This window comes from Coregonus clupeaformis, chromosome 1, assembly GCF_020615455.1.
Source record: "Coregonus clupeaformis isolate EN_2021a chromosome 1, ASM2061545v1, whole genome shotgun sequence".
Lineage (NCBI taxonomy): Eukaryota > Metazoa > Chordata > Actinopteri > Salmoniformes > Salmonidae > Coregonus > Coregonus clupeaformis.
In genome coordinates, this window is record NC_059192.1 from 51,424,740 (window position 1) to 51,488,371 (window position 63,632).

The following is a 63,632-nucleotide window of genomic DNA, read 5'->3' on the forward strand; positions in this document are numbered from 1 at the left end:
CTGTTTGTTACATGCAATATTTGCTTTGCGGACTTCACCAGACAGATGTTGCTATCCGGTTTTGTGATGAAACAAACATATGTGTAGTTGAATTTATTCCGCCACTGTGTGACTGTTGTCTTTTTGTTGTCACTGCCTTATTGTATATCAGGCTGGCGTATGAATGCATGGGTTATAGAGAAAACAACGCAATTATCACAACATAGGTTGTAATATGGATTTTTTACTGGCTTGGCTTGGCTAATGATTCTGAGACACATTTGTAGAGCTTCAGAGTATTTATTTTTCGTAGAAGACTTAAGACCACTTTGTGTGGCATTGAGTGGGTTTGCATTGTCCTCTGAAGTGCATTTAATGGATTCTACTAAGTTCTCCATATCATCTACAAAAGTCTGAATAACAACAGTGGCTTTAGAATGAGCACGCTGCAGTGAGAGGAAAGCCGATGGGGACTCTATAGTATCACTCATATCTACAGTATTTGGCTAGCAACAGCACTTGACTGCTTAAAGGAATGAACAAAGCCTGAGCGTGACAAACTATCACATTTATTTCGGCGAGTTCCACTGACAGCCTTCCATGCTTCAGTCTTGAACTCTGGACTTGAAAGTATTCTAATATTTTGGCTCAACATAGAGTCATTCTTGTTGGTCTCTTCTTCTGCAGGTGAGTCTTCCAAATCCTTTGGTGATGACAAAATGCTGACTTTTTGTGCAACTTCTCCAAGCATGTCAACTGCCCCATGTCCTCTTCCCCACAATGAGTCTGCATTCTTCCATGGTGTCAACCATGGCAGTCAATAACTCATCTGTCAATGGTCCAAGGAAGGACTCAATTTCCCCATCTATTTCCGCAGAGTGATCTTGACTTTTGACACTGCCAACTTCCGCAGCGTGCGAGTGATCACACCGACCATCTTTTCTGTGTCCTCCATGCCATACTGCCCGTCACTCAGGATATATCTGAAGAATAATTTAAGACGACCACTGAAAGGGTAGCGTTTACATGGTGAATGACCCCCCACCAGAGCTCTGGTCAATTCAGGTGAGCTATAGTGAGCTTCATCATCCAGTGACTGTAGAACTGTCTTTCTGTGATCCCAAATACTTATTTTAGGGGCTCAGTCATGGAAGCCTCTCTTCCATGTGACCTATGCAATGAGCTCTGGGAACTTAAAATAAACACAAACATTGGTAACTTGTGTCTGATGTACGGACATTGACTGATGAATTATCCAATTTTGGAATGACATATCATTCCTAAATGGTGGTAATATTTGTGGTTACTATCTCCTTTTCTGGCCATAATCATCATGAAACGTATACATTTTCGTAGATATATTTTTCATTGAAATTTTTCAGTATGTATTTGTATATGCTGTAGGATAATGTTGACAAACATTCTACACTGCAGTAGAGAACTTATTAGGGTTATCACATTACATTTAAAGCCTGCATTTAGCTGGTATTGGGAACTTTGAAGTGATAAGTATTATGTAGGATAGGCATAACAATTCTAGGTAGAAGTACAGTATGGTTGTCAACTTGGCTCCTAGAAGAGGAGCGGGAAGTGGGCTAATGGGACCTGTAGTAGTATGCACCACTGCCACCCTTTCGCAAGTCCCTGGTCAGGTGGTTGAAGTCACGAATCAAGTCCACCCTCTTCTGCTCAAAGGCAGCTGCCTGTTCCTCAAAGCTTTCGTCAAGCTCAAAAATCTGTGCAAGGGCTGGCAGGAGAATATGTAGTCCAATCACAGAAACCATCTCCACTATCTTCTGGTATACATTGCCAAACTGCACTTTGGTCATCTGTTTTAAGAAAAAGAGTGCATAATTTTTTGTTGCGATTTAAAACGTTTTATATGATGAACCCAGTAACATAGATCTACTATTCAGTCCACATACAAGTGTAGAAAACATTAGGAACACCTGCTCTTTCCATGACATACAGTGCCTTCAGAAAGTACACATTTTGTTGTGTTACAGGCTGAATTCAAAATGGATTTTAAAAAATAAACTCACCCATCTACACACAATATCCCATAATGAAAAAGTGAAAACATGTTTTTAGAAATGTTACTTTGTCAATACTTTGTAGAAGCACCTGAATTAATCTCCCCGTGTCTGGTGAAAAGCAGACTGAACCAGGTTTTCCTCTAGGATTTTGCCTGTGCTTAGCTCAATTCCATTAATTTGTTATCTTGAAAATCTCCCCAGTCCTTAAAAATTACAAGCATACCAATAAATGATGCAGCCACCACTATGCTTGAAAATATTGAGAGTGGTACTCAGTAATGTGTTGTATTGGATTTGACCCAAACATAACACTTTGTATGCAGGACAAAAGTGAATTGCTTTGCCACATTCTTTGCAGTATTACTTTAGTGCTTTGTTGCAATTAGAATATTTTTATTCTGCAAAAGTTTCCATATTTTCACTGTCAATTAGGTTAGTATTGTGGAGTAACTACAATGTTGTTGACTGTTGTTACCTTCTTTGAGAGGAATTTAAAACCTCCCTGGTCTTTGTGGTTGAATCTGGGTTTGAAATTCACTGCTCGACTGAGGGACCTTACAGATAATTGTATATATGGGGTACAAAGATGAGGCAGTCATGCAAAAATCATGTTAAACACTAGTTTTGGTATTTAATTAGGATCCCCATTAGCTGTTGCAAAAGCAGCAACCACTCTTCCTGGGGTCCACACAAAACATGAAACATGACATAATACAGAAAATGAATAGACAAGAACAGCTCAAGGACAGAACTACAACAATAGAAATAGGCATATGTAGCCTACATATCAATACATACACACAAACTATGTAGGTCAAATAGGGGAGAGGCGCTGTGCCGTGAGGTGTTGCTGTTCATTTGAGCAACATGAGATGGAATAGAGTTCCATGCAATAATGGCTCTATATAATACGCTTTCTTGAATTTGTTCTGGATTTGGGGACTGTGAAAAGACCCCTGTGTGGCATGTCTGGTGGGGTAAGTGTGTGTCAGAGCTGTATGTAAGTTGACTATGCAAACAATTTTAGGATTTTCAACACATTAATGTTTCTTATAAAAAGAAGAAGTGATGTAGTCAGTCTCTCCTCAACTCTTAGCCAAGAGAGACTGGCATGCATAGTATTTATATCAGCCCTCTGATTACAATGAAGAGCAAGACATGCTGCTCTGTTCTGGGCCAGCTGCAGCTTAACTAGGTCTTTCCTTGCAGCACTCGACAACACGACTGGACAATAATCAAGTTAAGACAACACTAGAGCCTGCAGGACTTGCTTTTTGGAGTTTGGTGTCAAAAAAGCAGAGCATCTCTTTATTACGGACAGACCTCTCCCCATCTTTACAACCATTGAATCTATATGTTTTGACCATGAGAGTTTATAATCTAAGGTAATGCCAAGTAACGCCACACCATTCATTACCAGATTCGGCTAAGGTCCAGAACTTAGGGAATGATTTGTACCAAATACAATGCTCTTAGTTTTAGAGATGTTCAGGACCTGTTTATTACTGGCCACCCATTACAAAACAGACTGCAACTCTTTGTTAAGGGTTAAAGTGACTTCATTAGCTGTGGTTACTGATGCGTATATGGTTGAATCATCAGCATACATGGACACACATGCTTTGTTTAATGCCAGTGGCAGGTCACTGGTAAAAATAGAAACGAGTAGAGGGCCTAGAGAGCTGCCCTGCGGTACACCACACTTTACATGTTTGACAGAGAAGCTTCCATTAAAGAAAACCCTTGAATTATGTTAGATAAATAGCTCCGAATCCATGATATGGCAGAGGTTGAAAAGCCATAACAGATGTAAGCAATGTCCCCACGCGCTCTGGCAGCTTTCATGGCTGGGATAAGTTCTTTCCTCTTCTGGCGCAAAGCTTCCGGATAGTCCTTGTTGAGGAAGATATACGTTCCTCAAGTTCTTGGCTCTTTCCAGAACAGCTACAGTGGGGAGAACAAGTATCTGAAACACTGCCGATTTTGCAGGTTTTCCTACTTACAAAGCATGTAGAGGTCTGTAATTGTTATCATAGGTACACTTCAACTGTGAGAGACGGAATCTCTCACAGTTCTGAACAAAAATCCTGAAAATCACATTGTATGATTTTTAAGTAATTAATTTGCATTTTATTGCATGACATAAGTATTTGATCACCTACCAACCAGTAAGAATTCCGGCTCTCACAGACCTGTTAGTTTTTCTTTAAGAAGCCCTCCTGTTCTCCACTCATTACCTGTATTAACTACACCTGTTTGAACTCGTTACCTGTATAAAAGACACCTGTCCACACACTCAATCAAACAGACTCCAACCTCGCCACAATGGCCAAGACCAGAGAGCTGTGTAAGGACATCAGGAATAAAATTGTAGACCTGCACAAGGCTGGGATGGGCTACAGGACAATAGGCAAGCAGCTTGGTGAGAAGGCAACAACTGTTGGCGCAATTATTAGAAAATGGAAGAAGTTCAAGATGACGGTCAATCACCCTCGGTCTGGGGCTCCATGCAAGATCTCACCTCGTGGGGCATCAATGATCATGAGGAAGGTGAGAGATCAGCCCAGAACTACATGGCAGGACCTGGTCAATGATCTGAAGAGAGCTGGGACCACAGTCTCAAAGAAAATCATTAGTAACACACTACGCCGTCATGGATTAAAATCCTGCAGCGCACGCAAGGTCCCCCTGCTCAAGTCAGCGCATGTCCAAGCCCGTCTGAAGTTTGCCAATGACCATCTGGATGATCCAGAGGAGGGAATGGGAGAAGGTCATGTGGTCTGATGAGACAAAAATAGAGCTTTTTGGTCTATACTCCACTCGCCGTGTTTGGAGGAAGAAGAAGGATGAGTACAACCCCAAGAACACCATCCCAACCGTGAAGCATGGAGGTGGAAATATCATTCTTTGGGGATGCTTTTCTGCAAAGGGGACAGGACGACTGCACCGTATTGAGGGGAGGATGGATGGGGCCATGTATCGCGAGATCTTGGGCAACAACCTCCTTCCCTCAGTAAGAGCATTGAAGATGTGTCGTGGCTGGGTCTTCCAGCATGACAACGACCCGACACACAGCCAGGGCAACTAAGGAGTGGCTCTGTATGAAGCATCTCAAGGTCCTGGAGTGGCCTAGCCAGTCTCCAGACCTGAACCCAATAGAAAATATTTGGAGGGAGCTGAAAGTCCGCATTGGCCAGCAACAGCCCCGAAACCTGAAGGATCTGGAGAAGGTCTGCATGGAGGAGTAGGCCAAAATCCCTGCTGCAGTGTGTGCAAACCTGGTCAAGACCTACAGGAAACGTATGATCTCTGTAAATGCAAACAAAGGTTTCTGTACCAAATATTAAGTTCTGCTTTTCTGATGTATCAAAAACTTATGTCACGCAATAAAATGCAAATTAATTACTTAAAATCATACAATGTGATTTTCTGGATTTTTTGTTTTAGATTCCGTCTCTCACAGTTGAAGTGTACCTATGATAAAAATTACAGACCTCTACATGCTTTGTAAGTAGGAAAACCTGCAAAATTGGCAGTGTATCAAATACTTGTTCTCCCCACTGTACATTGTCCTTGAACCTCAGCAACTTGACCACTATCGGCCTGGGCCTGTCACCTGGGCAGGTGGTGGGTTTTCCAGTGCTGTGGGCGCGCTCCACCTCAATCTTCCTGTGGTCCATCTTCAATTTCTCAGAGATAATTTTCCTCACTTTGTCCTCATACTCCGTCCAGGTCTCATGTGAAGATTCTGCAATTCCGTCCACAACCATGTTGTTCTGCCTTGATTGTCCCTCTCCGTCATTGTTATCATGGATTCACACAAAGAACTGATGTCCTCTCTCAAGGACTTAGATTGCTGTCATCTTGCCGTTCTCCTGTTTCAACTCATCGAGCTGACCCTGGGAGAACTGCAAACTGTTCTTCAGGTCCTGGACCTCTCTGGTCAGGTCGTCCATTATTTTATTAGCTGAATTCACCAGCATTTGGACAAAACACTTGAAGCTATTTTCTTGTTGTTGTAACAACTGCTTGTAGAACTCTTTTTGTTCCTTTAAAAGATCCTTCACCTGTGATAGAGAGACACCACTGTCCTCAACGGTACTCCCACCGGCTTTGGTCTTTGTCATGGTAGCTAGCAACGTAGGTTACACGGTTACTCCTCTCAGTTCCAGACAGGGCAGGTCACAGGGAAGATTGAAAATAACAACAAACAGCAGGGATCTAGACAGCCACAAACCTGGGACAATCCGCTGTCCCAGCCACAATGGCTAACTGCGTCGCGGCCTGCGTTCAAGCCCTCAAGAAAACCCCGCTAGCTTGATAGGCTAGCTAGCTACGCCAAATAGCTCCACAGACCCGGCAGGATCACTGGACAGAGAGTAGCAGTCCTAGCAACTGATGCCAACTGCGTCGCGGGATCCAAACTCAAAAGTTAGTAGCGAGCTAAGAAACTTTACAATACACTTTCAAAACAACAAACTTTCCAAAACAATAAACTGAGCTTTCCATGGTGCTCACATCAGTGAATTTGCACACTGAGTGAGTTCATGCAACTTGTGTGACTTGTCAAGCACATTTTTACTCCTGAACTTATTTAGGCTTGCCATAATAAAGGGGTTGAATACTTATTGCCTCTTCAAATCCACTTTCACATTATGGGGTATTGTATATATGGCAGTGAATTTTTATTTATTTAATAAAAAATTTATTCAGCCTGTAACACAGCAAAAATGTTGAAAAAGTCAAGGTGTGAATACTTTCTGAAGGCACTGTAGACTGACCAGGTGAATCCAGGTGAAAGCTATGATCCCTTATTGATGTCACCTGTTAAATCCACTTCAATCAGTGTAGATGAAGGGAGGGAGAAATGTTAAAGAAGGATTTTTAAGCCTTGAGACAATTGAGACATGGATTGTGTATGTGTTCCATTCAGAGGGTGAATGGGCAAGACAAAATATTTAAGTCCCTTTAAACGGGGTATGGTAGTAGGTGCCAGGCGCACCGGTTTGATTGTGTCAAGAACTGCAACGCTGCTGGGTTTTTCACGCGCAACGGTTTTCCGTGTGTATCAAGAATGGTCCACTACCCAAATGACGTCCAGCCAACTTGACACAATTTTGGGAAGCATTGGAGTCAACATGGGCCAGCATCTCTGTGGAACACATTTGACACCTTGTAGTCCATGCCCCGGCTAATTGAGGATGTTCTGAGGGCAAAAGGGTGTACAACTAAATATTAGGAAGGTGTTCCTAATGTTTTGTACACTCAGTACAATGCCTTATCAGAGTTGTCCTATCAAAATCAAAAGTTGACAGATAAAATTACATGGTCTCCAATGGCTTCATGGATCGCTTTCCATTGCCTGATGAATAATAAAAAATTAAAAAGTCATTTTGCAGTTGTTCAGAGTGCTTTTATGCAAGGTAAGCTATTGAAGCACATGGGACATACTCAGAGATTCCTCAGGAAATTGACGAGGATTAGACAGCAGAAGTCGTCCATATCTGAGGGGCTCTTATGTGCTTTCTCTTCCAACAGTTGTATCACTGCTGCTCCACAATTAACTCAGATTGGTAAACGTCTTCTCTTTTTAGTCAATAGATATGGCTAGAGCTTTAGCTGCTTTCCATTAGACTACATTCCATTATAATGTAAGGCCTAATGTCAAGTTATTTGCAAAAACTTGCTTTATGTCTATGCTACTTTAAAACACATCCAGTAGCCTGGGCACCAAAGTGCTTTTGAACTGTGCAAAATATGGACAGTGCTGACGTTGAATTCAATGGTGTCATAATGATTATGTCATAATCATAATGATTATCTCCCGAGTGGCGCAGTGGTCTAAGGCACTGTATTGCAGTGCTAGCTGTGCCACTAGAGATCCTGGTTCAAATCCAGGCTCTGTCGTAGCCGGCCACGACCGGGAGACCCATGGGGCAGCGCCCAGTGTCGTCCAGGATAGGGGAGGGAATGGCCGGCAGGGATGTAGCTCAGTTGGTTGAGCATGGTGTTTGCAACGCCAGGGTTGTGGGTTCGATTCCCACGGGGGGCCAATAAAAAAAAAATATATATATATATATAAAAAATAATAATGTATGCACTCACTAACTGTAAGTCGCTCTGGATAAGAGCGTCTGCTAAATGACTAAAATGTAAATGTAAATAATTGATAGGCAACCTGGCTGTAACTTATATCAAACCTACTTTGCAGCAGCTATTTCCTTTATAATGCAGGCATTGCTTTAGAGGGAGGGGCTATATACATATTAAAGGGGCAATCTGGGCTTGATACATCAAATTTGTAAACAATGTCATTGTAAACAAACACTGTATAGCATCAAAACAAACTATAATTTTGATCTCATTTATCGTCAGAGCTCCATCTATGAATTTGAGAGTGATAAAAATGTTCCAGCCACATATGCCTCAGCTGTTTACCAAAAACTTGGCAGGGGGACACTTTGTTGTAGTTTGAATCCCAGATTGCCCAATTAACAGTATAATAGGCCCTATTACAATAAAAAGTAAAATTTGTGAACGTTTTTTAAATTAAGTGTGAACTAGCCTCCATGACACAAAATCACATTTACAAAGAAACCACAGATACATTATGCATTTGTTGCCACTCTTCCATAATGTCCGGAAACCTGTAGCTCTGGTCCATGTCGTTAGTGCGCGTTCCTCCACCTTCCGTTTATTGGTTCCTCCACTAACCGTTCATTAGTGGAGGACTGTGCACGAATGCCCTGGACCAGAGCTAGGAAACCTGCAACTACACTACATGACCAAAGTATATGGACACCTGCTCGTCGAACATCTCATTCCAAAATCATGGGCATTAATATGGAGTTGGTCCCCCCCTTTGCTGCTATAACAGCCTCCACCTTCCCGAACAACCAGTACGTAATCCTCTACTACCTCTTTCCATAGCATTCATTTGTCAGGTGTACCATCCTTATGTGTTGCTTATTACTATGTAATATAATAAATGGCAAAGAGCTTCAGGATTATACACTAATAGACTAAACTTGTTTTTCCTTCTGATTATCCCTTGTCTGACCAGCCCATCAACCTCATGAATAGCTCAGGCTCAGTCCACCCCCCATAGTTCTGGCACCAAGGTGTCTGCAGGGGGCTGGTTCATAGACAAGGGCAGAGGCCCTGACCAGGACAGCATCCTCATTGACCTGTGCGAAGAGAAGGCAGCAAGTCCTGCAGGAAATGTATGTCTTACAGCTTCCTGTGCTGCTAACAGTGTAGTTTTTTTTCACTGTCCCTGTCCCCATACTGGGCTCGAACCAGTGGTCCTCTGCTCGCAGTCAGACGTGACCGCCCTACTTGACAACATGCCAACCGTTGAGCTGAGTCCAACTGCCGATCCGGGTCACGGCACAAGTGAAATGAACGTCAGTGTGCTGCTAACAGTGTAGCTTCCTCCTCTGTCCCTGTCCCCATATTGGGCTTGAAACCAGTGATCCTCTGCTCACAGACACATGTAACCGCCGACACAACACAAACGCACATACATACAGTGGCTTGCGAAAGTATTCACCCCCCTTGGCATTTTTCCTATTTTTTTGCCTTACAACCTGGAATTTAATAGATTTTTGGGGGGTTTGTATCATTTGATTTACACAACATGCCTACCACTTTGAAGATGCAACATATTTGTTATTGTGAAACAAACAAGAAATAAGACATTAAAACAGAAAACTTGAGCGTGCATAACTATTCATATTCCCCCCAAAGTCAATACTTTGTAGAGCCACCTTTTGCAGTAATTACAGCTGCAAGTCTCTTGGGGTATGTCTCTATAAACTTGGCACATCTAGCCACTGGGATTTTGTCCCATTCTTCAAGGCAAAACTGCTCCAGCTCCTTCAAGTTGGATGGGTTCTGCTGGTGTACAGCAATCTTTATGTCATTCTCAATTGGATTGAGGTCTGGCTTTGACTAGGCCATTCCAATATATTTAAATGTTTCCCCTTAAACCACTCAAGTGTTGCTTTAGCAATATGCTTAGGGTCATTGTCCTGCTGGAAGGTGAACCTCCGTCCCAGTCTCAAATCTCTGGAAGACTGAAACAGGTTTCCCTCAAGAATTCCATCATTCCTTAAATTCCTTAAATTCTGACCAGTTTCCCAGTCCCTGCCGATGAAAAACATCCCCACAGCATGATGCTGCCACCACCATGCTTCACGGATGGTTTTCTCGGGGTGATGAGAGGTGTTGGGTTTGCGCCAGACATAGCGTTTTCCTTGATGGCCAAAAAGCTCAAATTTAGTCTCATCTGACCAGAGTACCTTCTTCCATATATTTGGGGAGTCTCCCACATGCCTTTTGGTGAACACCAAACTTGTTTGCTTATTTTTTTCTTGAAGCAATGGCTTTTTTCTGGCCACTCTTCCGTAAAGCCCAGCTCTGTGGAGTGTATGGCTTAAAGAGGTCCTATGGACAGATACTCCAATCTCTTCAGGGTTATCTTTGGTCTCTATGTTGCCTATCTGATTAATGCCCTCCTTGCCTGGTCCGTGAGTTTTGGTGGGCGGCCCTCTCTTGGCAGTTTTGTTGTGGTGCCATATTCTTTCTATTTTTTAATAATGGATTTAATGGTGCTCCGTGGGATGTTATAACCCAACCCTGATCTGTACTCCTCCATAGCTTTGTCCCTGACCTGTTTGGAGAGCTCCTTGGTCTTCATGGTGCCGCTTGCTTGGTGGTGCCCCTTGCTTAGTGGTGTTGCAGACTCTGGGGCCTTTCAGAACAGGTGTATATATACTGAGATCATGTGACAGATCTTGTGACACTTAGATTGCACACAGGTGGACTTTATTTAACTAATTATGTGACTTCTGAAGGTAATTGGTTGCACCAGATCTTATTTAGGGGCTTCATAGCAAAGGGGGTGAATACATATGCACGCACCACTTTTCCATTATTTATTTTTTAGAATTTTTCTAAACAAGGTATTTGTTTCATTCCACTTCACCAATTTGGACTATTTTGTGTATGTCCATTACATGAAATCCAAATAAAAATCCATTTAAATTACAGGTTGTAATGCAACAAAATATGAAAAACGCCAAGGAGGATGAATACTTTTGCAAGGCCCTGTACACATTACACACGCACACACACTTTTACATTCATAATTTACTGCTGCTACTCTGTTCTTTATTTTACTCTTATTATCTATCCTAATGCCTAGTCACTTTACCCTGCCTTCAAATACTCGTACCTCTGCACATTGATCTGGTACTCCCTATATTTAGCTCCACTCCATATTTTATTTTATTCCTCTTGTGTTACTATTTTATTTTTAAACTGCATTGTTGGGAAGGGCTCGTAAGCAAGCATTTCACGGTAAAATTTACAACAGTTGTATTCGGCGCGTGTGACAATTTGATTTACTTGACAACGTACCAACCGTTTGAGCTATCAAAAAAGATCTAATCGATAGCTCCATCGGCAACATTTCAAGTTGCAAAGAAAAAGTCCAGTGTCTGTGTTCTTTTGCCCATCTTAATCTTTTATTTTTATTGGCCAGGCTGAGATATGGCTTTTTCTTTGCAACTCTGCCTAGATCAGCATCCCGGAGTCGCCTCTTCACTATTGACGTTGAGACTGGTGTTTTGCGGGTACTATTTAATGAAGCTGCCAATTAAGGACCTGTGAGGCGTCTGTTTCTCAAACTCGACACTCTAATGTATTTGTCCTCTTGCTCAGTTGTGCACCGGGGCCTCCCACTCCTCTTTCTATTCTGGTTAGAGCCAGTTTGCGATGTTCTGTGAAGGGAGTAATACACAGCGTTGTACAAGATTTTCAGTTTCTTGGCAATTTCTCGCATGGAATAGCCTTCATTTCTCTGAACAAGAATAGACTGATGAGTTTCAGAAGAAAGTTATTTGTTTCTGGCCATTTTGAGCCTGTTTTCGAGCCCACAATTGCTGATGCTCCAGATCAGTTAAGCCTGCTGTCTGTGAGAACGCTTTCGAGGGCTACAGCGATGCTATTGATTTCAGTGGGGCACTTCAGTTACAAATAAAATTACTACCAACACAGAGCTAATATTACTGGACAGGACAAAGAGTCACAGGGAAAAGAGTGATGTCGAGGCACTCCAGGAATCTGTATACAGTGAGGGAAAAAAGTATTTGATCCCCTGCTGATTTGTACGTTTGCCCACTGACGAAGTCATAATCTATAATTTTAATGGTAGGTTTATTTGAACAGTGAGAGACAGAATAACAACAACAAAATCTCCTTCAAGACTGTTGGAAAAGCATTCCAGGTGAAGCTGGTTGAGAGAATGCCAAAAGTGTGCCAAGCTGTCATCATGGCAAAGGGTGGGTATTTGAAGAATCTCAAATCTTTTTTGTTTAACACTTTTTTGGTTACTACATAATTCCATTTTTGTTATTTCATAGTTTTGATGTCTTCACTATTATTCTACAATGTAAAAATAAAGAAAAACCCTTGAATGAGTAGGTGTGTCCAAACCTTTGACTGGTAGTGTAAGTTACGGTATTAAGACTAAACAGGACGCGCTCTTAGGCCTACAGTTCAAGGCTACTGCTATAAGAAGCCTACTTATGATAATGACATTACTTATTATAATGATGATCATAATAATTGTAATAACAATAAGAAGGAGATCAACAAAAAGTATAGGTATAGGAGTGAGAGCTGCATGCATATTAAGTGTGACAAACAGGTGCTGCTAGATTAAAATATAATTTTTCTGCCCGTTTGGAACAGTGTAAACAACACTAAATAAATTATAAGTAATACCAGAGTCTCTGTTCTATGGAAAACATGTGTAAAGCCTATATTACAGCTTAGCAAAGATTATAAACAGCCGAATTTGTGAAATAGCTTTATCCGACATTGTGGTTGCGTGAGGCTTGGTGCTAACGGAATCAGTAGGCTATTAAATAAACACTCAAACTGGCAACAGAGGCAGGATCTGTCTTATTTCTGTAGATATATGTATGATTTATAAAGCCAGGCATGTTTAACAGGTAGACTATTGATTACAGATCTAATTAAGTTGGGGTTTCCCCTCTCCTCAATTTTCTTAGACAATTAAGGCATGGGCTGTTTCCTCGTCTCCTCACTCCGCTGCTGCCTCTGTCGCATTGTTCTCAACACCAATATGCTGGTTAACTTCGCTGTTATGCACGTAGCATCAAGGGAAGGGCGCCAATTCAACGGCACACTGATTATTACGTTTCAGAACCGCTATCCATCATGGGAGAAAGCGCATTTGTTATAAAATAATATTATATTTATTAGCGTTGCACCATTATTCTTACATAATATAACTATTTACAATTTCAGTAGCACATGTCTTAGAGTGATGGACTGTACCATCCCTGTGGCCTCAGCAATGGATTAGTCCACTGAGACAGGCGCGAATCAGACCAGTGTCTTGTGCACCATAAAATAATATATACACTACCATTCAAAAGTTTGGGGTCACTTAGAAATGTCCTTGTTTTCGAAAGAAAAGCAATTTTTTTGTCCATTAAAATAACATCGAATTGATCAGAAATACAGTGTAGACACTGATTTTTTATGGAATATCTACATAGGCGTATAGAGGCCCATTATCAGCAACCAATCCTGTGTCCCGTGTAGCTCAGTTGGTAGAGCATGGCGCTTGCAACGCCAGGGTTGTGGGTTTGATTCCCACGGGGGACCAGTATGAAAATGTATGCACTCACTAACTGTAAATCGCTCTGGATTAGAGCGTCTGCTAAATGACAAAAATGTGTACCAATGGCACGTTTTGTTTGCTAATCCAAGTTTATCATTTTAAAAGGCTTATTGATCATTAGAAAACCCTTTTGCAATTATGTTTGCAAAGCTGAAAACTGTTGTGCTGATTAAAGAAGCAATAAAACTGGCCTTCTTGAGACTAGTTGAGTATCTGGAGCATCAGCAATTTTGGGCTCGAAAACAGGCTCAAAATGGCCAGAAACAAATAACTTTCTTCTGAAACTCATCAGTCTATTCTTGTTCAGAGAAATGAAGGGTATTCCATGCGAGAAATTGCCAAGAAACTGAAAATCTTGTACAACGCTGTGTATTACTCCCTTCACAGAACATCGCAAACTGGCTCTAACCAGAATAGAAAGAGGAGTGGGAGGCCCCGGTGCACAACTGAGCAAGAGGACAAATACATTAGAGTGTCGAGTTTGAGAAACAGACGCCTCACAGGTCCTTAATTGGCAGCTTCATTAAATAGTACCCGCAAAACACCAGTCTCAACGTCAATAGTGAAGAGGCGACTCCGGGATGCTGACCTAGGCAGAGTTGCAAAGAAAAAGCCATATATCAGACTGGCCAATAAAAATAAAAGATTAAGATGGGCAAAAGAACACAGACACTGGACTTTTTCTTTGCAACTTGAAATGTTGCCGATGGAGCTATCGATTAGATATTTTTAGATAGTTGTCAAGTAAATCAAATTGTCACACGCGCCGAATACAACTGTTGTAAATTTTACCGTGAAATGCTTGCTTACGAGCCCTTCCCAACAATGCAGTTTAAAAATAAAATAGTAACACAAGAGGAATAAAATAAAATATGGAGTGGAGCTAAATATAGGGAGTACCAGATCAATGTGCAGAGGTACGAGTATTTGAAGGCAGGGCAAACGTACAAATCAGCAGGGGATCAAATACTTTTTTCCCTCACTGTATACAGATTCCTGGAGTGCCTCGACATCACTCTTTTCCCTGTGACTCTTTGCCCTGTCCAGTAATATTAGCTCTGTGTTGGTAGTAATTTTATTTGTAACTGAAGTGCCCCACTGAAATCAATAGCATCGCTGTAGCCCTCGAAAGCGTTCTCACAGACAGCAGGCTTAACTGATCCAACAGCCTTGTGCATTATTTACTTGGAGAGGGCTCAGTTACCTGTAGTCACAGCTATCTATAACCTAAATTGGCATTACATCAGATACCCTTCACACTGTGAGGTAACACTCCTAACTCACATGGGTGCATTTAAATGGCCTAACTCATGTCCACTGACTTTATATAATGTGAAGTAAAAAACAAAGGAAACAGACTTTGATCCTGGGGTCCTGAATTATTAGCTTAGCGTTATGTAGGTTAGACATCTTTGTGTCTCTTTTATTTGAGCTGTGCGTTTCGACATGAGTTAGACATCTTTGTGTCTCTTGTTCCTCAGTATGTAGGAGAGAGCGAGCGTGCCGTGCGACAGGTGTTCCAGAGAGGACGGAACTCTGCCCCTTGTGTCATCTTTTTCAAGGAGATTGAAGCACTGTGCCCCCGCCGCTCCGGGCAGGAGGTGAGAGGGGCTAATAATCCTCTATCTGATGGTCACCATCGCATGAATGGAGGTGGATGATGAGAATAGTATTGTTGACATGTGGGTGATGGTGGCGGTGTGTCCTCAGTCTGGAGCCAGTGTCCGTGTGGTCAACCAGCTGCTTACTGAGATGCCAACAGACCAGGTGGGTGTCTTGCGTCATTTCACTCCCTCACAGACATGGCTATTCCCTTATCACAAAGATTATTATTCAATGTTTTGGGGTATGATTATATTGACACGTACAGTTTTGTATACTTATATGAAGCTACAATTAAAATCGGTGAAGTTATTCACCATTATTGACGCTGTCCCTGTAGATAACATTGACCCTGCTGTGCTGAGACCAGGCCGTCTGGACAAGACCCTGTATGTGGGCCTCCCACCTCCATCAGACCGACACGCCATCTTTCTCACCATCACCAAGGTAATGTGGAATGCCATAGATTCAAGCTCACAATGTAAACAGTCCATGAGCCTCTCATAATATTAGTGGCTGGTGTTGCTGTGAGAAGGGTTGTTTCATGACTACTGTGTGTCATAGGGGGGCAGCAAGCCTCATCTGGAGCAGGACGTGAGTCTGGAAGAGATAGCCCATGAAGTGCGCAGTGACTGCTTCACGTGAGTGTCCCAGAGAAGGAAGGAGGGAGCAAAATGCATCTAAACCTGTCTGCCTGCTCCACCGTATAGATCTTTCCACAGGGAAAAATTTAATCCACGCCCTTAGAACACCCTGATGATTTCCTTACAGATGTTCCCTCTGAGCCTTCATCAACACAGTGGATATAATAACACAGTGGATATTATGTCTTTGAGTGTATGTATAATGTGTGTCTGTGTGTTTGTTCCATGCAGTGGGGCAGACCTGTCTGCGTTGGTGAGGAAAGCCTCTGTCAATGCACTGAGAGCCTACCTCTTGACCCAACCCAACCCATCTTACACAGGTAATACTGGCCTACACAGAAAGCGGCACAGGTCCTAATCCAGGCACTTGTCATCTCCCGTCTGGATTACTGCAACTCGCTGTTGGCTGGGCTCCCTGCCTGTGCCATTAAACCCCTACATCTTATCCAGAACGCTGCAGCCCGTCTGGTGTTCAACCTTCCCACGTTCTCTCATGTCACCCCGCTCCTCCGCACACTCCACTGGCTTCCAGTTGAGGCTTGCATCTACTACAAGACCATGGTGCTTGCCTATGGAGCTGTGAAGGGAACGGCACCTCCTTACCTTCGGGCTCTGATCAGACCCTACACCCAAACGAGGGCACTACGTTCATCCACCTCTGGCCTGCTAGCCCCCTTACCTCTCTACGGAAGCACAGTTCCCGCTCAGCCCAGTCAAAGCTATGGCACCCCAATGGTGGAACAAGCTCCCCCACGACGCCAGGACAGCGGAGTCACTGACCACCTTCCGGAGACACTTGAAACCCTACCTCTTTAAGGAATACCTGGAATAGTATAAAAGTAATCCTTCTACCCCCCCCCCCCCATAGCCAAGGTCATAGCAATTGTACAGCATCCTCCACCAGGGATTTGAGCTATTAGTCTCAAGGTCACCAGTCCACTTCCTCTCCATCTGAGTCTGAACTTATTAAACCCTCAGGTCATAGCTACTCCAACGGCCCTGTGGCCGACATCAGGGTCAGCAAGCAGAACTTTGAGGACACCTTCAAGAAAGTACGGCCGTCTGTGTCTAAAAAGGTGAGATGCATTGGGACATGGACAAATTAATGACTGCACAGAAGCACAGACTGTCAGAAATGCATGTAACTAAACCCCAAATCCCTGCACAGTCCCACAGTTATTATTTACCCAGTGAGTGAGTCGCCTTGAATCCAGTGAGTGTGTGTCTGGTAATGGCTTGTTGAGTTGCCTCAGCATTCCTAAATATGGGCATTAACAATGAAGGAGGGGGTTAGAACATTTTGCATACAGATGTAAATTAAGCCTAAAGTAAACATGGTCTAGCCCGTGGTCATAGTCAGACAATGAAGCTGTGTGCTTTTTACTTGCTCAGTCACCAGTTGTTTGGTGTTAGTTTGTGTGATTAGATGTAGGTAGGAGCTGGGTCCATTTAAGGCTCGCACACATTCACACCCAATTTTGTATGGAGGTCAATGAGTGTAAAAAATAAATGGAATGGCTTATTTGCTACGTGTTGCTTATTTGATCGAATATAAGTGTCGTAATGATTGGGTTGTTACAAGTGTACTGATATAAGTAGGACACGTGGCATCCCGGCAACTTCGAGAAAAACTCTATATCGGAGTTGTGCCTGGTCATCACTACTTACCAAAGTCATAAATACTGCCTATTCCTAAAATGTATCTTTTTAAAATGTGATTTTAAACCTGACCTTAACCACACTGCTACCCTTATGCCTAACCTTAACCTTAAATTAAAACCCAAAATGCTTGTTGTTATTTATGATATTGAATTTGTGTCTGTGGTAACTAGATGAAACCGTTGTGCCTGTTGTTCAAAAGCGTATCTGCCCTCTCATTGGCTAGAATCGTCCCACCTGATCTTGCCTCCTTCCGACTGCCTTCCATTTTTGAAGACATTTATTTTCATTGTTAGTGGCCACCAGAGTATCTGGTCAATATAATGGATAATCTGTGGTTTTAGGGACCACCCGCTGTAGACGTCTGACTGCTGACATTTTACAAGTAAAATCGGTGAGCACTCGGTTCGCAAATTACGTTCGGAGATGCGAAGTACTCTCGGCCAGCAACCACTACTGGTGTGCCTGAGACCTTAGGCTTCACTACAAAGAGGGAGAGACTGAACAAGTCTAAAACGACAAACAAAACATAATAATTTTTTATGACTCAAAACATGCACTTTATTTCCCCCTCTCTACAGGACCAGTGTATGTATGAGCAGCTAAAGGAATCTCTTATTAGGATTCCTTCAGAATGGAGGATATCAGTGCCAACCACCAAGGACCAACTGTTTGGACACCAAGACATTGTGACTATATTGACTTTTTTGGGGGATTGCGGTTTTCTAATCCAAACCACGTTTTATAACACATTTTATAATCTTATGTAAATGTAAGCCTTGAATTACGTATAAAAATGTTTTTTAGAAATGGATTACTGTTTGTAATGACTGTTTTATTGAAAACATGGATATGTATGATAGTGTGTTTAATAAATGTGTCCTCATTGATACATATACATGCACCCAAGATCCACCACAATCCTGCATCTGTAAACTGATCTTCCATGAGCCAATAATTACCTCTCTCCTTTTACACCCAGGCTGAAATGACTCATGCTAGGTAGAATGTGAGTAAGGTCTTTAATCAGGTCAACACCCGCAAGGCTGCGGGGCCCAATGGTATTCCAGGGTGCATTCTCAGAGCATGCGCAGAACAGCTAGCAGGCATATTCACAGTAATTTTCAACCTCTCCTTGTCCCAGTCTGTAATTCCCTCATGTTTTAAGATGACCACCATCATTCCTGTTCCCAAGAACTCTAAGGCTTCATGCCACAATGACTAATACCGTGTAGCACTCACATCTGTAATCATGAAGTACTTTGAGGCTGGTTATGGCACACAACTCCATCATCCCAGACTCCCAAGACCCACTCAATTTCCATACCGCCCCAACATATCCGTAGATGTTACGCCCCTGAAAAAGGGGAGAAATAATCACGAGAGTGACGCAGTTATGTTTCCTCACTGAAAACTTTAGTTTAATGCTTTTACAAAAATACCACATTTTACAGAACAACAGATCTACAGGAACCAGAGTTTTGTAGGGTACAAAGCTTATTCAAGTCACAACAGCATAACTGTAATTCACTAAAACATATACAAATGTTTCAATATAACTGTCAAACACAAAGTAGCTTTAGCTCAGTAACCCATAACTACATTTATCAACCATGTCAACAAAGTATTCGAAACACATTATACAAATAACCCCAAATATATTATTAACAGCGCACATGTTCATTCACAATTAACATAAAATGGCAGCTACTCTCAGTACGAAGCTATTCTTCGCTGCAACCAAGCAGGTTTCACTCACACACGCACCTATTACTCCCTTCAACTTAACTTAACTTACTCAAGATGTTACTAACACATACCTTAAACTCTCTTGACATGTTAGCAAGTTATTACATTCAAATTAACTCGTTTTATCAATAACGTACCTGAAAAAGGGGAGAAATAATCACGAGAGTGACGCAGTTATGTTTCCTCACTGAAAACTTTAGTATAATGAGAAAAAAGACCGCGATTTCCCCAGAAAGTTGGGTGGAGACCAGAGCAATCGATCTCAGGCTCATAGATTAAGAGCATTTAGTAGATCACAGATTAACACTTTTACCCTTAAATTAGGCACCACAAAATAAAGTAGTCAATATAACGTTTACACATTCCTCTTACAATATTTACCCTTTTACACTTGACGGATTTTAACACAATTATGAATTTTATCAATCTCTATGAACTAGTACTGGATGCATGATCTTTTTAACCTTAGATATTTTAAGATCCTTACATACCATGAACTTACTAATACTTTTAGTGTATAACAGGCTATGAATATGTCCTTTAACCTGTCACACTCTCCCCGACAAAATAAATGTTGTCCCAACATTACAAACATTGTCTTCTTAAACAGTCTATAAGCACTGGACGTAGAAAATCCTCTTCTGTAAGCTAGTACTTGAGCAGAGGTCAAAGTTCACGGTTCAAATAGAACCAAGAAGTTATATTCACAGTCCATATCTGTTGACCAGCTGTATAAACAGTCCATAAGCAGTCTTTTCTCATACTATTGTCAACAGTCCATCAGTTTTAATGATCTATATGCATAGTCTGCTAATTGTCTCGTGACAGTCTGTGAAATCAGTCAGTAGTCCATGGTCAAACATGTCAACTCTGTCTGTGGCCTCAAGTTTGCTGAAGTCCATACATGTAGGGTGGCTGAAGGTAATATCGCTGTAGTGATGGCAGCCATGGAACCAGTACTGGTGCAGGGTAGACAGGGAACAACTGTGGCTGTGGCTGGATACTGTAGCAGGAAGGGATACCAAGCTGATCATAGGTGATACGTCTTGGAGGGTGTCTCTCTCTTTGTGGCAGCTGGTAAGCTGGTTCCTCAGGTTCAGCAGCAGCAGTTAATGAAGGAAAGGCACTTAGTGGACGATCATCAGGCACATTTTCAGCAGGCAAGTTCATCTCCTCAGCAGGCAGTTCTTTAACTGTTGTTTTCTCCTCCAGCTGATTTTCAACAAGAGGCTGTGCTGGTAGCGTATCAGGAACTGGCACCGCAACTGTCTGTTTCACTGGTGGGGGCCTGTTTTCCGACTCTCTCGCTGGTTCAGCATACCTCTCAGGTACTGTAGGAGATGTGGGGACCTGTAGCGGCTCATGATGAAGGTCATATTCATCCCCGCTGTCTTCATCAGAATCTAGAGGCTGTGATCCAGGCTGATGTCTCTTTTTCTTACTTTTGTCATCTTTAGTCATTTCTGGTTGTCTCTCAAAAGGTAAGTGGTCACAGGACATGAGCAGGTTTCTGTGCAGGACCCGGGGAGCGTCCCCTACCCTTTTCTGGTCTCAACTCATAAATCGGCAGGTCTGAACCCATTTGTCTCACTACTGTGTGAATTTGATCTTCCCAATAGTTACGGAGTTTGCCTGGTCCTCCTCTTGGTGTCAGGTTTTTAATCAGAACTCGCTCGCCAGGCTGTAGCACTGAACTCCTAACTTTAGTGTCATAGTACTTCTTACTTCTTTCAGCAGCTTTCTGAGCATTTTCATTTGCAATGGCGTATGCTTCTTCCATTCCTCGTTTCCAGTTCTCCACGTAGTCTCGCTGGTTACTGGAACCTGCCTCTGTGCACAATCCAAAGAACATATCAACTGGAAGCCTGGGTGATCTCCCCAAACAGAAGATAAATGGTGAATAGCCAGTCACTTCGCAACGGGTGCAGTTATAGGCATAAACCAGTTTGTTTAGAGACTCCTTCCAGTTTGACTTTTGTGTCTCAGTTAGTGTCTTTAGCATTTGCAACAATGTTCTGTTCATTCGTTCCACTTGACCGTTCCCCATCGGGTGGTAGGGTGTTGTTCTGGACCCCGCCATGCCACTGAGTTTCTTTAACTGATGGAACAACTGATTTTCGAATTCTCCCCCTTGGTCATGGTGGATGCGGGAGGGGAACCCAAACTTCAGGGCAAAGTCATTGAAGATGAGATTTGCAGCAGTTTTTCCTGACTTTGATGTGGTGGCGTAGGCTTGAGTGAAACGTGTAAAATGATCAACAATCACGAGGATGTACTCATATCCCCCTTTGCATCTGTCGAGATGGAGGAAATCTATACATACCAGTTCAAATGGCTGTGTTGTCACAATGTTTGTCAGAGGAGCTCTTGTTTCATGGCCTGGCTTTTTCTGCTTGACACAGCTACAAGTTTTAGTCACATAGTGCTCGATGTCAGATTGCATATAAGGCCAGAAGAAGCGGTCACGTACTAGTGATACAGTGCGGTCAGTACCTTGGTGTCCCATGTTATTGTGCAACTCTTCCATCACTTTACCTTTGTACTGCTCTGGTAGAACTAACTGCTTGCGGGCTGTAGTGATTCTGTAAAGAATACCATCACTGTTGATTGTCAATTTGTTGCTGTAGTTGTCTCACCTTCAGCTGATACTGACATAGATGCAGCTGAAATTGACCAAGGCACAAAAGGCTCTTTCTGTACCTCTACTGCTTGTATCGTGGCGGCAATGGTGTCTGGTGGAAGCTCCTCAGAACATTCTCTCATCAGTGACTCTACATCCAGTGGCATCCTCGACAAAGCATCTGTATCACTGTTCTCTCTGCCTGGCCTGTACTTTATTGTAAAGTGGAAATCAGCCAATTCTGCAACCCACCTGGAAGTGGTTGCGTTCAGTTTGGCAGTAGACAGAATGTAGCTGAGCGGGTTGTTATCGCTGTATACAGTGAAGGTCGGAGCATAGTACAAATAATCATGGAACTTATCAGTGATTGCCCATTTTAGAGCTAGAAATTCTAGCTTGCCAGAGTGGTGGTGATAGTTCTTCTCAGCTGCTGTTAAGGTTCGAGAGCCATAAGCAATGACCCTAAGCTTCCCATTTTGCTCTTGATAAAGAACTGCTCCCAAGCCTTGGTGTGACGCATCAGTGTGTACAACAAATGGCTGAGTGAAGTCAGGGAAACCTAAGACTGGTGGGTGAAGCAGACACTCAATCAGCTGTTCAAGTGCCTGTTGATGCTGGTCAGTCCACAGGATTGGCTTGTTTGAGGGCACCACATGACTTACTTTCTTTGTTTTTGCTTTCCGTGGGTGGTCAGGTAATTTCTCTGAATCTGCTTTCAGGAGGTCATACAGACAGCTGGCCCTCCTAGAAAAGTCTTTGATGTACTGTCTGTAGTAAGTGAGTAAACCAAGCATTTTTTCTGAGCTGGCCCACAGTCTGTGGTCTGATCTCTTTCAATGCTCTTACTGCTTCAAAATCGGCTGGGTCAACTTTGCTGCCGTCTGCAGACACTATTCTGCCCAAATAACGGACCTGGGGTTTAAAGAGATCACACTTACTTGGCTTGAGTTTGATGCCATAATCTCTGAGACGCTGCAAAACCTTTTGCACATCATTCACATGGCTGTCGAAAGTTTTACTGAAAACTAGCGTGTCGTCCAGATAAGGAATGCAGATGTTGTCCCGGAGCCCTTCCAAACATTCCTCCATACAACGCTGAAAAGCTGCAGGAGCGTTCATGAGGCCGAATGGCATACGTATCCACTCATAGAGTCCCCATGGGGTCACAAATGCTGTCAGTGATCTGCTTTCTTCAGAGATGAACCCTTGGTGATATGCTTTTCCCTGATCTAAAAGGGAGAACCAGGAATTACCACCTAAACTGTCCATGATGTCCTGGACCCGAGGGATGGGCTGGCGGTCGGGATGTGTCTTTCTGTTCAGGTCTCTGTAATCTATACACAACCGGAGGGTCCCGTCCTTCTTCCTAACGCACACGACAGGTGAAGAATATGAAGAGTTTGACTTCCTAACCCAACCCTGGGCTATGAGGTCATGAAGGTAACCCTTCATCTCCTGATACAGTGGCCTGGGCACTGACATGTATGTGCGCTTGACTGGTTCAGAGTCCTTTAGAGAAATAGTCATTTTCAATCGTTCAATGCAGCCAATGTCATTGTCTGATCTGGAGAAGGAGTGACACTCTTCTCTAAGCATTTTCCTAACAACCTCTCTCTGCTCTTCGGTTAGGTGACTTAAACCTACTGGTGGATCCCACTGTTCAGTAGCAGTACATGGGGTTTGAACACTGGTGTGATTCACTGTGGCTGGGGTGACAGCTTTTTCAAAGACTTGGGCAGGTAACACAGTCATAATGGTTTGTACTGTACCGATTATGGTGCGTCCCTAGCAGGGCAATGTCGTGGTCAGTGGGGTTAGAGACATCAAGCATGACAACTGGAAAAACACCTTTCTTAACTCTGACTAGTGTGTCAAAGAACTCAAGTTCATCTGGCCACTGCGGGTTCAGGTCTGGCTGGAAAAGCATTGTCATGTCGTCTTTGAAAGGCTGGGAAGCTACACGGCACTCAATCTGAATGCTACTGTGTTTTGGTACAGCAACCTTCTCTTTCTTGGTTTTCACTGCGTATTCATCTGTCTGTTCTGCGCTAACAGCCTGTATAAAAGCCCTCACCTTATTTATTTTGAGGCTTGGGAAAGCTTTTTTCACTGTACTGTACCGTTTAGTCTTTTCGGTCATTGTCAGGATGTGCTCAATAACATTGAAACCTATGATGGGATGAGATAGGTGACAGCCTTTCATTACCAGCACTGGGATGATCAGTTCCTTCGTTTGGTCAGTTTCAGAGGCTAGCCGAAAAGTTGTTTCAATCCATCCCAGGTACGGCATTTCAGTCCCATTTGCTGCCGTCAATCTTAGATCATCAGGTGAGTCCAGAATTTCTGAAACATCCCTCAGCCTTGCGTTTGGGAGAGATTCCGCTTTCCATCGTTCATCAATGACCGATACCTGAGAGCCTGTGTCCCATAGGGCTTGGAGGTGGTGGCGATTGAGGTGACACTCAACAAGGCACTGTCTACCGACCAGCGAGGTGACCTTATGGGGGGTGGCAACCTTGAGCTAGGGATGGTAAAGAGTGGGCATTTTCTTCTGTACAGGAAAGCTTTTCACAGGTAGAGTCAATTTTTAGGTGAGTGCATTTTTCCTTATGTTTAGTCCAATGTTGGTTTTGACATCCTTTGGAACAGTACAGTGTCTCTTTACATGATGAACATTGTTTCAGGTTCTCAAATGAATCTTCTCTGGCACAATTTGCACATTTCTGGGACTTTTTGGTAGCTACGGTTAACACTTGTCCCTCAGCGGTAACCCTTCCCCGTTTAAAGGGGCCTCTTTGGATGGTCTGACTCCCCGGATTTTACATCCAGCTTGAAAATGTTCTCCACTCCCACATCGGAAGCAGTGTGTGCAGCGTGCATCTGTTCTGGCCTGCTGGCAGACAAAACACCTCCTTGGAGCTTGAGCAGAGCGGTTGGTATACAGGTTAGGTGCATATTGATACTGCGCAGGGTCAGGTGCTTGGGGCTGACTGTAGTTGCTGTAATATTGCTGCTGGGAAACAGGTGGCTGGGGGTCCCTATCTGGCCTCCTAACTGGAAGTGGGGCATGGGCATAAGGCGATGACTGAAACATAGGCTGCTGTAATGTCTCCTTAATCTGAGCAATCTCTGCACTGAGACCTTTTAGGGAAGCTACACCTGTCTTAAGTTCAGCTAACTCTGTTAACAGTTCTGCGGGTATCTTAGCTTTGGCTTCCTTCACAGGACACTTTGCAGATGGCGTATCTTCTAACTGGACTACACTTACGGTTGTAGCAGGCTGTGGGGCATTAAAACGCTTTTTGTTTCGTCTTTCTATCTCATTAGCACAAGCAATGTTAAGCTTCTCTAGCAAAACCTAATCTGATGTTTCGCTATCAAGCAGGAGAGGCTGCATGTCTATCCTGATACTGTCACTCTGGAGACCTGTAAGGACTGTGTGTAAACACATGCGCTGGACTAGAGCAGGGTCATACTTAAACCCTGATTCTGACTCCAGGGATGCAAATAGTACTTTCTGCCTCAAATCTAAGACGCGCATCAGGAAGCTTTGAGGGGTCTCCTTGCTATGCTGTGCTTCTGAAGCTAGCTGTTTGTAAAGCTCTGTTGCACTCTTCTCTTGGAAGTGGGAACGCAGGATGCATCTAAGTGTGGGAAGAGTTAGCTGGGGTTTACCTTCCAAGTAGCTGCGTAGCTGTGAGCCTGGAGAAATAGCCCTGATTACTGCGTCTACTATTTCTACCTCAGGATAGCCTCTGTTAAGTCCATTCTCAATCTGATGGGCAAGGCTGGAAAAAGTCAGTTTATCTTTCTGGCCCGGTTCACCTATCTGACCAGAAATGTTTAACTCTTTGCGCCAGTATGAGCTGGGCGATGCACTGGGTGAGAGCTGCATGCTCCTCTGAAGATGGGCAGGGGGTTGGGGCTGGCGCAGAGAATCACTGGCTTTGTCTGCAGTACTCTGCTCAGTTCCCACCCATTGTTGTGGGGTTACAGTTCTCAGTCCCTCGATTATGTGATGTGTTCTGGCTGTTTCAATATCATGGTCAGTTTGCCCTGTCTTGCTATCTATGCCACTGATCATCTCTGTCATTTTGTCTTTAAGTAACAATAATTCCGACATGCCGCCATCTTCTAACTCTGCAACTTCCTCTCTTTCAAGGAACATCATAATGTGAGTCATCAGTGATATGCGGGATTTGTCTTGAACATCTCTTCTCTGTTCGCCTGATATGTCAAGGAAATCACATACGTCTAGTAACTTGTCTTTAGTCAGGGTGTGCAATTCTCCTACTACCTCTTCCTGTAGTTCTTCCAAGGCGGTTGTCATGTTGACAGGACAGGAGGAACCTTTACTGTGCAGGAGTTGACTCTGAATTAGATGGTCCTTACTGTCTCTGATGGTCTCTCAACGGCCTCAGTTGACACGTACTTAACCCCCAACTTCCAGCTCCCCTCGAACAGCAACACTTTCCTCACTACAGCCTGCCTGGGTTGTTATGTAGGGATTTAGCTGGCTCGGAATTCAGCGACCAGGATGTGGAAGCCGGATATCTGAGCAGCAATCTCAGCGGAGCCTCCAAAATATTACACCCCTGAAAAAGGGGAGAAATAATCACGAGAGTGACGCAGTTATGTTTCCTCACTGAAAACTTTAGTATAATGCTTTTACAAAAATACCACATTTTACAGAACAACAGATCTACAGGAACCAGAGTTTTGTAGGGTACAAAGCTTATTCAAGTCACAACAGCATAACTGTAATTCACTAAAACATATACAAATGTTTCAATATAACTGTCAAACACAAAGTAGCTTTAGCTCAGTAACCCATAACTACATTTATCAACCATGTCAACAAAGTATTCGAAACACATTATACAAATAACCCCAAATATATTATTAACAGCGCACATGTTCATTCACAATTAACATAAAATGGCAGCTACTCTCAGTACGAAGCTATTCTTCGCTGCAACCAAGCAGGTTTCACTCACACACGCACCTATTACTCCCTTCAACTTAACTTAACTTACTCAAGATGTTACTAACACATACCTTAAACTCTTGACATGTTAGCAAGTTATTACATTCAAATTAACTCGTTTTATCAATAACGTACCTGAAAAAGGGGAGAAATAATCACGAGAGTGACGCAGTTATGTTTCCTCACTGAAAACTTTAGTATAATGAGAAAAAAGACCGCGATTTCCCCAGAAAGTTGGATGGAGACCAGAGCAATCGATCTCAGGCTCATAGATTAAGAGCATTTAGTAGATCACAGATTAACACTTTTACCCTTAAATTAGGCACCACAAAATAAAGTAGTCAATATAACGTTTACACATTCCTCTTACAATATTTACCCTTTTACACTTGACGGATTTTAACACAATTATGAATTTTATCAATCTCTATGAACTAGTACTGGATGCATGATCTTTTTAACCTTAGATATTTTAAGATCCTTACATACCATGAACTTACTAATACTTTTTAGTGTATAACAGGCTATGAATATGTCCTTTAACCTGTCACATAGACGCAATCTTAATCGCACTTCACACTGCCCTCACCCACCTAGATAAGAGGAATTTATTGAAAACATGGATATGTATGATAGTGTGTTTAATAAATGTGTCCTCATTGATACATATACATGCACCCAAGATCCACCACAATCCTGCTTCTGTAAACTGATCTTCCATGAGCCAATAATTACCTCTCTCCTTTTACACCCAGGCTGAAATGACTCATGCTAGGTAGAATGTGCTAAAAAGGTGAGATGCATTGGGACATGGACAAATTAATGACTGCACAGAAGCACAGACTGTCAGAAATGCATGTAACTAAACCCCAAATCCCTGCACAGTCCCACAGTTATTATTTACCCAGTGAGTGAGTCGCCTTGAATCCAGTGAGTGTGTGTCTGGTAATGGCTTGTTGAGTTGCCTCACCATTCCTAAATATGGGCATTAACAATGAAGGAGGGGGTTAGAACATTTTGCATACAGATGTAAATGAAGCCTAAAGTAAACATGGTCTAGCCCGTGGTCATAGTCAGACAATGAAGCTGTGTGCTTTTTACTTGCTCAGTCACCAGTTGTTTGGTGTTAGTTTGTGTGATTAGATGTAGGTAGGAGCTGGGTCCATTTAAGGCTCGCACACATTCACACCCAATTTGGATCTAGCGTTTGTCTGCTGATCGTTCAGCACGCTGTGTTTTAGCAGAGAGGAAAAGGCGAAGCGAGAGCGATAACTGGGCCCTCTCCAGCAGGTGGTGTTTTTTAATTTTCTTCGTTTTTGTATGGAGGTCAATGAGTGTAAAAAATAAATGGAATGGCTTATTTGCTACGTGTTGCTTATTTGATCGAATAGAAGTGTCGTAATGTTTGGGTTGTTACAAGTGTACTGATATAAGTAGGACACGTGGCATCCCGGCAACTTCGAGAAAAACTCTATATCGGAGTTGTGCCTGGTCATCACTACTTACCAAAGTCATAAATACTGCCTATTCCTAAAATGTATCTTTTTAAAATGTGATTTTAAACCTAACCTTAACCACACTGCTACCCTTATGCCTAACCTTAACCTTAAATTAAAACCAAAAAGCTTGTTGTTTTTTATGATATTGAATTTGTGTCTGTGGTAACTAGATGAAACCGTTGTGCCTGTTGTTCAAAAGCGTATCCAAACTCTCATTGGCTAGAATCGTCCCACCTGATCTTGCCTCCTTCCGACTGCCTTCCATTTTTGAAGACATTTATTTTCATTGTTAGTGGCCACCAGAGTATCTGGTCAATATAATGGATAATCTGTGGTTTTAGGGACCACCCGCTGTAGACGTCTGACTGCTGACATTTTACAAGTAAAATCGGTGAGCACTCGGTTCGCAAATTACGTTCGGAGATGCGAAGTACTCTCGGCCAGCAACCACTACTGGTGTGCCTGAGACCTTAGGCTTCACTACAAAGAGGAGAGACTGAACAAGTCTAAAACGACAAACAAAACATAATAATTTTTATGACTCAAAACATGCACTTTATTTCCACCTCTCTACAGGACCAGTGTATGTATGAGCAGCTAAAGGAATCTCTTATGAGGATTCCTTCAGAATGGAGGATATCAGTGCCAACCACCAAGGACCAACTGTTTGGACACCAAGACATTTTGACTTTATTGACTTTTTGGGGGGATTGCGGTTTTCTAATCCAAACCACGTTTTATAACACATTTTATAATCTTATGTAAGCCTTGAATTACGTATAAAAATGTTTTTTAGAAATGGATTACTGTTTGTAATGACTGTTTTATTGAAAACATGGATATGTATGATAGTGTGTTTAATAAATGTGTCCTCATTGATACATATACATGCACCCAAGATCCACCACAATCCTGCATCTGTAAACTGATCTTCCATGAGCCAATAATTACCTCTCTCCTTTTACACCCAGGCTGAAATGACTCATGCTAGGTAGAATGTGAGTAAGGTCTTTAATCAGGTCAACACCCGCAAGGCTGCGGGGCCCAATGGTATTCCAGGGTGCATTCTCAGAGCATGCGCAGAACAGCTAGCAGGCATATTCACAGTAATTTTCAACCTCTCCTTGTCCCAGTCTGTAATTCCCTCATGTTTTAAGATGACCACCATCATTCCTGTTCCCAAGAACTCTAAGGCTTCATGCCACAATGACTAATACCGTGTAGCACTCACATCTGTAATCATGAAGTACTTTGAGGCTGGTTATGGCACACAACTCCATCATCCCAGACTCCCAAGACCCACTCAATTTCCATACCGCCCCAACATATCCGTAGACGCAATCTCAATCGCATTTCACACTGCCCTCACCCACCTAGATAAGAGGAATACCTATGTGAGAATGCTGTTAATTGGCTACAGCTCAGCGGTCAACACCATTGTCCCCTCCAAGCTTGTCACCAAGCTTAGGACCCGTGGACTGAACACCTCCCTTTGCAACTAGATCCTGGACTTCCTTATGGGCCGACCCCAGGTGGTAAGGGTAGGCAACAACACATCCGCCACGCTGACCCTCAACACAGGGGCCTCTCAGGGGTGCATGCTCAGTCCCCTCCTGTACTCCCTGTTCATCCATGACTGTGTGGCCACGCATGACTCCAACCAGAGTATGTGAGTGGGGCTGGAGTGGAGAGTGCCCAATTTGACTGGAGCGTGGAGCGTGTTTCCCAAAAGCTGGACCATATGCCTTCTCGCAAGCTCCAATATATCTCAGACTGGCCAATAAAAATAAAAGATGGGCAGTTTGAGATATGGCTTTTTCTTTGCAACACTGCCTAGACGGTCAGCATCCTGGAGTCGCCTCTTCACTGTTGACGTTGAGACTGGTGTTTTGCGGGTACTATTTAATGAAGCTGCCAGTTGAGGACCTGTGAGGCGTCTGTTTCTCAAACTAGACACTCTAATGTATTTGTCCTCTTGCTCAGTTGTGCACCGGGCCTCCCACTCCTCTTTCTGTTCTGGTTAGAGCCAGTTTGCACTGTTCTGTGAAGGGAGTAGTACACAGCGTTGTACGAGATCTTCAGTTTCTTAGCAATTTCTCGCATGGAATAGCCTTCATTTCTCAGAACAAGAATAGACTGACGAGTTTCAGAAGAAAGTTCGTTTCTGGCCATTTTGAGCCTGTAATCGAACCCACAATTGCTGATGCTCCAGATACTCAACTAGTCTCAAGAAGGCCAGTTGTATTGCTTCTTTAAATCAGCACAACAGTTTTCAGCTGTGCTAACATAATTACAAAAGGGTTTTCTAATGATCAATTAGCCTTTTAAAATGATAAACTTGGATTAGCAAACACAACGTGCCAGGACTGATTGTTGCTGATAATGGGCCTCTGTACGCCTATGTAGATATCCATTAAAAATCAGCCGTTTCCAGCTACAATAGCCATTTACAACATTAACAATGTCTACACTGTATTTCTGATCAATTTTATTTTATTTTTATAGACAAAAAAATTGCTTTTCTTTCGAAAACAAGGACATTTCTAAGTGACCCCAAACTTTTGAATGGTAGTGTAACATACGGTATTACCTCAATTACCTCTTACCCTTGCACATTGACTCGGTAATGGTACTCCTTGTATATCGCCTAATTATTGTTACTTTTTATTTAGCAAACATTTGTCTTACTTTTTTAACTCTGCACGGTTGGGAATGCACTCGTGAGTAAGCATTTCACTGTAAAGTCTACACCTATTGTATTCGGCGCATGTGACCAATAACATTTTATTTGAATGTGAAAATCTGAGGCCCGCACCCGAACCAATACAGAAAATGGCTGTACGCTACAGTCAGAGATGGTGGAAAGATTTTTTGGCAGGGGGTGCAGTATTATTTTGCCTGATTTAGATAGGCCATGTTTCTGCTCACAATTTCTGACATTTTGGTAGGCTATTTGTTAGTCAACTTATCTATAATTACACTGAACAAAAATATAATCGCAACATGTAAAGTGTTAATCCCATGTTTCATGAGCTGAAATAAAAGATCCCAGAAATGTTCCATACGCACAAAAAGCTTTTCTCACAAATTTGTTTACATCCCTGTTAGTGAGCATTTCTCCTTTGCCAAGATAATCCATCCACCTGACAGGTGTGCCATATCAAGAAGCTGATTAAACAGCATGATCATTACACAGGTGCACCTTGTGCTGGGGACAATAAAAGGCCACTCTAAAATGCAGTTGTCACACAACACAATGCCACAGAGGTCTCAAGTTTTGAGGGAGCATGCAATTGCAGGAATGTACTCCAGAGCTGTTGCCAGAGAATTTAATGTTCATTTCTCTACCATAAGCCGCCTCCAACGTCATTTTAGAGAATTTGGCAGTATGTCCAACGGTCCTCACAACCGCAGACCACGTGTAACCACGCCAGCCCAGGACCTCCACATCTGGCTTCTTCACCGGCGGAATCGTCTGAGACCAGCCACCAGGACAAATTAAACTGTGGGTTGCCACAACCAAAGAATTTCTGCACAAACTGTCATAAACCGTCTCAGGGAAGCTCATCTGCATGCTCGTCATCCTCACCACGGTCTTGACCTGACTGCAGTTCAGCGTCGTAACCGACTTCAGTGGGCAAATGCTCACCTTTGTTGGTCGCTGGCACGCTAAAGAAGTGTACTCTTCATGGATGAATCCCGGTTTCAACAGTACCGGGCAGATGGCAGACAGTGTGTATGGCGTCGTGGGCGAGCAGTTTGCTGATGTCAACATTGTGAACAGAGTGCCCCATGGTGGTATTGGGGTTATGGTATAGGCAGGCATAAGCTACAGACAACTAACACAGTTGCATTTTATCGATGGCAATTTGAATGCAGAGATACCGTGATGAGATCCTGAGGCCCATTATTGTGCCATTCATCCGCCGCCATCACCTCATGTTTCAGTATAACGCACGGCCCCTTGTCACAAGGATCTGTACACAATTCCTGGAAGCTGAAAATGTACTGCATACACACCAGACATGGATGTACGACAGCGTGTTTCAGTTCCCGACAATATCCAGCAACTTCGCACAGCCATTGAAGAGGAGTGGGACAACATTCCACAGGCCACAATCAACAGCCTGATCAACTCTATGTGAAGGAGATGTGTCGCGCCGCATGAGGCAAATGGCGGTCACACCAGATACTGACTGGTTTTCTGATTCACGCCCCTAACTTTTTTAAAGGTATCTGTGACCAAGAGATGCATATCTGTATTCCCAGTCATGTGAAATCCATAGATTAGGGCCTAATGAATTTATTTCAATTGACTGATTTCTTTATAAGAACTGTAACTCAGTAAAATCTTTTAAATTGTTCCATATTGTGTTTATATTTTTGTTCAGTGTAGATGTTGCCCTAGAAGACTAAATAAACCCTTGTTCACCAGAATGATGTCATAACTCAATAGAATGAATCCTTCAATCTAGTTGACATCCGTAAAGTTCTCTGTCATCTCTGCTTATTTCGCAGAGAAAAGACGTTTAGGGACCTGGGAGAAAATGCAATGGGCCTAACAAAAAAAACTGGAAAGATTTTCTTTGCAACATTTCCAAATATCATCAGTTTGACCAGTTGTAAGGAAATAGAAAGCTGTGAAAATGACCCAACATGTTTCTGATAAGATTTCAGTTCAGCTTGGATGCATATTTTATGTCATTGAAATACTATCAGCTTTTATGATGCTGATAGATAGTCTGTAGAGGTGTTAACTGCGCATTCACATTCTCTCAAGATGTTGAAAGAAATAAATCATATTTCTCCACTCCTATTCCCTAGTGAAAATGTAGCCGACATTTGGTGTATCATTTTACTGCAAGAAATGCTTAATTCTGCAGGAGTTAATATTATGGCTATGTGAGAGGTTTTAGACCTAGTCAGTGTCCAGATTTCAGTTTCCATTTAACCCATCTCAACAGTAGGCTACAGTTCCTTTGACGTGCCATAGGCCTATTTGAAGTCCCAGTCTTGTGACTGTTGAATTTGTACAGCTCCTCACAATCACACATAACACACCGGCACTGCTATCATCCTCTTTTACCGCTTCACCAAATATTTCCCAAACATTACTTTTGTCTTTATTTTTAACTCTCCATTTCACAGCGTTTCGCTTATTGAATTAAACTCCGACATTGTCCTTTTTGCCTCTGTGGATCAATTTTAGGCTGCCAGATAGCCTATTAAATAAAAACCTCAATGTCCCTTATATAGATAAATTGTACAACAATGATACATTTATGCATTTAAGGTATTGTTTTCTCTTTATTCAACCCGCCCGCCCTTCATTCACACAATATTTAATTACCCTAAACCCGCTGATATAACCGCAGGGATTGGCATCACTAGTGTAGATGTCTCCCACACTACCGCCACAGATAGTGTGCGAGACATCTCTTAAAGAGAGATTTGAATCTAGATCCATCTCTTTACACTACACAAGTATCTTGCCTGGACCAAGTTTGTGTCATCAAAGTACTGTAGTGTAGAGGCCCTTAATCAGGTGTTAAATGAGGTGAAAGGGAGATTGGAGTAGGACTTCAATGAAATTACCAGTACAGCGCTAGCCTATACCCCATAGATATGACCTGCTACTCCATCTTATGACAGGACCTTATGGTTGACCAGCAAAAAAGATGACAATCAGAGAAAACTCAGTAATGCAAAAGGCAGGTGTTCCACAATGAGGGTGGAATCATGACTCCTCTCTTCCCTTACTGCTGAGGAGTATTCTACATTAAATAATAGGCTTGATTTGAGAAGATAAACAGACTACTTTTAATTATTTCACCCTTAGTCCAATATGCCCAAATGTGAAAGGGCCTCATGAGGTGCTAACCAGCAAGCTTGTGTTTAATACTGATGTAGATGTCACAAACAGTTCCTTTACCCTGTTTTAGAGGCCCTTGAATCCCAAATCAACCCCTAGCCACATCTATATTATATATGTCTAGGGGTGGATTCAACCGTATAACGGAAGATCTGCGTTAAAATGTAAAGGTCATTTCTGATTGAGTCAACATATGCAGCGTCTACCGTGAACGCACTCTCCGCGAATGCGGGAAAATTGCTTTTAAAGCTATATATCTTCCGTGTTAGTTATGCGGTACGGATTGAATCCAGCCCTAGGTCTACTCAATATTGCGAATCTCCCTCCAAGCCAATCAGATGGCAAGATGGAGCTATTACCATACTGCTAAGGTTCATTCCAGATCTACATGGAGTGTCTAGGGTTAAGGGTCAATTTGTGATTCAGCACCGCTGTCAGCAAGCTTCCATTCTACTTTGGACAATATTCATCCACATCATGGTTTGCATAATGTGATGCACCAATTGGGTTTCACTCCCTCATTGGTAGCTACTTTAAAGTTAAACATTTGAGTGGCTTTCAGACTATGACTAAGGGGGCGTTGCTCTATTCTTGAGGTCAATCACTGTGCTGAAGAAAGCAGTTTTGTTTTCTCTCACATTAATTAGGCTACTTACGGCATTGCACACTGCTTTGAAAATGTTAAGGACACAATTGGAAATAATCTGACTTTCAGAATCAAGTGAAAGTGTAAAAAAAAATGAAAGCATACAGTATATGAACAAAAGGACATTTGGTTTCAATTAATTTGGCCTTCAATTGGGTTTCCATAAGAAACTGTCAATATCGCTATTGTCAAAAGACTTCACTAGTCTAAAATCTAAATTTGCTTTAACATGCAGTATATTTCTTAGATTTAGTGCACATCGAGTATTAGTGATAAAGAGGTCTTTCCATAAAAGCACAACTAAACAAAACAAAGACAACGTTTGACCTTGGCTGGGATTCAAATCTACATTGTCTACAACCCACAATCTATTTAATCCCGGCCCTTGTTTTACCTAACCTTGCTATGAACTAATGCCATTCTTTCTTCCCATTGTATCAAAAACTAAACTTAATCAAGAGTAAATTAACTTGGGCAATGGGCAGTGCTTCTGACTATGTGAATCAGTTTTGGACTGAGGTGTTGGCAAGCACAAAACAAAATGGCACTCAGATCAAAATGAGCTAAAATAAGCTCAGAACATAAGACAATATGTCCATACACACCGAGTCATGTGGTAAGTGGCCTCTACATGGAAGGAAAGAACATTTACGATTGAGTGAGGAGAGAACAAACTAACTATCCACAGCAAATACAGATCAGTAGCATTGAAATAGGTAACTGTATATTGCTATGCAACCTCTTTCAAGAGATGAAATAAAACCGGAGTGAGGAATCATATAATAAACTCTATAAAAACAGGATCTAAATGCAAAACTCAAATCTCAAGATGTAAATTCTTCATATAAATTAATTCTGGAATACAATTTGACTGGAAAAAATCAAAATCAGACTCTTGCCATTGTCCGTATTACAGGTTTCTAAAATGACCACAACTGCAAAAAAAAAAAGGAGAAATGACAACCGTAAGTGTAATGAGGACTAATTGTACAAATGATTTTGTTTGTAATTACTCATTTTGAAAAAATTCTTACATACATGTCACACATGTAATGTCCACACACATTCTCTTCACATTCAGTACAAATGTGTAATATGCAAAAGCTTTAAAAAGTATTGGTGGTGAGTTGGGGCTGGTGTCAGGTGCGTTGGTGTTGTTTTGTTAGAGAGTAGGAGAGGGAAGTATTTATTCCTGCTTGACATCTCCCTTCAGCCTCCTCTTCACACGAGAGTAGGGGCTGAGCTGGTCGTCCATAATGAAGTCATACAGGACCTTCACCCACGATGTGTAGTGGGGCAGGTCATCATAGTACTCTGATGCTATTTTCTTCACCTAGGTTTAGCAGAAGGAAAAAAACAACATTAGTCTAGTTTGCTACAAGCAAAGATTATTATAACTAACCCAAGATAGGACTTATACGTAGTTGACATTGGGAACAAATGATGCACACTGGTCAGAACAAACAAGGAGGTGGGCAGAGCCAAGTGCAAGCTAGCGAGATCCTGGCGTGTTTTAACATGCGTTTGCATATTTCCATTAGGGAACGCCTACTCAGAAGTGCCCGTGTGCAATAACTCAATTTGCCCTTGCATTCCTAAACAATAGAATATTAAAATACTTTGGCAAAGGGTGAATTCTACAAAACTTAGTGCACTCATAACAGATTATTGTTTAGGGAACCGAAAACTGTATGGAGATAGGATGTTTCATCGATGATAAAATAAGCAGAACGTCCGCCCAGGTTCATCTTCCCTCTCTGCCTGCCACTGGACTTCCACTCATCACCATATTTGGTAGGGCTGTGACGATACCAGTATCGTAATATTTTTTCCATGGCAAAAATGAAAACACGAAGCAGGATAAACTTTTTGGTCATTTAAAAACCTGCTGTATGTAAAATATTGTATGCTATAGCTTGGAAAATAAATACATGTGATGCTGGGTGACAACATAATGATGTTTGTTTCCAACATTAGGACTGTTTTCCTAAAGAAGTCAATTCCGCTTCGTGTTTTGTTTCCTTGACACGATTACTAACGAGTATCGTCCCTGCCCTAATATTAGGTGGTGAGTGGAAGTTCTAACCGGAAACTTCTGGTTTTTACCCCATGTGACATATCAATTTCATGGAGCTGAGTGAAAATGTTAGTTTTAAAGCTAATTTTTGGGTACTTTGCTGTTAGAGACTAGAAGGAATACAAGTTTGGTTAATTTTCACATTTAGCCTACTTATTTGGCAAAGCACTAATCAAGACTTCCTTAAACACTGATACACTCCTTTCTTGTCATTCCAATTCACAACGTTAATTGTTACAATCTAATCAGCCATTTCCTACAATTTGTGATCTTTGTAACCGTTTGCATGACCTCAAGCCCTGGAGTTTTGCATCTTTGGACAGGCCCAGAGATCCCAAACTGTCAACTACAAAACACCATTTATAAAAAGGTGCCTGCAGGAACAGTCTGGCAATTGCAATTCAAAACTACACTAATTATACCAGTATCTTATTTGTCTGGCAGCCACACCAGGATGAGACCACAATGATACATGTACTTTCAAAGAATAAGGGCAATGCAAACAAGGTTACCAAATCCACCCTCCATTTGCAAATAAAGCAGTCTGGGAATCACAACTTACATTTTGTGACAATGACGTCATGTCACTGAGAATTTATCTTATTGATCCCAACTAAAAAGTAACCTAATGTGCACAAGGGGTGGTTTCAGATTAGGCCTACGTCTGCAACCACTATGGCCCAGCCGATGAGTGACAAAAGCGAAGCAGAGGGATCGGCCTACTACAGCAGTGGTTCCTAAACTGTGGGGCGAAGGGTCAGCAGGGGTTTTGATTATTGTGTGTGTGTGTTGGCCTAGCCTATATTATCACATAGATTTTTTAAACTAGGCTATAAGCTAGAAAGTGAAAGACAGGCCCTGCTGACCTTGACCTGTGTTACTTATAAATGGATGTGTGGACAGACAGGACTCGTGTGGAGGGACTGTTTAGCCTAGCAAAGGTAACTCTGGGTCTTCCATTCCTGCGGCGTTCCTCATGAGAGCCAGTTTCATCATAGTACTTGATGGTTTTTGTGACTGCACTTGAAGAAAGTTTCAAAGTTCTTGAAATCTTCCGGATTCACTGACCTTCATGTCTTAAAGTAATGATGGACTGTCGTTTCTCTTTGCTTATTTGAGCTGTTCTTGCCATAATATGGACTTGGTCTTTTGCCAAATAGGGCTATCTTCTGTATACCCCCCTCCCTTGTCACAACACAACTGATTGTGGGAAGAAATTCCACAAATTAACTTTTAAGAAGGCACACCTGTTAATTGAAATGCATTCCAGGTGACTACCTCATGAAGCTGGTTGAGAGAATGCCAAGAGTGTGCAAAGCTGTCATCAAGGCAAAGGGTGGCTACTTTGAAGAATCGAAAATCTAAAATATATTTTGATTTGTTTAACACTTTTTTGGTTACTACAAGATTACATATGTGTTATTTCATAGTTTTGATGTCTTTACTATTATTCTACAATGTAGAAAATAGTTTAAAAAATAAAGAAAAACCCTTGAATGAGTAGGTGTTCTAAAACTTTTGACTGGTAGTGTACATTAAAATTGTATAACAGGGTTTTTAACTCTATCTAACTATAAACTCCAGATTCAGACTGGATTGTGGTAGGGTGTATTTTGTTGACATCAGAATGAATGCTGGCATTGTGCGGCTTAGATGAATAAGGGCAGTGTGTGCGTGTGTATTAACTTTGTGTGTGATTGTGTGTGTCCATAGGCCCCTGTACATTCTCCTGAGCAGTTCAAAGCCCTTGGTCTCAGTGCTCCTGCAGGGGTGTTGCTAGCTGGACCTCCAGGTTGTGGAAAGACCCTGCTGGCCAAGGTACCATTTGCCAGCTGCTATAATAAGTGGAATGTTGAAGGCTTGTGGTGGTTTTAAGTAATTCATCAGTTAAAACAGTATTCCTTTTTGTTTCTCTTATTTCAGGCTGTTGCCAATGAGTCTGGACTTAACTTAAACTCTGTCAAGGGGCCAGAGTTGCTGAAAATGGTGAGTCATTCAGCTATACAGATTCCTGGAGTGCCTCGACAACACTCTTTTCCCTGTGACCCTTTGCCCTGTCCAGTAATATTAGCTCTGTGTTGGTAGATCTGCTGAAATTTTATTTGTAACTGAAGTGCCCCACTGAAATCAATAGCATCGCTGTAGCCCTCGAAAGCGTTCTCACAGACAGCAGGCTTAACTGATCCAACAGCCTTGTGCATTATTTACTTGGAGAGAGCTCAGTTACCTGTAGTCACAGCTATCTACAGTGGGGGAAAAAGTATTTAGTCAGCCACAAATTGTGCAAGTTCTCCCACTTAAAAAGCTGAGAGAGGCCTGTAATTTTCATCATAGGTACACGTCAACTATGACAGACAAATTGAGGAAAATTTTTATCCAGAAAATCACATTGTAGGATTTTTAATGAATTTATTGGCAAATTATGGTGGAAAATAAGTATTTGGTCACCTACAAACAAGCAAGATTTCTGGCTCTCACAGACCTGTAACTTCTTCTTTAAGAGGCTCCTCTGTCCTCCACTCGTTACCTATATTAAAGGCACCTATTTGAACTTGTTATCAGTATAAAAGACACCTGTCCACAACCTCAAACAGTCACACTCCAAACTCCACTATGGCCAAGACCAAAGAGCTGTCAAAGGACACCAGAAACAAAATTGTAGACCTGCACCAGGCTGGGAAGACTGAATCTGCAATATGTAAGCAGCTTGGTTTGAAGAAATCAACTGTGGGAGCAATTATTAGGAAATGGAAGACATACAAGACCACTGATAATCTCCCTCGATCTGGGGCTCCACGCAAGATCTCACCCCGTGGGGTCAAAATGATCACAAGAACGGTGAGCAAAAATCCCAGAACCACACGGGGGGACCTAGTGAATGACCTGCAGAGAGCTGGGACCAAAGTAACAAAGCCTACCATCAGTAACACACTACGCCGCCAGGGACTCAAATCCTGCAGTGCCAGACGTGTCCCCCTGCTTAAGCCAGTACAGTTTGCTAGAGTGCATTTGGATGATCCAGAAGAGAATTATGAGAATGTCATATGGTCAGATGAAACCAAAATAGAACTTTTTGGTAAAAACTCAACTCGTCGTGTTTGGAGGACAAAGAATGCTGAGTTGCATCCAAAGAACACCATACCTACTGTGAATCATGGGGGTGGAAACATCATGCTTTGGGGCTGTTTTTCTGCAAAGGGACCAGGACGACTGATCCGTGTAAAGGAAAGAATGAATGGGGCCATGTATCGTGAGATTTTGAGTGAAAACCTCATTCCATCAGCAAGGGCATTGAAGATGAAACGTGGCTGGGTCTTTCAGCATGACAATGATCCCAAACACACCGCGTGTGGCTTCGTAAGAAGCATTTCAAGGTCCTGGAGTGGCCTAGCCAGTCTCCAGATCTCAACCCCATAGAAAATCTTTGGAGGGAGTTGAAAGTCTGTGTTGCCCAGCGACAGCCCCAAAACATCACTGCTCTAGAGGAGATCTGCATGGAGGAATGGGCCAAAATACCAGCAACAGTGTGTGAAAACCTTGTGAAGACTTACAGAAAACGTTTGACCTGTGTCATTGGCAACAAAGGGTATATAACAAAGTATTGAGAAACTTTTGTTATTGACCAAATACTTAATTTCCACCATAATTTGCAAATAAATTCATTAAAAATCCTACATTGTGATTTTCTGGATTTTTTAAAATCATTTTGTCTGTCATAGTTGACGTGTACCTATGATGAAAATTACAGGCCTCTCTCATCTTTTTAAGTGGGAGAACTTGCACAATTGGTGGCTGACTAAATACTTTTTTCCCCCACTGTATAACCTTAATTGGCATTACATCAGATACCCTTCACACTGTGAGGTAACACTCCTAACTCACATGGGCGCATTAAAATGGCCTAACTCATGTCCACTGACTTTATATAATGTGAAGTAAAACACAAAGGAAACAGACTTTGATCCTGGGGTCCTGAATTATTAGCTTAGCGTTATGTAGGTTAGACATCTTTGCGTCTCTTTTATTCGAGCTGTGCGTTTCGACATGAGTTAGACATCTTTGTGTCTCTTGTTCCTCAGTATGTAGGAGAGAGCGAGCGGGCCGTGCGACAGGTGTTCCAGAGAGGACGGAACTCTGCCCCTTGTGTCATCTTTTTCGAGGAGATTGAAGCACTGTGCCCCCGCCGCTCCGGGCAGGAGGTGAGAGGGGCTAATAATCCTCTATCTGATGGTCACCATCGCATGAATGGAGGTGGATGATGAGAATAGTATTGTTGACATGTGGGTGATGGTGGCGGTGTGTCCTCAGTCTGGAGTCAGTGTCCGTGTGGTCAACCAGCTGCTTACTGAGATGCCAACAGACCAGGTGGGTGTCTTGCGTCATTTCACTCCCTCACAGACATGGATATTCCCTTATCACAAAGATGATTATTCAATGTTTTGGGGTATGATTATATTGACACGTACAGTTTTGTATACTTTGTATACTATGAAGCTACAATAAAAATCTGTGAAGTTATTCACCATTATTGACGCTGTCCCTATAGATATCATTGACCCTGCTGTGCTGAGACCAGGCCGTCTGGACAAGACCCTGTATGTGGGCCTCCCACCTCCATCAGACCGACACGCCATCTTTCTCACCATCACCAAGGTAATGTGGAATGCCATAGATTCAAGCTCACAATGTAAACAGTCCATGAGCCTCTCATAATATTAGTGGCTGGTGTTGCTGTGAGAGGGGTTGTTTCATGACTACTGTGTGTCATAGGGGGGCAGCAAGCCTCATCTGGAGCAGGACGTGAGTCTGGAAGAGATAGCCCATGACGTGCGCAGTGACTGCTTCACGTGAGTGTCCCAGAGAAGGAAGGAGGGAGCAAAATGCATCTAAACCTGTCTTCCTGCTCCACCGTATAGAACTTTCCACAGGGAAAAATGTAATCCACTCCCTTAGAACACCCTGATGATTTCCTTACAGATGTTCCCTCTGAGCCTTCATCAACACAGTGGATATAATAACACAGTGGATATTATGTCTTTGAGTGTATGTATAATGTGTGTCTGTGTGTTTGTTCCATGCAGTGGGGCAGACCTGTCTGCGTTGGTGAGGAAAGCCTCTGTCAATGCTCTGAGAGCCTACCTCTTGACCCAACCCAACCCATCTTACACAGATAATACTGGCCTACACAGAAAGTCGCACAGGTCCTAATCCAGGCACTTGTCATCTCCCGTCTGGATTACTGCAACTCGCTGTTGGCTGGGCTCCCTGCCTGTGCCATTAAACCCCTACAACTTATCCAGAACGCTGCAGCCCGTCTGGTGTTCAACCTTCCCAAGTTCTCTCATGTCACCCCGCTCCTCCGCACACTCCACTGGCTTCCAGTTGAGGCTTGCATCTACTACAAGACAGTGGTGCTTGCCTACGGAGCTGTGAGGGGAATGGCACCTCCTTACCTTCAGGCTCTGATCAGACCCTACACCCAGACACTTGAAACCCTCCCTCTTTAAGGAATACCTGGAATAGTATAAAAGTAAAAGTAATCCTTCTACCCCCCCCATGAAAATATGGCTATCATAAGTTGAATGCACCAATTTGTAAGTCGCTCTGGATTAGAGCGTCTACTAAATGACGTAAATGTAAAATGTAAAGACATCTAGGTCCTCTCTGCCTCTTGACTCTTTTTAATGGAACACTGCAACCTTGGTTTACTGCATTTCCCCATGTCTGCCATTTAGAAAGATAAGTACCATAGCCAAGGTCATAGCAATTGTACAGCATCCTCCACCAGGGATTTGAGCTATTAGTCTCAAGGTCACCAGTCCACTTCCTCTCCATCTGAGTCTGAACTTATTAAACCCTCAGGTCATAGCTACTCCAACGGCCCTGTGGCCGACATCAGGGTCAGCAAGCAGAACTTTGAGGACACCTTCAAGAAAGTACGGCCGTCTGTGTCTAAAAAGGTGAGATGCATTGGGACATGGACAAATTAATGACTGCACAGAAGCACAGACTGTCAGAAATGCATGTAACTAAACCCCAAATCCCTGCACAGTCCCACAGTTATTATTTACCCAGTGAGTGAGTCGCCTTGAATCCAGTGAGTGTGTGTCTGGTAATGGCTTGTTGAGTTGCCTCAGCATTCCTAAATATGGGCATTAACAATGAAGGAGGGGGTTAGAACATTTTGCATACAGATGTAAATTAAGCCTAAAGTAAACATGGTCTAGCCCGTGGTCATAGTCAGACAATGAAGCTGTGTGCTTTTTACTTGCTCAGTCACCAGTTGTTTGGTGTTAGTTTGTGTGATTAGATGTAGGTAGGAGCTGGGTCCATTTAAGGCTCGCACACATTCACACCCAATTTGGATCTAGCGTTTGTCTGCTGATCGTTCAGCACGCTGTGTTTTAGCAGAGAGGAAAAGGCGAAGCGAGAGCGATAACTGGGCCCTCTCCAGCAGGTGGTGTTTTTTTATTTTCTTCGTTTTTGTATGGAGGTCAATGAGTGTAAAAAATAAATGGAATGGCTTATTTGCTACGTGTTGCTTATTTGATCGAATAGAAGTGTCGTAATGATTGGGTTGTTACAAGTGTACTGATATAAGTAGGACACGTGGCATCCCGGCAACTTCGAGAAAAACTCTATATCGGAGTTGTGCCTGGTCATCACTACTTACCAAAGTCATAAATACTGCCTATTACTAAAATGTATCTTTTTAAAATGTGATTTTAAACCTGACCTTAACCACACTGCTACCCTTATGCCTAACCTTAACCTTAAATTAAAACCAAAAAGCTTGTTGTTTTTTATGATATTGAATTTGTGTCTGTGGTAACTAGATGAAACCGTTGTGCCTGTTGTTCAAAAGCGTATCCAAACTCTCATTGGCTAGAATCGTCCCACCTGATCTTGCCTCCTTCCGACTGCCTTCCATTTTTGAAGACATTTATTTTCATTGTTAGTGGCCACCAGAGTATCTGGTCAATATAATGGATAATCTGTGGTTTTAGGGACCACCCGCTGTAGACGTCTGACTGCTGACATTTTACAAGTAAAATCGGTGAGCACTCGGTTCGCAAATTACGTTCGGAGATGCGAAGTACTCTCGGCCAGCAACCACTACTGGTGTGCCTGAGACCTTAGGCTTCACTACAAAGAGGGAGAGACTGAACAAGTCTAAAACGACAAACAAAACATAATAATTTTTTATGACTCAAAACATGCACTTTATTTCCACCTCTCTACAGGACCAGTGTATGTATGAGCAGCTAAAGGAATCTCTTATGAGGATTCCTTCAGAATGGAGGATATCAGTGCCAACCACCAAGGACCAACTGTTTGGACACCAAGACATTTTGACTTTATTGACTTTTTGGGGGGATTGCGGTTTTCTAATCCAAACCACGTTTTATAACACATTTTATAATCTTATGTAAATGTAAGCCTTGAATTACGTATAAAAATGTTTTTTAGAAATGGATTACTGTTTGTAATGACTGTTTTATTGAAAACATGGATATGTATGATAGTGTGTTTAATAAATGTGTCCTCATTGATACATATACATGCACCCAAGATCCACCACAATCCTGCATCTGTAAACTGATCTTCCATGAGCCAATAGTTACCTCTCTCCTTTTACACCCAGGCTGAAATGACTCATGCTAGGTAGAATGTGAGTAAGGTCTTTAATCAGGTCAACACCCGCAAGGCTGCGGGGCCCAATGGTATTCCAGGGTGCATTCTCAGAGCATGCGCAGAACAGCTAGCAGGCATATTCACAGTCATTTTCAACCTCTCCTTGTCCCAGTCTGTAATTCCCTCATGTTTTAAGATGACCACCATCATTCCTGTTCCCAAGAACTCTAAGGCTTCATGCCACAATGACTAATACCGTGTAGCACTCACATCTGTAATCATGAAGTACTTTGAGGCTGGTTATGGCACACAACTCCATCATCCCAGACTCCCACGACCCACTCAATTTCCATACCGCCCCAACATATCCGTAGACGCAATCTCAATCGCATTTCACACTGCCCTCACCCACCTAGATAAGAGGAATACCTATGTGAGAATGCTGTTAATTGGCTACAGCTCAGCGGTCAACACCATTGTCCCCTCCAAGCTTGTCACCAAGCTTAGGACCCGTGGACTGAACACCTCCCTTTGCAACTAGATCCTGGACTTCCTTATGGGCCGACCCCAGGTGGTAAGGGTAGGCAACAACACATCCGCCACGCTGACCCTCAACACAGGGGCCTCTCAGGGGTGCATGCTCAGTCCCCTCCTGTACTCCCTGTTCATCCATGACTGTGTGGCCGCGCATGACTCCAACCAGAGTATGTGAGTGGGACTGGAGTGGAGAGTGCCCAATTTGACTGGAGCGTGGAGCGAGTTTCCCAAAAGCTGGACCATATGCCTTCTCGCAAGCTCCAATATATCTCAGACTGGCCAATAAAAATAAAAGATGGGCAGTTTGAGATATGGCTTTTTCTTTGCAACTCTGCCTAGACGGTCAGCATCCTGGAGTCGCCTCTTCACTGTTGACGTTGAGACTGGTGTTTTGCGGGTACTATTTAATGAAGCTGCCAGTTGAGGACCTGTGAGGCGTCTGTTTCTCAAACTAGACACTCTAATGTATTTGTCCTCTTGCTCAGTTGTGCACCGGGCCTCCCACTCCTCTTTCTGTTCTGGTTAGAGCCAGTTTGCACTGTTCTGTGAAGGGAGTAGTACACAGCGTTGTACGAGATCTTCAGTTTCTTAGCAATTTCTCGCATGGAATAGCCTTCATTTCTCAGAACAAGAATAGACTGACGAGTTTCAGAAGAAAGTTCGTTTCTGGCCATTTTGAGCCTGTAATCGAACCCACAATTGCTGATGCTCCAGATACTCAACTAGTCTCAAGAAGGCCAGTTGTATTGCTTCTTTAAATCAGCACAACAGTTTTCAGCTGTGCTAACATAATTACAAAAGGGTTTTCTAATGATCAATTAGCCTTTTAAAATGATAAACTTGGATTAGCAAACACAACGTGCCAGGACTGATTGTTGCTGATAATGGGCCTCTGTACGCCTATGTAGATATCCATTAAAAATCAGCCGTTTCCAGCTACAATAGCCATTTACAACATTAACAATGTCTACACTTTATTTCTGATCAATTTGATGTTATTTTAATAGACAAAGAAAATGCTTTTCTTTCGAAAAAAATTACATTTCTAAGTGACCCCAAACTTTTGAATGGTAGTGTAACATACGGTATTACCTCAATTACCTCTTACCCTTGCACATTGACTCGGTAATGGTACTCCTTGTATATCGCCTAATTATTGTTCCATTTTATTTAGCAAACATTTGTCTTACTTTTTTAACTCTGCACGGTTGGGAATGCACTTGTGAGTAAGCATTTCACTGTAAAGTCTACACCTGTTGTATTCGGCGCATGTGACCAATAACATTTTATTTGAAAGTGAAAATCTGAGGCCCACACCCGAACCAATACACAAAATGGCTGTAGGCTACAGTCAGAGACGGTGGAAAGATTTTTTGGCAGGGGGTGCAGTATTATATTGCCTGATTTAGATAGGCCATGTTTCTGCTCACAATTTCTGACATTTTGGTAGGCTATTTGTTAGTCAACTTATCTATAATTACACTGAACAAAAATATAATCGCAACATGTAAAGTGTTAATCCCATGTTTCATGAGCTGAAATAAAAGATCCCAGAAATGTTCCATACGCACAAAAAGCTTTTCTCACAAATTTGTTTACATCCCTGTAAGTGAGCATTTCTCCTTTGCCAAGATAATCCATCCACCTGACAGGTGTGCCATATCAAGAAGCTGATTAAACAGCATGATCATTACACAGGTGCACCTTGTGCTGGGGACAATAAAAGGCCACTCTAAAATGCAGTTGTCACACAACACAATGCCACAGAGGTCTCAAGTTTTGAGGGAGCATGCAATTGCAGGAATGTACTCCAGAGCTGTTGCCAGAGAATGTAGTGTTCATTTCTCTACCATAAGCCGCCTCCAACGTCATTTTAGAGAATTTGGCTGTATGTCCAACAGTCCTCACAACCGCAGACCACGTGTAACCACGCCAGCCCAGGACCTCCACATCTGGCTTCTTCACCAGCGGAATCGTCTGAGACCAGCCACCAGGACAAATTAAACTGTGGGTTGCCACAACCAAAGAATTTCTGCACAAACTGTCATACAGTGGGGGAAAAAAGTATTTAGTCAGCCACCAATTGTGCAAGTTCTCCCACTTAAAAAATGAGAGAGGCCTGTAATTTTCATCATAGGTACACGTCAACTTTGACAGACAAAATGAGAAATAAAATCCAGAAAATCACATTGTAGGATTTTTAATTTTAATTTTAATTTATTTCACCTTTATTTAACCAGGTAAGCCAGTTGAGAACAAGTTCTCATTTACAACTGCGACGTGGCCAAGATAAAGCAAAGCAGTGCGATAAAAACAACAACACAGAGTTACATATGGGGTAAAAAAAAAAAATGAATTTATTGGCAAATTATGGTGGAAAATAAGTATTTGGTCAATCACAAAAGTTTCTCAATACTTTGTTATATACCCTTTGTTGGCAATGACACAGGTCAAACGTTTTCTGTAAGTCTTCACAAGGTTTTCACACACTGTTGCTGGTATTTTGGCCCATTCCTCCATGCAGATCTCCTCTAGAGCAGTGATGTTTTGGGGCTGTCGCTGGGCAACACAGACTTTCAACTCCCTCCAAAGATTTTCTATGGGGTTGAGATCTGGAGACTGGCTAGGCCACTCCAGGACCTTGAAATGCTTCTTACGAAGCCACTCCTTCGTTGCCCGGGCGGTGTGTTTGGGATCATTGTCATGCTGAAAGACCCAGCCACGTTTCATCTTCAATGCCCTTGCTGATGGAAGGAGGTTTTCACTCAAAATCTCACGATACATGGCCCCATTCATTCTTTCCTTTACACGGATCAATCGTCCTGGTCCCTTTGCAGAAAAACAGCCCCAAAGCATGATGTTTCCACCCCCATGCTTCACAGTAGGTATGGTGTTCTTTGGATGCAACTCTTCAGACGGGCCTGGACATGTACTGGCTTAAGCAGGGGGACACGTCTGGCACTGCAGGATTTGAGTTCCTGGCGGCGTGGTGTGTTACTGATGGTAGGCTTTGTTACTTTGGTCCCAGCTCTCTGCAGGTCATTCACTAGGTCCCCCCGTGTGGTTCTGGGATTTTTGCTCACCGTTCTTGTGATCATTTTGACCCCACGGGGTGAGATCTTGCGTGGAGCCCCAGATCGAGGGAGATTATCAGTGGTCTTGTATGTCTTCCATTTCCTAATAATTGCTCCCACAGTTGATTTCTTCAAACCAAGCTGCTTACCTATTGCAGATTCAGTCTTCCCAGCCTGGTGCAGGTCTACAATTTTGTTTCTGGTGTCCTTTGACAGCTCTTTGGTCTTGGCCATAGTGGAGTTTGGAGTGTGACTGTTTGAGGTTGTGGACAGGTGTCTTTTATACTGACAACAAGTTCAAATAGGTGCCTTTAATATAGGTAACGAGTGGAGGACAGAGGAGCCTCTTAAAGAAGAAGTTACAGGTCTGTGAGAGCCAGAAATCTTGCTTGTTTGTAGGTGACCAAATACTTATTTTCCACCATAATTTGCAAATAAATTCATTTAAAAAAAAATCCTACAATGTGATTTTCTGGATTTTTTCTCTCTCAATTTGTCTGTCATAGTTGACCTGTACCTATGATGAAAATTACAGGCCTCTCTCATCTTTTTAAGTGGGAGAACTTGCACAATTGGTGGCTGACTAAATACTTTTTTTCCCTACTGTATACCGTCTCAGGGAAGCTCATCTGCATGCTCGTCATCCTCACCATGGTCTTGACCTGACTGCAGTTCAGCGTCGTAACCGACTTCAGTGGGCAAATGCTCACCTTCGTTGGTCGCTGGCACGCTAAAGAAGTGTGCTCTTCATGGATGAATCCCGGTTTCAACAGTACCGGGCAGATGGCAGACGTATGGCGTCGTGTGGGCGAGCGGTTTGCTGATGTCAACATTGTGAACAGAGTGCCCCATGGTGGCATTGGGGTTATGGTATAGGCAGGCATAAGCTACAGACAACTAACACAGTTGTATTTTATCGATGGCAATTTGAATGCAGAGATACCGTGATGAGATCCTGAGGCCCATTATTGTGCCATTCATCCGCCGCCATCACCTCATGTTTCAGCATAACGCATGGCCCCTTGTCGCAAGGATCTGTACACAATTCCTGGAAGCTGAAAATGTACTGCATACACACCAGACATGGATGTACGACAGCGTGTTCCAGTTCCCGACAATATCCAGCAACTTCGCACAGCCATTGAAGAGGAGTGGGACAACATTCCACAGGCCACAATCAACAGCCTGATCAACTCTATGTGAAGGAGATGTGTCGCGCCGCATGAGGCAAATGGCGGTCACACCAGATACTGACTGGTTTTCTGATTCACGCCCCTAACTTTTTTAAAGGTATCTGTGACCAAGATATGCATATCTGTATTCCCAGTCATGTGAAATCCATAGATTAGGGCCTAATGAATTTATTTCAATTGACTGATTTCTTTATAAGAACTGTAACTCAGTAAAATCTTTTAAATTGTTCCATATTGTGTTTATATTTTTGTTCATTGTAGATGTTGCCCTAGAAGACTAAATAAACCCTTGTTCACCAGAATGATGTCATAACTCAATAGAATGAATCCTTCAATCTAGTTGACATCCGTAAAGTTCTCTGTCATCTCTGCTTATTTCGCAGAGAAAAGACGTTTAGGGACCTGGGAGAAAATGCAATGGGCCTAACAAAAAAAAACTGGAAAGATTTTCTTTGCAACATTTCCAAATATCATCAGTTTGACCAGTTGTAAGGAAATAGAAAGCTGTGAAAATGACCCAACATGTTTCTGATAAGATTTCAGTTCAGCTTGGATGCATATTTTATGTCATTGAAATACTATCAGCTTTTATGATGCTGATAGATAGTCTGTAGAGGTGTTAACTGCGCATTCACTTTCTCTCAAGATGTTGAAAGAAAGAAATCATATTTCTCCACTCCTATTCCCTAGTGAAAATGTAGCCTACATTTGGTGTACCATTTTACTGCAAGAAATGCTTAATTCTGCAGGAGTTAATATTATGGCTATGTAAGAGGTTTTAGACCTAGTCAGTGTCCAGATTTCAGTTTCCATTTAACCCATCTCAACAGTAGGCTACAGTTGCTTTGACGTGCCATAGGCCTATTTGAAGTCCCAGTCTTGTGACTGTTGAATTTGTACAGCTTCTCACAATCACACATAACATAGCCGGCACTGCTATCATCCTCTTTTACCGCTTCACCAAATATTTCCCAAACATTACTTTTGTCTTTATTTTTAACACTCCATTTCGCAGCGTTTCGCTTATTGAATTAAACTCCGACATTGTACTTTTTGCCTCTGTGGATCAATTTTTCTGCCCATTCCCAAAAGCATTTGGTATGTAGGCTATTTGGCGCGCTTACAGTTAGGCCCTAAAGTTTAGGCTGCCAGATAGCCTATTAAATAAAAACCTCAATGTCCCTTATAGATATAAATTGTACAAGAATGATACATTTATGCATTCAAGGTATTGTTTTCTCTTTATTCAACCCGCCCGCCCTTCATTCACACAATATTTAATTACTTTAAACCCACTGATATAACCGCAGGGATTGGCATCACTAGTGTAGATGTCTCCCACACTACCGCCACAGATAGATAGTGTGCGAGACATCTCTTAAAGAGAGATTTGAATCTAGATCCATCTCTTTACACTACACAAGTATCTTGCCTGGACCAAGTTTGTGTCATCAAAGTACTGTAGTGTAGAGGCCCTTAATCAGGTGTTAAATGAGGTGAAAGGGAGATTGGAGTAGGACTTCAATGAAATTACCAGTACAGCGCTAGCCTATACCCCATAGATATGACCTGCTACTCCATCTTATGACAGGACCTTATGGTTGACCAGCAAAAAGGATGACAATCAGAGAAAACTCAGTAATGCAAAAGGCAGGTGTTCCACAATGAGGGTGGAATCATGACTCCTCTCTTCCCTTACTGCTGAGGAGTATTCTACATTAAATAATAGGCTTGATTTGAGAAGATAAACAGACTACTTTTAATTATTTCACCCTTAGTCCAATATGCCCAAATGTGAAAGGGCCTCATGAGGTGCTAACCAGCAAGCTTGTGTTTAATACTGATGTAGATGTAACAAACAGCTCCTTTACCCTGTTTTAGAGGCCCTTGAATCCCAAATCAACCCCTAGCCACATCTATATTACATATGTGTAGGGGTGGATTCAACCGTATAACGGAAGATCTGCGTTAAAATGTAAAGGTCATTTCTGATTGAGCCAACATATGCAGCGTCTACCGTGAACGCACTCTCCGCGAACGTGGGAAAATTTGTTTTTAAAGCTATATATCTTCCGTGTTAATTATGCGGTACGGATTGAATCCAGCCCTAGGTCTACTCAATATTGCGAATCTCCCTCCAAGCCAATCAGATGGCAAGATGGAGCTATTACCATACTGCTAAGGTTCATTCCAGATCTACATGGAGTGTCTAGGGTTAAAGGTCAATTTGTGATTCAGCACCGCTGTCAGCAAGCTTCCATTCTACTTTGGACAATATTCATCCACATCATGGTTTGCATAATGTGATGCACCAATTGGGTTTCACTCCCTCATTGGTAGCTACTTTAAAGTTAAACATTTGAGTGGCTTTCAGACTATGACTAAGGGGGCGTTGCTCTATTCTTGAGGTCAATCACTGTGCTGAAGAAAGCAGTTTTGTTTTCTCTCACATTAATTAGGCTACTTACGGCATTGCACACTGCTTTGAAAATGTTAAGGACACAATTGGAAATAATCTGACTTTCAGAATCAAGTGAAAGTGTAAAAAAAAATGAAAGCATACAGTATATGAACAAAAGGACATTTGGTTTCAATTAATTTGGCCTTCAATTGGGTTTCCATAAGAAACTGTCAATATCGCTATTGTCAAAAGACTTCACTAGTCTAAAATCTAAATTTGCTTTAACATGCAGTATATTTCTTAGATTTAGTGCACATCGAGTATTAGTGATAAAGAGGTCTTTCCATAAAAGCACAACTAAACAAAACAAAGACAACGTTTGACCTTGGCTGGGATTCAAATCTACATTGTCTACAACCCACAATCTATTTAATCCCGGCCCTTGTTTTACCTAACCTTGCTATGAACTAATGCCATTCTTTCTTCCCATTGTATCAAAAACTAAACTTAATCAAGAGCAAATTAACTTGGGCAATGGGCAGTGCTTCAGACTATGTGAATCCGTTTTGGACTGAGGTGTTGGCAAGCACAAAACAAAATGGCACTCAGATCAAAATGAGCTAAAATAAGCTCAGAACATAAGACAATATGTCCATACACACCGAGTCATGTGGTAAGTGGCCTCTACATGGAAGGAAAGAACATTTACGATTGAGTGAGGAGAGAACAAACTAACTATCCACAGCAAATACAGATCAGTAGCATTGAAATAGGTAACTGTATATTGCTATGCAACCTCTTTCAAGAGATGAAATAAAACCGGAGTGAGGAATCATATAATAAACTCTATAAAAACAGGATCTAAATGCAAAACTCAAATCTCAAGATGTAAATTCTTCATATAAATTAATTCTGGAATACAATTTGACTGGAAAAAATCAAAATCAGACTCTTGCCATTGTCCGTATTACAGGTTTCTAAAATGACCACAACTGCAAAAAATAGGAGAAATGACAACCGTAAGTGTAATGAGGACTAATTGTACAAATTATTTTGTTTGTAATTACTAATTTTGAAAAAATTCTTACATACATGTCACACATGTAATGTCCACACACATTCTCTTCACGTTCAGTACAAATGTGTAATATGCAAAAGCTGTAAAAAGTATTGGTGGTGAGTTGGGGCTGGTGTCAGGTGCGTTGGTGTTGTTTTGTTAGAGAGTAGGAGAGGGAAGTATTTATTCCTGCTTGACATCTCCCTTCAGCCTCCTCTTCACACGAGAGTAGGGGCTGAGCTGGTCGTCCATAATGAAGTCATACAGGACCTTCACCCACGATGTGTAGTGTGGCAGGTCATCATAGTACTCTGATGCTATTTTCTTCACCTAGGTTTAGCAGAAGGAAAAAAACAACATTAGTCTAGTTTGCTACAAGCAAAGATTATTATAACTAACCCAAGATAGGACTTATACGTAGTTGACATTGGGAACAAATGATGCACACTGGTCAGAACAAACAAGGAGGTGGGCAGAGCCAAGTGCAAGCTAGCGAGATCCTGGCGTGTTTTAACAAGCATTTGCATATTTCCATTAGGGAACGCCTACTCAGAAGTGCCCGTGTGCAATAACTCAATTTGCCCTTGCATTCCTAAACAATAGAATATTAAAATACTTTGGCAAAGGGTGAATTCTACAAAACTTAGTGCACTCATAACAGATTATTGTTTAGGGAACCGAAAACTGTATGGAGATAGGATGTTTCATCGATGATAAAATAAGCAGAACGTCCGCCCAGGTTCATCTTCCCTCTCTGCCTGCCACTGGACTTCCACTCATCACCATATTTGGTAGGGCTGTGACGATACCAGTATCGTAATATTTTTTCCATGGCAAAAATGAAAACACAAAGCAGGATAAACTTTTTGGTCCTTTAAAAACCTGCTGTATGTAAAATATTGTATGCTATAGCTTGGAAAATAAATACATGTGATGCTGGGTGACAACATAATGATGTTTGTTTCCAACATTAGGACTGTTTTCCTAAAGAAGTTAAATCCGCTTCGTGTTTTGTTTCCTTGACACGATTACTAACGAGTATCGTCCCTGCCCTAATATTAGGTGGCGAGTGGAAGTTCTAACCGGAAACTTCTGGTTTTTACCCCATGTGACGTATCTGGGATTCCCCTTTCATCTGTGCTACAAGTGTCTTCAGCTAAAGTGTTTCTCTCATTACCAACCAGGGGATTGCAGCCGTCCTGAATCATATAAGAATACTCATGATGCAACACCTTTCCCCATAAACCAACATGTAGACATTGTTTGCACAATGGTGTATCATCCTTTAGATCATTTACATCTCCAAACACAGAATGTTCTGCGAAATAGAGCTTGAGGTCAAAATCTTTCTGGGTCTGGCTTTTCTTATGAGCCTGGATACTGGAACAGTCTGCCTAAACATATTTGGAGGAATATGGTTGTTTTATGGATGTTTGAATCTTATTTTTGTATTACCTCGTGTTTAATTACCTATCCTGTTTCATAGCGATCAAGATGCAAGCACTAAGTAAATAAAGTTAATTATTACCATTTCATTACCAGGTTTTTTTCTGAATCAAAAAGGGGCTTAGGTGGTGGGCGTGGCAGGGGGTGTGGCAATGGGCACCGTCGGCCAGTCGGCATGGTTGAATTTTTGAGAAAAGTTTATAGGCCCCCCATCTTGGCGGTGTAGAGAAATTGGCATTTTTAAGCCAATTTCCTGCAATTCTACTAATTTCATGGAGCTGAGAGAAAATGTTAGTTTTAAAGCTAATTTCCTGCAATTCTATGCATTTTGCCATGGCTAATGCTGTGTTCTTTTGCTCAAACATAATAACAAAAACAATACTGCTAAATTAATTGCTTTTGGCATTTTCAATTCTCCCTGACTGTCTAGCTTTTATTTTGGTGAATGTTAATTCTCAAAGATGATATTATTAAAAATATATAGGTCAATTATCTTTTCTACATACTTTATATCTGTTTACTTGATGACAACAGTTATAATGCTAAATTGGTCCGATGATAACGTCTTCCCTCTCCATAGAGCCACCCCCCAATGTTTTCAACACCCATACCATACCAGAGGTAGCCTACGTCCTGGGATGCTGGGGAAGTCGTGGTGCTCGTTGTGGTAGCCCACGTTGAAGGTGAGCAGGTTGAGGGAGCCATAGTAGGAGTAGGTCTCATGGCCCTTCAGGAACATGTAGTGCTCGGCAATAAAGTGTCCAGATATGGGGTGCAGGCCCATTCCCAGCAAGGAGCCCGCCAACATGTAGACCACAGGCTTGGCTCCACACAGCCAGTAGAGGGCCACATTGAAGGACAGCTGCACAGCCGCGTTGGCCAGCTCCAGCCTGGTGATGGGCTTGGGGTTGATGCAGAGAGGGCGGATGGCGTAGAACAGAGGCTGGAGGATGATCCAGACAAACTTGCGGAAGCGTGTGCAGAAGAACCAGCCCTCAAATTCAGAGGGGATGTCTACGTCTACACCGTCACCTCCCAGGTAGCGGTGGTGGTCCAGGTGGTAGCGCTTAAAGGAGGCAGAATACGGCAGCCCGATGGGCAGGTTGGCAAACATGGCGAACCAGCGGTTCCACATGGCCCTGTTATTACCAAATGCTGTGTTGTGGGAGATCTCGTGGATGGCCAGGGTCATAGAGTGGTTAATGCAGCTGCCAAAGGCATAAGTCCAGAACAGGACCCATTTCCAGTCCAGGGCTTTGACCAGGTAGAATGCTAAGAACTGGATCATTACCATCATGCAAACAATCCACTTCAGCCTGGGATCAGGCCCCATTAGGGTCTTTATTTCTGGGTACTTTGCTGTTAGAGAAGAGAAAGAATACAAGTTTGGTTAATTTTCACATTTAGCCTACTTATTTGGCAAAGCACTAATCAAGACTTCATTAAAACACTGATACACTCCTTTCTTGTCATTCCAATTCACAACGTTAATTGTTACAATCTAATCAGCCATTGTTACAATCTAATCAGCCATTTCCTACAATTTGTAATCTTTGTAACCGTTTGCAGGACCTCAAGCCCTGGAGTTTTGCATCTTTGGACAGGCCCAGAGATCCCAAACTGTCAACTACAAAACACCATTTATAAAAAGGTGCCTGCAGGAACAGTCTGGCAATTGCAATTCAAAACTACACTAATTATACCAGTACCTTATTTGTCTGGCAGCCACACCAGGATGAGACCACAATGAGAATTTATCTTATCGATCCCAACTAAAAAGTAACCTAATGTGCACAAGGTGTGGTTTCAGATTAGGCCTACGTCTGCAACCACTATGGCCCAGCCGATGAGTGACAAAAGCGAAGCAGAGGGATCGGCCTACTACAGCAGTGGTTCCTAAACTGTGGGGCGAAGGGTCAGCAGGGGTTTTGATTATTGTGTGTGTGTGTGTTGGCCTAGCCTATATTATCACATTTTTAAACTAGGCTATAAGCTAGAAAGTGAAAGACAGGCCCTGCTGACCTTGACCTGTGTTACTTATAAATGGATGTGTGGACTGACAGGACTCGTGTGGAGGGACTGTTTAGCCTAATAACTGTAGTGCTTCTTGACTAATGACCTTTCAACTTAATAACAATGAGGGTGGGTGGTGTTGATCAAAGCAACGTTATAACTAGTGATTGGGGTGGAGGGAAACTTAGTTACATATCGGGATATTATTTTTCAGAATATATCGTATCATTTTGACAATATCGCGATATTATTTTTGCGCCAGTTGGTTGTACTTGCACCAAAAAGTATTTTTCCTTCATAGCTTTTTCTCCATCTTTTTAAATAGGGACCCAATTTGTTTTCAGCACTTATTTCCATGGCTGATCAAAACTTGTTTTCTCATGGCTCTCTCTTGTCCCTCTGCAGAGGACATATGGTGAGCAATATGCTTGAAACATCAAATCGCAATAAAATCACAGTATTGTATTGTAATACATATAGAATCGTGAGTATCGCAATACATATCGTATCAGCACCTACAGTGCATTCGGAAAGTATTCAGACATTTTTTAATTTTTCCACATTTTGTTACGTTACAGCCTTATTCTAATTGATTAAATAAATAGTTTTCCTCAATCTACACACAATACCCCATAATGACAAAGCAAAAAAAGGTTTTTAGAAATTGTTGCTAATTTATAAAATATAAAAACAGAAATACCTTATTTACATAAGTATTCAGACCCTTTGCTATGAAACTCGAAATTGAGCTCAGGTGCATCCTGTTTCCATTGACCATCCTTGAGATGTTTCTACAACTTGATTGGAGTCCACCTGTGGTAAATTCAATTGATTGGACATGATGTGGAAAGGCACACACCTGTCTATATAAGGTCCCACAGCTGACAGTGCATGTCAGAGCAAAAACCAAGCCACGAGGTCGAAGGAATTGTCTGTAGAACTCCGAGACAGTATTGTGTCGAGGCACAGATCTGGGGAAGTTAACCAAAAACATTTCTGCAGCATTGGAGGTCCCCAAGAACACAGTGGCCTCCATCATTCTTTAATGGAAGAAGTTTGGAACCACCAAGACTCTTCCTAGAGCTGGCCGCCAGGCCAAACTGAGCAATCGGGGGGAGAAGGGCCTTGGTCAGGGAGGTGACCAAGAACCCGATGGTCACTCAGAGCTCCAGAGTTCCTCTGTGGAGATGGAAGAACCTTCCAGAAGGCCAACCATCTCTGCAGCACTCCACCAATTAGGCCTTTATGGTAGAGTGGCCAGACGGAAGCCACTCCTCAGTAAAAGGCACGACAGCCAACTTGGAGTTTGCCAAAAGGCACCTAAACGACTCTCAGACCATGATCTATATGTCCCATCACAGCGTAACGCACTTGGGTTAGTTTCATCAGTAGTACTGAATGATAAGGAGGATTAAGGCTGACAGAGACAGGAAAAACTCAGGTGGAAGGAGGTGGGCTGGCTAGCTGACAATAGTCCAGCACTCCTATCTAATTTAACTGCGTATCACTTTGTGGAGTGATCAAATCAATCATTTGATTGGATTTTGGTGTGATGTCTGGAGTAATTATTCTAAAGTCAGCTTTACATGTTCACCTGACAATATTTACCTTACATGCTGACCACATCCCCCACGTTGCGTGCACGAGCATTGCAAAATAAATTTTGACATGCATGTTATTCAATAATTTCATGGACAAAATCAACATGCGAGTGATGGTGCACGCACATCACCGGTCTAGTCAACATGTTAGGGCCATTTTTGCCAGTTCCAGGAAGCACATAGTTTAATTTCCACTACTAGGAAATCATACTGTGTTTTTATATTTCAAGAGTGCTTAGGTTCGTATTGTTGAATAGGCTACTGAGAAAGAGAGGCCATGATTGCAGTTAATCTAGGGGACAAGTCCCAGCAAAGAAATGCCACTTCCTGTGTAGGCTACATTGTTCTATGTTGCGTCAAGGGGCTGTGTGGTGGGAGAGGCCTGAGGCATGTGATTAGCATAGGCCTTTACATGCTTGATTCGATGTGATGAGCTCAGAAAGGGTCCAAATACCTTACATGGCCTACAATAAACTACACTGAGATAAAAAGCCACCACCAGACTGCAATACTAGCCCGTAGCCCCCCTGTCTCTATGGTAGAAACTTTCAGTGTCCCTCTATGCCTCATGATGCTGCGGGACTCCCAGGGCTACAATTAATTATTCAGACAGGATACGTTTCCTTTGTCAATGAGTTCTTTATGACATCGACAGGGCCCGGACTCAGCACAAAGGGATGTTTTGCATGTCAGCAATCAAGTTTTCAATATATAAAACTTTCAAAATACAGTAATACAGCCAGTATGATCCATTTTCCATCATATGAAATACAGCCAGTATGAAAGTTATTGAAAACTTGATTACTGACATGCAAAACATGTTGGAACTATATCAACATTGGACTCTCAGAAAGCCCACTCAACCCCAATTATCCATGACAAGACTATGCATACAGAAGACCACCTGCTCCTCATTACACGAGTCCCCTTCATCTCAAAAGTTGGCCACATAGTAATTATGGCCAAGGGACTACTGGTACCACACCCACAAGGTTTTGGGCACCACACACTAGCCCTAGAGATCAGTTGTGCCAGTGCCTCTGACTTACCTCTAGCTACAGTCCTATTCTAATTCTATGTGCTGCCCCCTGCCCCTTTGTTCTCAGTTACATTTATGTCACCATTCCCATGACAATGCTCAATGTGCGAGTTGGACAACAATAATAAATAATATTATTTGTAACTAGCTAACTACTTTCATGATTGTATCGTTTACTAGCTTATTCCAACGGTATTTTTCTTTTGAATCTTTACCATCGTGTAATCTCCAAATAGCTTAACGTTACAGGCTGACTAGCTAACTGTTCACTTTCAGGGTGTGTCTCAGTCAGTGAGTCTAGTAGGGGTCATGGCAGGGACTTTGTTGTAACGTTACTAGTAACGGTTTCCAGTTTGGGCTAGATTGGAGAAATAGCTAACTAGGCAATATTTATCAAAACCACACCCGTACACAGGAATCTTTACACAGAATAATTGGCCTGGCTAGCTAACTTTAACTAGATGACGAAGACTGTTAGCTACTTGTTGGCAACAGCAATTGTTGAAATTAGATAAAGCTGCTAGCTAACACCCCTCTCCCTGCCTGGCTCACAAGGTAAGTAACTAGCCAATGTTCGCTAACTAGCTAATTAACTAACGCTAGCCAATTAGCTAACTATTAATCTGTTGCTGCAGTGAGCTACTGCTAGCTATATAACTAGCTGCAGTGAGCTACATAGTTAGCATACCGTACCACTGAAGATGAAGTGGGTTGCCGTTAGTTACTAGCAGCTAGCAGCCAGCTAGCTGTGATGCAAGACAAGATAAACATTAACTAAACTATTGATTCATGAGCTTGTTAAGCGAACAACATTTGGTTGCTAGCAAGTTAGATATCAGGTCTAGTTGTTAAAAAAATCCACACGTTAATGTTAGCTTCTAACGTTACTGGGGTATGGAGGGGGGAGAAATGCTCACCCAAAATGTCTTTCCTCCTGTCGGCATGTGGCTGATCTGTATAAACCCATTCGTAATCCTCACGAGCGACACGGTTCCCCATATCTTTTTTTGGTGTAAGTGACAGGTAATGAAAATGTCAAAACATTTATTTGACTAAAAGTGTCAAATTGACTCCCCGGATACTTAACGGACTCACACCACCCTGTCCGGCACTGTGGAACTACGCAGTAGTGATGATGGGTCGTTCGCGAACGAACGGCTCCTTTTGGTGAACGTCGGGAACCGAATCGCATCTGTGAAACACTCACCAAAAAGACTCGGAATGCCCGTCACCCAGTGCGCGGTTCTTCTTCTTCTTCTTCTTTGAGAGTGGTTTGGCGGATCGCATCCAACTTTTAAGGTGCATACGCCGCCACCTACTGTACTGGAGTGTGAGGCCAGTCACGGTCTACCTACATTAAATTCTCTTCAATAGTCCTGTTCCTCTAAGAAAGTGAAATAGAGCCCTAGACAACACTTCCCTCCCCTTTCCTCCCCCCACTACACCACCCAAACCCCAACCCTGTCCAGCCTCTCTAACCCTTTCACACAATCTCTCCCTCTACGTCATACAGCTCAGTGCACCGTTTCTGGTCATGTAGCCTATTTGATTGAGGAGTGGGACTTGCCTGCCCCGCCCACTTTTTATTTATTTCAATTAAAATGTCAGCTTATGCGCCTCCATCTTGAGAAGTGTGCAGTTGGGTCGCCGTTGAGAGACAGCTGGAGAAGGAGCAGACTGGGGGAAGGTTGTTACGTTGGAGAGTCGGAAATGGCGGCGAGTAGTGCGGATGAAATTGAGATAAAGTTGGTGAAGCAAAAGCTGTGCTGGGATGCGAATAATATGGGTGTCAGTTCTGATGGTATGGAGCAGGAGGATGAGGGGCAAGGACCGGAATGGTCAGTAGTGGAAAGACATAGGAAGAAGAGAGATCAAGATACAGAAAGCAGTGGAGCGTCTAGTAAAGAAAGCATAAAGAGGGCCAATGTAGGAAGCATGAGTAATAATGTGTTAGAGTAGAAAGTGGTGATGGTGTTTGGTGAGACCACAGGGCCTTATTTACACCCTATCCGACTAACTAATGCCGTAGAGAAAGACGTAGGTGAAGTCAAATTAGCTCGGTTAATTGGAAATGGTAGATTGCTATTATTGTGGTAGCCAGGCTCAGCAAGAGAAGATTCTGAAAATGGAAAAGCTTAATGGGAAGAAGATTAAAAGCCATGTCCATAGTGCTTATGCTAGATTGAGGGGAGTCATCACTGGGGTCCCAATATCTATGTCCATAGATGATATTAAAGAAATGTTGAAGGGAGGAAGAGTGATTGAGGCCAAAAGGGTTGATCAGAAGGAAAGAGGGTCAAAGAAGTGAAAGCCTATCAGTGCTGCTGAGGTTTGAGAAGGTTTTGCCTGGAAAAGTACAGATAGGATTCCTTAGTTTCAATGTCAGAGAATTTGTCCCATCCCCATTGCAGTGTTTTACATGCCAAATAATGGGATATGTAGCTGTTCAATGTAAAGGAAGGAAAAGCTGTGCCAAGTGTGGAGGGGAACATGATTACGGTGAATGTGGGAGCAATGTGAAGGTTAAGTGTTGTAATTGTGTGTGTGTGTGTGGGGGGGTTGATGGTTATTGTGGAGACGGCAAAAGAGATATTGGGGGTAACAGATATTACTGTTAAAATGGTTGTTGACATGCTGAACAATCCTAAGGGTGAAGTGTTTCAGCATGATATAGATGAAGTTTAATGGGGTAGGGGGGTTGGGGAGGGGTTTTTGGGGGAGGGTGTGGTAGAAGTTAGTAGGGATTTATTTGGTTTTTATTTTCGTGGTAGTACAGAATTGGACAGATCATGATTGATCATACATTCCAGCACAGTAGGTGGCGGCATGCACTTAAACGGTTGTTTGCGCACCGCCATGATATCATAGAAGAAGAAGGGTGCGACAAGTTTACGCGCTGTATCCCGGGTGGCGCCATAACTCTACACAAATGCATTTCATTTCCGCTGGAAGTTGTTGGCACAACGTCTGCCGGTGTAAACACAGCGATGTCGACGCTAGCTTGGGAACACGGCTTGCAGCATCTCCCGATGGAGTGATAAACAACGACATTCTGTTGGAGATCAAATCACCTGTGATGGGAAACAAGTCACGTGCAGAATTTTTGGCAACAAAGAACTGCGAAATCACAACTGTGGCAAACGGAGATAGGGTAGATTACCATATTGCCTGAAATGGTCCAAAAGGCTACTACATGCAGGTACAAATTGGGATGCACTGCACAGGGCTTCAGCACTCCAAGTTGGTGATCTGGAACAAAACTGAGCACCTAGAAATCGAAGTACCCTACGACCAAGGCTTTGTCCAGGGGCATATCATAAGGCTGCGCACATTCTACTTTGCCCACATGCTCCCGAAAATTGTTGATGATTTTGTTGAGGGAAGGTTACAGTTCTGCAGTAAATATCTCAGCATTTTAAAACCAAAATAAACTGCCTTATTTAGGTCATGCCCACAGGAGCCAACAGATGTCCATTGTTTACATGATCTCTTTATGCTGTGCAATATATCAGTGTGCCTACTGTTTGAGTGAAAATAAAGTTGGATGTAATTTCAATCCTTAGAGTGCTACAATTTATTTTAACACAGTTCACAATTCATAGTAAGCTAATACTGTACATAAATAACACTGGATTAATTAATTGTTTTGAGGAAACTAAACAAATGGCTTCAACAAGAAAGATTGCGTGTTTAATCTTAACAGGTATTAAAAAGTAAAATACAAAAGCAGCCCACACAATTACATCACTATGAAAATATTCATATATAATATTTAAAAATACAATGCACGCAGTATTTGTTGTGTTTATCTGTATTTAATGAACAACATGGCTGGGTGTTGGTAGACAGGGACACAGGGCAATATTCTAAACCTCACTGATCAGTGGACTCTTCAGGTTAACTAGGCCAGCACAGATGGTTAAGATGTTGTCCAGTTTCGGTGCCATGCTGATGGGAACATTCTGGGATAAAATCTTAAACACCTTCAGTCTCTGGATTGCTCTTTCCACATGTATGCGGACATTGGCTACTCGCCTGGTGCGTGTCGTCTCCTCATTGGTCAACTGATTGCGCCTGTAGGTGAAAGCAGGGATGTTCAAACTGACCCTTCTCTCATCAAGCAAGTCTCGAATGGTGAACCCACGGTCCGCCATGACCTCATCACCAGCCCTCAGATAGTCTAGGAACCCACTGTCCATGGTGATAAACTTATCACTGCTTCTGCCAGCATAGGCATCAGATATAAACATGATTAGCCCATTAGGGGCCACAGCGACGAGATATTTCACAGTGTTGCGTGATTTATACTGGCTGAAAGTGTCACTCCTTGAGTCGTGGTTTGTGGCTCTCTGCATGGCACTTTCGGCACAGTCAATGATGCAGGTGGTTCGAGGGTAGTTCCTCTGAAACGACAAGGGCATGGTGGCACGAATGGTCTCTCTTGGAAGCCAGGGGATCAGGACTTTGAACTGTTCACCCATCACGTCAATCCAGTGACTAATCACAATGCTTGCCATGGATGTAGACACATTGAAGCGGTGAGCAAT

The 63,632-nt window shown here is 42.5% G+C and overlaps 2 protein-coding genes across 3 annotated transcripts in view; both read right to left on the reverse strand.

Moving 5' to 3' along the window:
- Window positions 1-34,779: 34,779 nt before the first annotated feature.
- On the reverse strand, window positions 34,780-60,279 carry LOC121570237 (sphingolipid delta(4)-desaturase DES1-like). 2 transcript variants are annotated; one of them, XM_045221707.1, is made up of 3 exons: window positions 60,003-60,279; window positions 55,049-55,791; window positions 34,780-36,345 (listed from the first exon to the last, which is right to left on the reverse strand). In XM_045221707.1, the coding sequence occupies exons 1-3, from the start codon at window positions 60,082-60,084 to the stop codon at window positions 36,199-36,201; spliced, it is 972 nt and encodes a 323-aa protein (XP_045077642.1). In that variant the 5' UTR covers window positions 60,085-60,279; the 3' UTR covers window positions 34,780-36,198. The 2 variants fall into 2 exon arrangements, with proteins under 2 accessions (XP_045077642.1, XP_041737653.2); XM_041881719.2 differs by lacking the exon at window positions 34,780-36,345 and adding an exon at window positions 50,751-53,316.
- A 2,672-nt stretch (window positions 60,280-62,951) lies between these two features.
- The window catches only part of LOC121584356, a 9,042-nt gene continuing 8,361 nt past the window's right edge, over window positions 62,952-63,632 (reverse strand). The window contains exon 2 of the mRNA XM_045207452.1: window positions 62,952-63,632. This exon is cut by the window's right edge and continues 85 nt beyond it. Coding sequence (XP_045063387.1) covers window positions 62,952-63,632 — 681 coding nt within the window.

Excerpts from the sequence above, each read along its gene's own strand:
- LOC121570237 (XM_045221707.1), bottom strand. The coding sequence starts at position 60,084 with ATGGGGAACCGTGTCGCTCGTGAGGATTACGAATGGGTTTATACAGAT. Across the intron at positions 55,792-60,002 it reads CAGGAGGAAAGACATTTTGG|CAAAGTACCCAGAAATAAAG; the intron begins GTGAGCATTTCT and ends CTTCTCTAACAG. Across the intron at positions 36,346-55,048 it reads CAGGACGTAGGCTACCTCTG|GTGAAGAAAATAGCATCAGA; the intron begins GTATGGTATGGG and ends TGCTAAACCTAG.